The sequence below is a fragment of the Gastrolobium bilobum genome, unplaced genomic scaffold (assembly GCF_033153095.1).
Source record: "Gastrolobium bilobum isolate Gb01-03AN ecotype WA unplaced genomic scaffold, APGP_CSIRO_Gbil_v1 utg12132, whole genome shotgun sequence".
Classification (NCBI taxonomy): domain Eukaryota; kingdom Viridiplantae; phylum Streptophyta; class Magnoliopsida; order Fabales; family Fabaceae; genus Gastrolobium; species Gastrolobium bilobum.
Genome location: NW_026899550.1, coordinates 700,956 through 773,044, shown reverse-complemented (window position 1 = coordinate 773,044; position 72,089 = coordinate 700,956). Strand labels below are relative to the sequence as shown.

The following is a 72,089-nucleotide window of genomic DNA, read 5'->3' as shown; positions in this document are numbered from 1 at the left end:
AGGGTCAATATGAGCATGAAATTAATTTAAAATTAATTAAAAGTTATGAGAATTATAATTAAATTGTTATTTTATTCTCAATAATATTCTAATAAGATTTCTGATATTTTGCAGTAAATTTCAGCTCAATAAAGAGATAAATTAGAGAGATTAAGTAGATTGTTTTGGATTTCTGAATCATTCAAGATCTTATCAAATCTTCATTGAATATTTTTAAGGAAAGTTTTCCATTAAATAAAAAGGGGAAGATTTGAAGGATTGAATCAAAGATATGATTAGAGGTTCTAGTGAAGATTCCATTGAAGATATGATGGAAAATTAAAAGATATGGTTTCATCTCTATAAAAAGGCATCTCTTGGAAACACAAAGTCAGAATTCGACAGAGGCAACAATATTCAGAGGAGGAGACTCATGTTGGAGATCAGGATTCCGGAGAACTTGAAGATTGAAGACCATTGATCTTTCTTCTTCATCTTTTTCTTTTCTTTTCTTTTCTTTTCTTGTTATAAATTCTTTTTATTTTAATTTGTTAAAGTCTGATATGTCTGGCTAGTTTTCTTTTGTAGCTGGGATCACGAACCCAATGTGAATCCTTTATATTTTCTAAATTATTTTTATAATTTAATTAGTTAGTTAGTTTTATTCTGCCTGTGTTTATTTTTTCATATCCTTATTAGAACTAATCACTCTAATTATAGGGTTTTGAGGGTTAGGATTCACAATAGACATATTGGGATTTTAATCTGGACAAGGGTAGAATAATAATTTGTGCATGACCTAGACATAGGCTTACATAGATTGCAGACTTTTAATTCATTCGCTTAATGCTTAATTCAAGAGGGATTACTAGGACACTAGGATTCTAATTGGGTTAAAGGGTTGAAATTACTAAGACATTAGGGTTCAACTAATTTATAGGAAAATAATGAATTGTCTGAGCTAATAACCTAGTTAGTTATAAAATACAATTTAGGAATATAAGAGAGAATCGGAGGTGAAGTGCATCCTGGCTACAGTCATTTTACAATTTTTAATAAATCTCATAACTTCTTGACGTTTTTGATATTCTTGCATGCGTTTGAATTTAATTGCTTTTAAATTTCTGTTTTTAAATCACAATCTCAACTATTTCACAATCAACCTGAATTCTTTTCTTCCAATCAAAAAGGGAATAGTTAAAATTAATCATTGGTGCATTAATCCTCGAGGGAACGATGTCAGTATCAAGCTATACCTGGACATGATTCAGCAACAAATGCAGCAGCAAAACTCAACTACACACATGAGTAATATGGTCAAAACTAAGGCCTTCAATGTGAGCAATGAGGCATCCGAATCTCCAGGTAATTTTTCAATCCCATGGATTTTAGGCACTGGAGCAACTGATCACATCACTTGTTGTTATACAAGCTTATGTCATATCAAGAAAATTGTTCCAATTCCAATTTCTTTTCCCAATGGAAGCATTGTGTATTCTCATTACTCTGGTATAGCCACACTCACATATTCTTTGAGCTTGAAAAATGTCATGTATGTAGAAGGATTTACAGTCAATCTTCTATCAGTTAACAAACTTATCCATGATGTTAACTGTCATATTGTTTCAGCATCAAACTTGTATCATTCAGCAGACACCATCAATGAAGATGATTGGTTCTGCTGAGTTGGAGAGAGGACTATATGTTTTTAAACAAAATTACAACCGTGAAGATAATTCAATCAATAATAAAGAAGAAAATGTGAAGACAGAGACATTAGCTGATTTTTCTAAAAATAGTTATGTTGTTAAAAATTGTATATATGATATGTGGCATTTACGTTTAGGCCATTGCTCAAGGGCTGTAATAAGAGCTATGATGCTCCAACATCCTTTCATTAAATGTAAAAACATTGATGGCCCTTGTGACATTTGTCATTTGGCAAAGCAAAATAAATTTGCTTTTCCTCTTAGCTATACCATATCAGACTCACCATTTGATCTTGTGCATGTTGATATATGGGGGGCCATGCTCAGTTCCTTCAATACATGGTTATAGATATCTCTTAACAATAGTTGATGACAATACACTCTTTACTTGGGGAATTCTCATGAAAGCTAAATCTGAGGTAAGAAACCACATCCAATCATTTGTCTCCCTCATTGAAAATTAGTTTAACATAACAATCAAAGCATTCTATAGTGACAATGGACCAGAATTCTTGATGACTGAATATTTTAATAGAAAGGGAATTCTGCATCAAACTTCTTATGTTGAAACTCTGAACAAAATGGAGTGGTGGAAAGGAAACATCAGCATATATTGAATATAGCAAGAGCACTTTTTTTCTAAGTAAAATTCCTTCAGGTTTGTGGTCCCATTGCATTATGCATGTCATTCACCTGATTAATCTATTGAACACTCATGTATTGAACAATAAGTCACAATTTGAACTGTTGTATAATGAGCCTCCTGTGATCATCCATCTCAAAGCTTTTGGGTGTCTAGCCTATGCCTCTACAATTGTGGCTAGCCGTTCAAATTTTGATCCTCGAGCAAGAAAATGTGCCTATATTGGTCATAAAGAAGGAGTGAAAGGCTTTGTGCTTTTTTATCTAACTTCCAGACAGATAATCATCTCAAGGAATGTTGTCTTTTACGAACAACACTTTCCTTTCACTGATAAACAGACATTACCTCATGCCCCTTGGCCACTTGGTGCTGATCTTAATAATATGTGTGATATTCCTTCTCAAAAGGAAGATGATGTTGCATTACTCAATCCAGGTTCTCAATCAGAAGTGATCACTGCACAACCAAATGAACAATTAGATACCAACATTGAAGTGCCTACTCCTCCCATACCTGTAGATGCTCCACTTACAGAATACATTCCTAGACGTTCAACTAGAGCAAGGATGCCTCCAAAACACCTGCAAGACTTCCATTGCAATCTGTCTTCCATTGCAAAACAGATATCTAACACCACATCAACATGTTTGTATCCTCTCTCTTCTGTAATTTCATATGAGAAATGTTCAAGTAAGTACTCATCTTTTTCTTTTTTTTGATAACAAGTACTCATCTTTCTGTCATAACATTAGTGATTTTATTGAACCAACCACTTATAAGCAAGCTTCTCAATCCAATGAGTGGATAAAAGCTATGAATGAAGAAATTGAGGCACTCAACTGAAACTAAACATGGACCTTTGTTGATCTACCTACAGGGAAACGACCAATTGGATCGAAATGGGTACTATAGCTCGTTACAAAGCTCGTTTAGTAGTGAAAGGGTATAATCAAATGGAAGGTGTTGACTATTTTAAGACCTTCTCACCTGTTGCTAAGCCCACAACTATCAAACTTCTCCTAGCAGTGGCCATCTCTCGCAACTGGTGTCTAGAGCAACTGGATATTAACAATGCTTTCCTCCATGGTGACCTTTCTGAGGAGGTATACATGTCAGTTCCTAATGGAGTGCATGCCCCTGATCCACACAAGGTTTGCAAGCTTCAAAAATCAACAAATTCCAATATTTAGATTATAACAAATTCAAACATCATGCACCATAATTGAACACCACACAGATGCAACATAACATCACACAAATTAAAAATATTCAAGAACAGCTTCAGCGATTAATTTCTAAATATAGTTCAACAACAACAAAAAATAATAATCCCAAATCGTCATCACAGACATTCTTAAATTATCAAGCACGAAGAAAATATATCTACAACTCGCAGAATACAAAAAAATATCCCCAGGAAGCCTTACAAAATCCTTGCAACTTTTGCAGCAAAGATCGACAAACCCTTTCTTCCATCTTGACACGTTTGTAGAAGAAGGACCATCGATGCAGATAAATTTTAAACTCTTCATCCGTTGACATTTTATTCCATTGATTACCATTTTATTTTTGTATCGGGTAGCAAAAAAACGTAGGAAAATACTACGCAACATTGAGAGCGTTTACTGCGTAAATAACTAATCACAGTAGTATGAAACCTTTAGCCCTGGAAAACGAAAAAAAAAAGAATTAGTATACAAAAAATGAAAACTAATTCAGAGCAACTTCCTTGTAAAGTAAACAAAAATAATAATAATATAACATTAGCTACACATATGAACGAAGAAAAAAATGTAGGCAAGAACCATAAAACATGTAATACAACGAAACCTTCTGCCCTACAAAACGAAAAAAAAGAATTAGTATGCAAAAAATGAAAACTAATTCATAGCAACTTGTTTATAAAATAAACAAAAATAATAATAATATAACATTAGCTACACATATGAACGAAGAAAAAAAAATGTAGGCAAGAACCACTCAACATGAAATACGACGAAACCTTTCGCCCTACAGAACGAAAAAAAGAGAATTAGTATACAAAAAACAGAACACGAATTCATAGCAACTTGTTTGTAAGGTAAACAAAAATAATAATCATACAACATCCGCTACACATACGAACGAAGGAAAAAAAACGTAGGCAAGAACACAGAATGAAATACGATTAAAACTTCTGCCCTACAAAATGAAAAAAAAGATAATTAGTATAAAAAAAAAGAAAACGAATCGTAAAGATTATATACGTCTTGTTTATAAGAAGATAGCATTGCAAAGATCAACAAACACTTTCCTCAATCCTGACACGTTTGCAGAAGAAGGACCTTCCATTAAAATATGAAACGAATCGGAGAAAGCCAAAGAAAACAAAAAATAATACCAACACAACAACCCCTACAAACAGAAATGAAGAAAGAAATCGTAGGCAAGCTAAAAAAGAAAAAAAGAAACACAACTTCTCTATTTATACAAAATGAATGCCACCCAAAACTCTCCAAATCTTTTCCCACCATCCATATTTTAAATTCAAAATTTGAAACCATTTCAAAATTCGAATTTTAGATCAGATGAGCAATTCCAATGTAAAAATCAATTAAAACAGATGAGTCATTCCATTTCAAAATTTGAAATTTTTAGATCATATGAGTAATTAAAACAGCTGAGTCATTCCATTTCAAAATTCGAATTTTAGATCAGATGAGTCATTCTAATTAAATGAGCAATCAAAATTAGAATTTTAAAATTCTAATGTAAAAAGCAATTAATCAGTTGACCAATTCCAATGTGATGGGCAGTGGGACATTCAATGCCTTGTCTGCCACCACAAATGGTCATTTATTTCTTGATTTAAAAAAGAAATTCTTTTTCTAATTTACCAAAGAAGGAAAGTTTTTGTATGCCATGTAGTGTGAACACAATTTTCAGAATTAAGCAGGGAGTGACACATCAGCGAAGTTTCCAACATTGAACTCTCCTTGATATATATATATATATGAGGTAGGATCCTTTGACACCGGTGTCAAATTTGAAATTTGACACCTCATCTGATAGCCCTTAGATCAAAAAAGATTAATGGTGTCACATGCTTACAAATCAGAGTCGTTGATCTTTTTTTATCTAACGACTATCAAATGAGGTGTCAAATTTCAAATTTGACACTGGTGTCAAAGGATCCTACCCCTATATATATATATATATATATATATATATATATATATATATATATATATATATTTTACACTTTTTACCTCAAAAGTGACCCCAATTCACTTAATTAGGCCCTATACTTAATTTTACTCACTAATACATGCTTAATTACTTAATTTAAAGTAATTAATTAAATTATTTAAGTTAGGGGTATTAAAATAGGAATAAGTCATTTACTGTGTAATTGCTTATGTTAATAATGAGTTGCCAATTCGATGAATAAAAATTGAAAATCGTTAATCCTAAGATGAATGAAATATGAATGGAATAATTAATTATTGTGAATTAACGGTTAATTAATGAGTTTATTGTGAATTAATAATTTATCATTTATTGTGAATTAATAATTAATTAATGAGTTTAATGTACGAAAATAATAACCGTTGTAAGAGATTGTAAAAAAAAAGTTGTAAGTATAACCTCCCTCTAATTTAATATATAAAAACAAAGTAGTTAAAATTTGAAGAAGAATTTGAAAAAAAACTTTGTTAAAAAAAAGATATGTGGCACTTGGTGCGCTATGTCGCATAATCTCATTACCTGATCAGAATTAATGTACCACTCACAGTCAAAAAATTAAAATAAAAAAAGGAAAAAAGGGTTATTTAATTAATGTACCGATCACAATTGACATATCAATCATCAATCACGATTAATGTATCAATCACGAATCACAATTAATGTACCAATCATAATTAATTTTGATTGTACAATAATTTTGATTGATGATGAGTACATTAATTGTGATTTGTACATTAATATATTAATTATTTTTTATACCATTGTTATAAATTTGAACAAAATTTGTGAGAAATGCCAAATAAGGTTTCATTATGTAGATCTCAAAAAGTCATATGATTTGGTATACAATGTGCGTTAAATTGAGTTATTATTATCAAATATCTTGCTAATATTCATTATGAAATTAATTATAAATTTAACTATCAATTTAAAAAGAAATAGTCGTAACGAATTAAGTAAATTGATAATTAAGTATATTTAATTTTTTTATTAAATACACTTGATAATTAGCTAATTAGGGTGTTGTGAGGTGATGTACGTGCAAATATACATGAATAACATTAGGGGGTGTTTGGTAGGATGGAAAAAAATATTTAGCCAGGAGAGTGGGGTGGGGAAAAAAGTTGGCTGTGTTTGGTACGTGGAAAAGTTAAAAATTGATTTGGAAACATTTTTAGCTGTCAAACACATTTGCACTTGTTTTCTTTATTAAAGTTTCCGTCCAAAGGTATGGTAAGTATTCTTTCCCATGCGGTGGGAACAAAAACTGAAATTTACAAGACAAAAATACCCCATGCTTTATTCTTCCATTTTGTGTGCTCTCTGGTGTGGCTACGACTGAGTACTGCATGTTGTATCCGTTCCCAACTCCTATCCTTTTTTTGTGTATGACTTGCGGCTTTGGCAAAGGAGATAGTTGTCAATAGTTGAATTTAATCAGAAAAGAACAGCTGAGACATCTTTTGTTACGGTTCTATACCAACCTGGTGAAATTGAAATAATGTATCTAGCAGATGCTTTTGTTTTATGCTTTACATTATATGAAGGATATGTAACCATGACTTACAAGTCCATTGGCTTTTGTAATTATGGTTTATTTGTATACTTCAATTATGCAGAATATGCAAGTTTCAACCAGTTTTAGTTTCAGTTTCTGAGATCAACGTTTTTCATACGGGTAGTGCCATATAATGACCTTTTTCATACTGTTAATTAGTAAAGGGGTTATGTAATATAAGACTGCACATTTATTTATTCAACATTTGTTATGTCTTATTGGGCAAAAATGTATACAAAGAAAGATACGTGTAAAAGAGAGACACACAACCCAGTTGTCAAATAATAACGTTTTTATGACAAACACATTCAATTTTCAAATTGGGGGTTATTAGGTAATTTTGGTACTTTTTCCCATCAATATTTTACCATCATCCAAACATAATATCTGTAAAATTCATCTAACTTTCCCGGTGAAATTTTGGCCTACCAAACACTTTTTTTAACTTACCCGGTAAAAAAAACTTTCCACTTTTTTTCCAACAAATATTTGTTCCCAGCAAAAAAAAATTTCTCCTGTACCAAACGCTCCCTTACATTATAAAAATTTAGCCATTTACTTTTTTCTTTCTTTCTTTTCGTGCATAAGACGTGCATTTCCAAAACCAAACCTCTATCCCCTGATTTTATCTCTGTTATATTTTATCGTATATGCTAATCCTGAATTGCAGAGAGATTCGCGGTCTTGCTGAGACTTGGTCAGCGTTGTCAACGGCGCATCACTGCTGTCTCTTACCCATTTTCTAGAACTACCTATTTTCAGATCACCGATTTACATTAACCCCCTCTTCTGTAACCACTCTCTCTTTCCTTCTCCCTGCTTCCCTTCGCATTCAAGAGGTAAATATTCACCTTCATGCCTTTCTTTCTTTCCCTTCCCTTCCGTTTGTTTTGGCAATAACCATTTTTGTTCCTTTCATTACTAATGCATATCTCCTTGGATACATCTCTTTCATTTCCTATATTTTGTTTTTCCTTTTTTTGTTTTCTTTTTTGGTTGATATAATATAATGTAGGAAAAGGAATGCAATGGTAAATATATAAATATGTTGTGGATGTTGTTGTGTGTCTAATGAATTATTTGGTTGGCGGGGTTGCAGGCAGGGAATTTGGGAGTGCTTTTTTTGTTTTGTGCCCTGTATGATATGAGTGCTTGATTCTTCTAATCCTTTGCTTCAACTCCTGAAAAGCCAGCATAAGCAATCAACCCAAGCGACGCCATGTCTGAAGGTAAACTTGTTATTTATTGTAAGGCTGGGCGTTTTCATTTTCACGTCGATTCCTTAACCTTTTTTTCTTCAATATTGTTAATTAATTGTATGCATGTAGATCTTGAAAAGTCTGATGTTGTAGGTTCTTTCAAGAAGAAAGCAATCAATGCCTCAAACATGTTTAGGAATTCTTTGACGAAAAAAGGTAGGCGAAGTAGCAAGGTCATGTCAGTTGAAATTGAGGATGTTCACGATGCTGAGGAGTTGAAAGCAGTTGATGAATTCCGTCAAGCTCTTATATCCGACGACCTACTCCCTGCAAATCATGATGATTATCACATGATGCTAAGGTCAATTTTCTTGCTATGCCTTTTAGTCTATCACACGACTTGCATGTTTGATTAATCTGTATTCTTAAATATCATGTCACTGATTAAATTAAGTAAGACCCTGATATTTTCTTACGTTATTATTCTTGTATTTTGCTGTATAGATTCCTGAAGGCCAGGAAATTTGATCTTGAGAAAACAAAGCAAATGTGGTCTGACATGATCAAATGGAGAAAGGAATTTGGTGCTGATTCTATTACGGAGGTAATTGTAACGACAATGTTTTGTGAGATTTGAGGGGATTTATCTCATTATAGTTAAAATCTCAATTTATCATTACGATTTTATGTTTTTATAATTTTTTTATCATTTTTTCGATTTTACCTAAAATCTGAATTTTGACTATGCTATTATTAATTTCTATCTTTTACTCTCTCTTTTTTGTGCCTTTTATTTATAGGACTTTGAATTCAAGGAAATTGACGAAGTCTTAAAATATTATCCCCAAGGACATCATGGAGTAGACAAAGAAGGACGACCTGTATACATAGAGAGATTGGGACAAGTAGATGCCACCAAGCTAATGCAAGTCACAACCATGGACCGCTATATCAAATACCATGTAAAGGAATTTGAGAGGACATTTGATATAAAGTTTGCAGCTTGTTCGATTGCTGCTAAGAAGCACATCGATCAAAGCACAACTATCCTGGATGTGCAGGGAGTGGTACGCATGATAAATAGTTTAATTATGTATTTATATATGTCAAGATTAAAGTCATAATTTAAAAAAAAATAAATAAATAAAAAATTAGGCAATTGAACATGGCTCAGCAGATAAGTACAAAATGTACAATCTTTATTGGTTTCACACGTCACAGCCTTTAAAATAGCATACGAGAGTCTAGAATAGTATCTTAGTGACACAAAATGAACCTTGATATCTATAATAAGGGGAAAATTATCAAAAGCTGCTGAAACTTCAATATTTATCAATGCTACAGGGGCTTAAAAGCTTCACCAAAAATGCTAGGGAACTCGTTACTAACCTTCAGAAGATTGACGGTGACAACTATCCAGAGGTATTTATTTTTATTTTATTTTATTTTTTTCTATTTTGGTTAGAATTATGGGGAAAATGTTTTTTATTGTGAATAAATATCATGGAGTACTAAGTAATATCATGAAATTGGTTGGTTCACTGCAGACCTTGAATCGCATGTTCATCATCAATGCAGGTTCTGGATTTAGAATACTGTGGAACACCGTAAAATCCTTCCTTGATCCTAAGACCACAGCAAAAATCCATGTGAGCATATAGACCTTACCCTAAATCTGTTTGTTTTCTCAGGAAAACAGAATTGTCACTGAAATTTATAATTCATCAGGTTCTTGGCAACAAGTATGACACTAAATTGCTTGAGATAATTGATGCAAGGTGAGTTCCTGACTAGATTGAATATATAGCAGCATCTGATCCTTTTCTTATTTCATGAGTAGTTTCGATCCAATTTTTTTTTCACTCCTCATTTTCTTTCTTCTCCATCTAAAGTCTTCCTATTACATTGACTAAATTAAGGATATTGAGAAGCTTCACACATTCATTGGTAATTTTGCTTTGTCAGTGAGTTGCCTGAGTTTTTAGGAGGTACTTGTACATGTGCTGATCAAGGAGGATGTATGCGCTCTGATAAGGGCCCATGGAATGATATTGAAATAATGAAGGTGGGCCTGCAATCCTTTTTTCTTTTTTCACTTGCTTTTCTATTTATGATTTAGCTGATAATTTATGTCCCTTGTATGGATTCCTAAACATACGTATTATGGAATTGCAGATGGTTCAGAATGGTGATCACAAATGTTCAAGAAAAAGTGAGTCTCGTGTTGAGGAAGAGAAAGTAGTTTCAGAGGTGAGATAGCTCATTCTAAGCTCTTTGTTAATCTTTGATAATACATAGGGCTTCCATTTAATTGTGCCTCTGCAAATGCTATAGTTGTTCAAAATAATTTTGATTTTATAGCAACTCTTAGTGCTTTCTGTCATTTATGGACATTTGAACTAATTAATGAGCATGTTTAGGAACACGAGACTTCCAAGGTGGAGGAAAATCTCACCTCACAGGTTTCTCCAGTTTGTGAAGAGGTATGTTAATATCCATTCTTAACCTTGTTAAGAATAGGAAGCTTTCAGGACATAATGAAGGATGTAAAAAAATCTTAGTAGTTCTAATGTAAACAAAAATTAAATAAAGAGAATTTTTTTGAATTTTCAGTTTAATTATCTATGAAGTATTTGTTTATGCTAACGCTCATTGTATCCCTCATTTCTAACTTTATGAAAAACATAAGCTTCGCAGGTCCCTGCTATTAAAGCTTCCAAGCAAGAGGACTCAATCCCGGTGGCCGATAAAACTGCTTTGAAAAAAGTCGACCAGATTGACACAGCTGCAGCATCAGAAGGTATGTGGTGGATAAAATTTTATTTATTTTAAGATTTGACTCTATTCTCTGCCAAATGTATTTCATTTTAGCAGTAAGTATGCTTCTTAATAAGAATTCACGACATGGATTCATTAGTTAAATCATCCTACATGCTTCTTTTCTTTTTTCTTTTTCTTTTTTAAATTCGTGAATTGAATGGAATGATGGCCTTTATAATGGGTATTGTCACCATGGTCAGTGGGACACGAAACATGCCCAAAAACCTCATTGGTGCCAATTGTTGTAAATGATGAGGTGTTCGTTTTGTGATTAATTCTGATTTGATTTGATTCTCTTTCATTAGATAGATTAGTTTCCCTCATCATAAGAGACTGTTAAGATTTATTTTCATTCATTTTATATATCGTAATCCTTTGTACATTGTAAAATAATAAGAGAGGAGAGAAATATTGAAGTAAATCTGTATATTTGAATTAATTCAGGAGAGTACAATATATAAAGAAACACTAATGAGCTTAACCCAGACCTAACCTAAATCTTAATGAAATAAGAAAATAGATCTTTACAAATAATAAAGATATCATAAAGATATTCTTTCCCACACTCCCCCTCAAGCTGGAGGGTATAGATCATAAGCAACAATAGTGGCGGACCCAGAAATTTTTATAGAGGGGGGCGAATTTTTTTTTATATTATTAAGAAAAGTAGATACACTCATATATGAACCTAATATAAAAAGTTTTAAAGAGTTTTATTATAAAATTTAAGGTCAATTCACTTAACTCTTGCTCTATGTTTTTTCATATTATTAAACTCTTCTATAATAGAATCTGTGCTAAAATTCAAAATAATTTCTTTTTCAACATATGTAATCAAAGAATCATCAAGAAATTAGTTTTTCATTCAATTTTGGAGTCTGGTCTTATTATCTTCCATTCGACAATCTCTTTTCCTTCCCCAATATTTAGCTCAAAAAATTGGAACCCTTGTTTGTGTGTTTTGCTGCTGTCTTCCTTGACAATGATTTTTGCCACCCTCTTGATAATCAAGTGTGCCTGATTTTGAAATTTTTTCTTGATCCCTAAAAGTTTGCTCTTTCCTTTGGAAAAAACTACAATTTCAATTTCTAAAGTTGTGTTTGTTTAAGTTTTTTTGAAATTTTCAGCCCAATCACTTAATTTTTTTAATCCAAAATTAATTTTATTTCAGCCCAAAATTATAATATATAGTACAACAAATATTCTAAAAATTAGGGAAGGGAAGTGGCCAACCCTAGCCCCTCTCCTGGGTCCGCCTCTGAGCAACAAGCTTGAACAATAAAAACTAAGAAACATAACATCAAAATAAACGAGTAGGGGTTGTAACAACTCTACAACTCACCCTAAAGAAAAATAATAAAAATAATAAACTATAATAAAGATATTATCTATATCTCGAATACTCCCCCTCAAGATAGAGGGACACTTCATCTTGGAAAGAAAGAAAACTAAAATGAAGCTTCACGGAATATAAGTCGAAGAAATTGACAGCAAATTAACTAGAATGACCGTCAGTTTGAAGAGCTGGTAAAGAGACGATGCTGGAATGACATCAGCAAAGGAAGAAAAAGACATCAGCCAAGGAAAGGCTGGGATAGACATCAGCCAAGGAAGGGCTGAAAAAAAGATAATGTTACAACTAGAATACAAATCGACGGAGCTAGTGTAACTGGAATAATCTGTGGACCAATTCAACCCAAAAGCTTAAACTGTTGGGTGAGGGCCTTTTAATGATTTATATTATTCTCTAACACGCCCTCTCACAAGAGAGCTCATTGGGCTTAAAAGGTAAATGATGCATCAGGTCCAGCCTACCTGTGCTAAGAAATTTCACAAGAGAAAGTGGGGGCAATAAGGATTGAACCCGTGACATTGAAACTCTGATACTATGTAAAATAACAAGAGACAAGAGGAACAATGAAATAAATCTGTATATTTGAATTGATTCAGGAGAGCACAATATATAAAGAAACACTAATAGGCTTAGCCCAGACCAAAACTAAATCCTAATGAAATAAGGAAATAGATCTTTACAAATAATAAAGATATCCTAAATATATTCTTTCCAACACTCCCCCTCAAATCATAAGCAACAAACTTGAACAAGAAAGACTAAGAAACATAACATCAAAATAAACGAATGGGGGTTGTAACAACTCTACAACTCACCCTAAAAAAAATAACAAACATAATAAACTAAAATGAAGATATTATCTATATCTCGAATATATATATATATATATATATATATATATATACAGGGGCAGGATATTCTTACGCTCGTGTAAGAGTTAGAAGTCTTACGCTCAATCTTGACCATTGATCCACTTGTATCCAATTGCTCACATTACTAAAAAATTTGAGCCCTTAGATATAAGTGGGATCAGCGGACAAGATTGAGAGTGTAACTTATACTAGTGTAAAATGATCATAACCCATATATATATATGTGTGTGTGTGTGTGTGTGTGTGTGTTTTTATTCTCAACGTCTCTGATCTATTAATTATAAATAATTAAATTGTAAAATAACAAGAGACGAGAAGAACATTAAAATAAATCTGTATATTTAAATTGATTTAGGAGAGTACAATATATAAAGAAACACTAATGAGCTTAACCCAGACCTAAACCAAATCCTATTGAAAGAAGGAAATAGATATTTACAAATAATAAAAATATCTTAAAGATATTCTTTCCAACAATCACCGAAAATAATTTTAGTATTTCTCACATCTCAACTCCAACTTGTCCGTTTTTCTGTGATGAGAACAGAGTTTATGACTGTGATGAAACGCATGAAAGATTTGGAAGAGAAAATGAAAATCATGAATCATCAGTCTCCTACCATGCCACCTGAGAAGGAGGAAATGCTGTATGCTACTATAAGTCGTGCCGATGACTTGGAGAAACAACTTATGGCCACCAAGAAGGTAAATATACACATTTATTCATGTAACTTTTTCCATTAAATTATAAGCAGAACCGAACCAGTTATAACAAAAAGCCAAAATGCTTATTTCTGATCGTTATTGTTTTTGAAAAAGCCGAGGCTCTCTCTCATTTTCCTTTTGACGAATGGTTCTTCTTTGTCAGGCTTTAGAGAATTCACTTGCTCAGCAAGAGGAGCTTTCGGCTTATATTGAGGAAAAGAAGCAGAAAAAGAAGAGATCGTGGCTGGTATATATACACTACCAATAGAATATGTACCTTAACTTTTATACTTTGTATACATTTATTTGGTTTTTGGAGGTTTTTTACATAACACTTGCTTTTGTATTGTAGTTCTGCTGGTGAGTTCGATATTATGGATGCCCAAACAAGAGGTCATGTAGTTCTGCTGTTACTTTCTGCCTTTCAGGAGACTTCCCAAGTGCCCTCTTACATAAATGTTCAACATAAGAACTAGTAATTTTTTTACAAAAAACACGAGAAGAAAAGGATATGCTCAATATATGCATTATGCTACTCAGGAATTTTGGTCTCTATTAGGATAGGACTTGCTCTGTATGTATATAGGGGAGGCTATGCACAATATGCAAAGGCAGTCCTATTACTTCCGTACAGGAATCAATATCTAGTACAAAATTAGAGAGTTTGTTTGATATATATATATATATATATATATATGAGAATCTAACTCAAGAGATCTCTATTTTTTATTTACTTATTTATTTATTGGCTAAAGTAACAAAAAAACATAGTCACGAGGAGAAGTCAAGTTGGCCAAATGTGTGCATTCGCACTAGCTGCTGCATGATGGTGAAAATGAAGTACAGGCTTTTTCTCCTTGCAACATCACTTATGAATGATGATATCTATAATTTACTTGACAATATTAATTCGTTCAATGATTACACAAGTTGAAAGTACAGACGGGACGAATAACATCAGATTGAGGCAAAATTTATAGACATTTTTTATAAAAAATTAATGAGTGTATATATAGACTAGAAGTAATATCATTGGTGATGAATATAACACTGCACAATAATTTTTCTCATAGAACATATATCTATTATTAATGAAAGGATCAAGGAGATAAGCATTCTGGGCAAGAAGCCAAGAATCCCAGAGGCCAAAGACCACGGTTCTGGCTTTTATTATTCTACTGTCTCCCTCATAACTCATGGACCAATTTTGTTTGTTTTATATATGGGTCATGCATGGGAGAACTTGTACTTTTTGCAAATCAAAGGCCAAACAACAATGAAATGGAGCCTGATCCGTTTCACACACACTCACACTTTATATACACTAAGGACATAACGTATATATGGACAACATCTTTAGCTTTCCAAGTGCGTCTGTCCCCAAGCTTCAATTCAGTTTCTCCCTTAGGGAGACGATGGTCAATATTGAAGAACAAGATCTGCAGTCAACTGCTGTGAATTTGGAGCTTGGTCTGAATCCCGCAAGGGTCGATGTATATCTCTTAGGTGCTCGCAGCAGCATTATGGATCAAAGCTCCATGAGACTGAGAGACAACATAGGTGTAATCCTAGGCAAGGCTGAGAAAAGGGGGATGTAGGTATATCTCTTAGGTGCTCGCAGCAGCATTATGTGTGGTAACAATATTCGCTAATACTATGAGAGAGAAAAGAAGTCTAAATGCTTTCGCCCACTCCTCACTGTTGTGTGTGAGGAATTGCTCCTATGACATGTAGGACAAGTGAGTTATGCAGGACAACGAGAGGTCTTTTAATAGGAGGTCTATGTGCTCGTAGGACAAGTGAGTTATGCAGATTGCAGGACAACGAGAGGTCTTTTAACAGGAGGTCTATGTGCTCCTTACGGGGAGATAAGAGTGTGACCCTTTATAACATCTCTCACCATAATATTTAATTAATTGTATGTAATTAAGCAATTAATCTTGTGTTAGTGGGTTGAATTAGGTCAAATATCTAATTAAATAAATTAGAGTCACTTTTGAGATAAAAAGTGCAGTCAATGAATATTATGCGGTAAAAATGTGCATAGGAAAAAATTCTTAAAATATAAAAGTAAAATTAGAAATGTTCTCAAAAAAATATTTCAGACCACAAGGTAAAGTTTGGAAGTGAATAAAGGTGAATAGATAGATAAGTTTTTCTCCAGTTGAGTGAACCACCCTAAGTTAAGTGACAAAAACTCAACTCACTCGCATTTTTCCTTCTTCTTCGACGCAGCAAGGAAGAGCAAGAGAGGAAGAGAGAAACCTTAACTTCTTTGATTCTCAACCAAATCTAATCATTCCAAAGCCAAAACCACTTAGAATCCTTCCCTCATTGTGAATCCAAGCTTGGTTTTGAGTGAGAAGCTTTGTGGAGAGAGATATCTCCTTCCAAATATTTTGAAAATCTGGGCCATTTGAGGAGTTTAAGGACGTTTTCATCCTTAGAAGCTTAGGAGACCACTATTCCTTGGTTGTGTAACCTATTGTGGTAAGTTTCCCTCCTTCAACCTTGTTTCCATGGAAATTGAATGTAGGTTGAAGATAATGAATAGTGATTTTGTGAGTTTTATGAGTTTGAGTTAGATTGAAGTTAAATCCCTTTGTAAATGTTGTTAAGAATGATGAATAATCGTAGAAATGAGTTAAGTTCATCATTTGGATAGGCTATAGCATTTTTGAAAAATGGGTACCTTTGTGTAGTGTATTCTTGCATTCCAAATGTTAGATATTGGAATGTTGAATGTTGATATTGATCGTGTCTATGTGATTGCTAGGATTGAGGCAAGTGGACCAACATTGAGTGACCAACCATTGGTGGAAGATATGGAGCTTGAGTAGCATACTTGAATAGGTAAGTTCATGCCAAGTTCTGGTGTGGAATTGTTGTATTATTGATGAACATGTTGATATTCATTAACTTATATTGATTGATTGTGTGACACCTTTGTGTATGTGTGTATTTGGTAAGATTATAGCTTGAATTCAAAGTTTGATTGGTTGCAAACTTATTGGTGAACAAATAATTGGAAGTATTGAGGTAAGCCTTCGGACCTTAGGAATTGATCTCTTTATTGTTCTATCAAGCCTGAAATAGGTAGTGGTTGTTGATAGTGTATGTAAATGTAATAAAGTAGTTTAATGCTTTGTTATACGTTCGTGTATGCACTGGGTGTGCCATATGATGGTGTTTTCCTATGTTTTGTATGTTGCATGACAATGCATAATTCATATTTGGTAGATTCTCTGGTCAGTAGAACTATTTACATCTGAGTATTCTTAAGATAACATGAGAGCTCGAGAGTTGTCTCCTGGAGATGTTTGACACACTGCATGGATATGTATTTACTGCATTATTTAATGTTATTGCTATTAGGGGTGTAAATGGGCCTGGCCTGGCCTACAGCCCGGCCTACGTTGCAAAGTATAATAGGCTTAGGCTTATAAGAAAGTCTTTTTAACAAGTAGGCCATAGGCCAATTTTGTCAAGGCTGGCCTAAAGCCTTGTAGGCTGGCTTATTTAATTTTTTAAATAAAATAATATATTTATTTTAGGGTATATGATATACATTATAGAGCTGGTGTATTATGTTGACTCTTTCTTGTTTGTCATTTTTTATGAATTATGAGAAGTACTAGTGCATGCATGAATGAAACTTTGCTCAGTATATTTTTATTGTTATTTGTTTTACTATTGTAAAAATTTTAATGCTCACTAGTGAAATTTCTATCTTATGTAAAAAAATGCAGCAATTTATGAACACGTTAATGACTTGTAATGTCAAGTGAATATTTTAAAAATTGTTAAGAATATTTTTTAAATTTTTTTAAAATATTTCACTAGGAAGGCCTACAAGGCCTGGAGGCCATATAAAGCTCTCTAATTTTAAAAAATAAGTCAGGCTTGGCCTATAAATAAAGCCTTTGGTAGGTTAGATAGGCTGAATATTTTTTTACGTAGGCTTAGGTCATAAAAGTCAAAGCCCAACCCAGCCTGGCCCATTTACACCCCTAATTGTTATTACACTGTGAGTGTAACACCCCATGTATACCCGGTTTGTTAACATATCATCGTATTAAACTGCGCTTAATTAAAAATGCGGAATAGCTTTTTCTTTTCAATTATGACGTCATTATACTTAGCCAAGTTGATTACTTAACCAATTTCTTAAAATACATCGCCTGTATGTAAATGCAAATAGACATCTAACTGAAATACCTCAAAATATATATAAAGTGAGTATTTAAGTCACGACATTTTAACACGTAATTCGGACAATATCCTGATACATTATTACAACTCCAAATAAAACAAGACATAAACAAGCCTAAGTGGCATGGACAATCCCCATACTCACCAAATCAACAGCATAACCAACAGAGTCTCAACAGAGAAATCCATAAACTGAATCTAAAAGCATAAGACAGTAAATAGGATCCAACATCCAATCATAACAGCATATCAGTATAAGCAGCATAAACATGCAACATCTACCAGCTAAGCTCTGGCCTCCTGCCACTAGAGGTCTCAACTCCCGCATTACCTGAACCTGAAATAAGCATTCCCCAAACGTGGGGTGAGATCTCTAAACCAGAAATCTCAGTAAGACAAGGAGTCCTCAAGGATCTTCCACCCCAAGCTCACTTACATGTGCAATATAAGTTCCAAAAGCAGTAATTCAACATAAGTTCCAAAACTCAATGCAGTGCAACAGATATTTATGCCATGTGTGTTTAAACTATTCTACTGGCCAGAAAAATGCAGGAATACATCTATTACTTACAGATAGTACAAGGAACACCGCTTGCACCTCACCCACAGCCTCACCATATCGTATGTACTACATACTCAGGCTTACCGTATAGGTGGAACACCATATGCATATCATAAAGGCACTAGCATATAACAGCTCAACAGCATTTCCAAAACATCAAAAGCATGTAACACAGCATGCATATAACCATACCCCCATGGGACATGGTGGAACCACAACATGGCTAAACCAAGGACACGAAAGTTTACCTTGCAAGCTCACTATCCAATGCCAAGAGTCCACACAGCTCAAGTCCAACACACAGAAGATCACAATCTGATTAGGACCAGCAAGCATATCAACACTCATAGCTCATAAGCATAAACATAAAGACTATGTTTTCCTCTTACGATTTATGTCTTAAGGCTTCACATAAAGTCATAAGCCCTTAACCACTTGATTCTGACTTAGTTCAGTTAAAACAGATGTCCAACTTCATCAATCTACAGTCCACAAACCCCCAATAGCCCACTGTATGAACAGTGCAGCTACTGTTCTTCGATATCCCAGAATATCCGGATATATGTGGGGGGCATATTCGGATATCAATATCCGGATATCCAGATCTCCATATCCGGATATCAATATCCGGATACCATATCCAAATATCCATATCCGGATACCATATCCAGATATTTCGTGACAGAATGTAGTTTCTGTATTTCGCGAAGATATCCTTCCAAGGTACCATTTTTAACACTTTAAAACGTCAAAGCATGCATTTTTAGGCACATTAAGGTTCATACAACTGTTGGTTACATGTTTAGCTCATTAAACATACCAAGACATCTCTTTTAAGCATAAAAACTCAAGAACAAAGGTGGTACAACTTACCCAAAGCTTCAAACTCAGAATGGAAGACTCTTGGAGCTCACCAACAACTCCTCAAACTCAGACCAAGAAGGAGTACGAAAATGGACCAACAAAGTTTGGTTCTTGGCACCAAAGGTCACTCCTTGGAGCTTCCACACTCAAGGAAATGGTGCTCACCACAAGGTTCACCAAACTCAGCCTCTCAACCCCTCACAAACAGCCTCTACACTCAGAAACACAAGGCTTTCCTCTCACACAATGTAACACCCCGTTCTAGAACCGGTTTGTTAACATCGCATTATGATATTAAGCGCAGTTACACTCACATGGGTTCAATTAAAATCCGGATAAATTTTTCATTTTAAAACGTACCGAACTTATAATACCCATTTTCGTGATCATAACCATATTACCTTGCGGAAATAGATAAATTAAGCTTAACATCATGTTCACAACTTCTACTATATTGTAGGTTTCTTCATTAGCTATGCGTGGCTTCAAACCGCGCTCAAATCGGAGCACTGTAGCCCAAGTTAGGACAAATTGAAGCAACACAATAGAGTGTTGGTCACAGGCCCCACGCGCTTCAGCGCGCTACCGGGCGCTCAAGCGCGCGCTATCGGGCGCTAAAGCCTCCATCTGGGCGCTTATGCGCACGGAGGCAGTAAGCATCAGGCATTCCAGTGTGGATGGGCGCCTAAGCGCGCATCAGGGCGCTCAGGCGCGCTATCCTGGGCGCTCAAGCTCCCACTGGGACGTTTTAGCGTGCAGAGACAGAAGCATCTCCTCCTTCAGTGGCGAAGGGCGCTTAAGCGCGGACCAGGGCGCTCAAGCGCGCCACCCTGGGCGCTTAAGCCCCACCCTGGGCGCTAAAACACGAGGGGGCAGTAAGCCACCCAACTTTCTGCAGCAAAGGGCGCTTAAGCGCACGCCAGGGCGCTCCAGCGCGCAATCCTGGGCACTTAAGCCCCCACTTGGGCGCTCCAGCGCGAGGAGGCAGAATGCATTGGCACTCGCAGGGGCAGCAGGGCGCTTGGGCGCACTCCTGGGCGCTTAAGCGCGCTACCAGGGAATTCCAATTCCCACATTTCTCAAGTCCAAGCCTAGGGGAAAATGCATCCCCATTACAAACCCCAATTGTCCATGCTCCAAAACTAAATCCTAGCACTCATCCAACCTCTCCTCATGAGATTTAGCTAGAATTTGGGCAGCATGACCTTTGTTTTCTCATCGTTTACCAGTTTAAACAAAAGGGTACCTAATTGATTTTCAGCCCAACCAATTCAACACCTCAATACATAACAAGCATGCATATATTGAATTTCAAGTAGGCATCATTTACATTACATATCCTTTACAAATCATAGAACTTAGCTTACAAAACACTATGATCATTCCCTTGGCTCCCATCAACAAAAGGTGTAACCAAAGGCATGAGCATAGGCTAAGTTCATCCAATGAATCAAGATATACAAATGACCATGGGCTTTCAAAATAAAATCCTATACATGTCAACTACAAAAGGCATGCATAAACTCAAAGAAATGCCATATTTCATGCATAATCCAGATATGGCCACTTGCCACCAGAGGCTCCTGCAGCATCCTTACCTGAAAGGGGGTCCCCACAACACGAGGTGAGATATACGAATATATCCAGTAAACCAGAGGTCCTTGGAGCATCTCTCCACCCCACAGTTCCATATCAGTGTAATAGCAATAACAATAATAATGCAGTAAATACATATCTATGCAAAGTGCAATACATCTCCAGGAGAAATCCCTCGAGCTCTCAAGCTGTCCTAAGGAAACTCAGATGCAAATAGTCCTACTGGCCAGCTAACTACCATGTATGATTTACGCATCGTCATGCAACATACCCACATAGGGAAACACCATCCTATGCCACACCAAATGCATACACATACGTATAACAAAGCATTACACTATTTATTGCATTTATATACACAATCACAACCTCCACCCTTTCAGGGCTTGGTAGAACAGTCAAGGGAATTACACCCAAGGTCCGAAGGCTTACCTCAATGCTTCAGTCGACCTTTGTTCTTCACCAATGTCAACAATACTCTACTCCAAAACCAACACCTACACATGGTGTAATGCAATCAACACATTGCATCCAAGAGTATTTCACAATCAACCATCAAATACTCAATTCAAAACACCACACAAGTGTGAGCTTACCAATTCCAATGAGCTACTCAAGCTCCATAGCTTGTTCAAGCAGTTGATCACTCACGGTCGGTCCAAATGTCTCAATCCTAGACATCATTAGGACACAATCATCAATCAACCAAGCCATACCATTTATCAACAATGCAAGAAATCCAATATCAAGAATCATATTCTTGCCATTTTACAAGTATACTCATTTAGCTATCTAAGCTCATTTTCACCGATTAAATGACATTCCTAGCATTTTCCATAACATGCTCTAAGCTCCATTCTTCCTAGAACATAGCTAATTCAACTACATTTCATCAAAATCCCAATTTACTATTCATAAACCCTAACTCATGCAAATTTCAAGGAATCATGAGGTTCAAGGGTTAGAATCTTACCACCAATGGTCACACAACCAAGCAAGGAGTGTTCCTCAAGCTCCCATGGAGGTTGAACTTCCCAAAACCCCAAAATCACTCAAATGGTCGAATTTTTGAGGGTCAAAATCTCTCTCCACAAAGCTCCCCACTAAGAACTAAGCAAGGATTATGAAAGAGGAGGAGATTCTAAGCGATTTAGGCTTTTGAATCACTCAAAATGGTTGAGATTTGCTCCCCCTAGGTTCTCTCTCCCTCTCCCTCTCTTTCTTCCTCTTCTTTCTCTCTTCTCTTCTGTTTCTGGCGTCGACGGGAATGGGAGGGTTTGGGGCTCTTTTGGTTACTTTATCACTTAACATAGGTTAAGTGGTAACATGTGGGTATTGGTTCGTCTATCTATTCAACTCCAATAATTACCAAACTTTACCCAAAAATCTGGAATATTATTCTAGGAATATTACTATTTTTATTTTTATATTTTGGGTACTTTTGCCAGTACCCATTTATACCCCTTAATTTTCACTAAGTACACTTTTTAACTCCAAAGTGACTCAGATTCATTTCATTAAGCCTTATACTTAACTTTACTCACTAAAACATGTTTAATTACTTAATTACACTTGATTTACTAATTAATTAAGATGAGCTATTATACACAAGTCTCAACCACACCCAACCATAGTGTTTAGATGAAGAGAAATGGAAGAAAAAGCTTCAAGCTCACCAAATGAAGCAAGTAGGAAATGGAACAGTAACAAGAAGCTGACCAGCCACCCAACTCACGTAGGAAAAGAGAGAGTCTAGGGTTTTGTGCCCAACATAAGTGTATATATAGCCACTTAACCATAAAACACATAGTATTAATTTTAATTGCTACACTTAGAATTTTAATCCCAAACTTTAGATTCTTAACCTACTCAATTTTACAAGAATTATCATATTTTTCTTATATTTTTCGGAGCACCTTTTCGGTACGCGCTTTTCATAGCCAGTATCATTTTCTGGCACCAGTTCTCATTATTTTAACTTGAAACTCGTTTTACAAGTCCTATATATTATTCTAAGAATTATCATACACTTATTATAATTTTCTAGGATACTTTTTAGGTACGCATTTATACCGACTAGCGGAAACGGTATCTGCACTTTTCTTCTGAAAAGCGACTTTCAGCATTCTTAATCACTTACTATAATTATTAGAGCCTCATAATAATTATTAGGGTCAATTATGGAATTATTTCCTAATTCTCATATATAATTAATTAATTTCCTTAATTAACGGTGCGGGTACTTACAGTAAGTGAACTATAGGGTGGAGAGATGCTCCAAGGACCCCTGGTTTACTAAGGTATATTCGTATATCTCATCCCGTGTTGTGGGGACCCCCTTTCAGGTACAGATGTTGCAAGAGCCTCTAGTGGCAAGTGGTCGTATTTGAGCTAAATATCATATGTTGATAGCCTATCATTTTGGATCGCATCTCTTCTAGGATTGTAGATGTATATATTGCCACATGTATATGATTATTTTGAGGTCACATGATGTATTTTGGAGAACTTAGTGCATGATCATTGTGGTGGTGAGTGCCTCGTTGTATATGGCTAATAGCTTTGATCATGTCCCTTTTGTATCTAAGTCCTTTGGCATGTAATTATCTTGAGGAATATTGTTGCAAATGATTTATTGTAACATTGATGGAATGTGAAGCATGTTTTTTCATTTTGAGTTGAATGATAAGTTGGTGAATTGCATGTGGGATGTAGAGTCATATGGTGTGTGGCCATAATTGGTTATCCCTTGTCAAATAGGTACCAAGAAGTCAGAGAATGAAGGGAGTTAATTCCCCAAGTGAAATAAAGGAAAACAGAGGAATTTGTGTTTTGCACAAGTGGAGGGGACTTAAGCGCCCGGAAATGGAGGCTTAAGCGTCCTGGAAGACCTGTGCATGGGGGAAAATTCTCCATCGCTAGAGGCTTAAGCGCCCAAAATGGAGGCTTAAGCGCGCACAGGGGGCTTAAGCCCTCTCTTTGAATAGATACTCAAAAATTCTCTGCCCGTGGGAGCTTAAGCGCCCAACCCCAGTTTTAAGAAAAAATAATTATCTCTTAAAATAAGTAATATGGACCATCTAATTAGATCTAATAAAGGAAGTTTATGATGTTGAGCGTAATCTTAGTTATTCCGCAACTTCACACGGTTATAATCACGTAATTGGTTATTTTAAATTCGGATTGTTTGTAAAGAAAATAAGCAAGGTTTTAAAAAGAAAAAAAAAGTATCCATGTTTGTAATTGAACCAATATAATTGTAAATGTGCTTAATATCATAGAACAATGTTAACAAATCGGTTCTAGAATGGGATGTTATATCCTTTAACGAGCATTTACAGGGTATATCATAAAAGTTTTGTTTCGGAATAAGATTTGATGTTTCTTATGTTGTAGGATATAAAATTATTTCCTACATATACATAAAAATTTATAAGACACATATGGAGTTATGTGAAAAAAAGAGAGAGAAAAAAATATAAATCTCACAAATTTTTATATACGTGCAAGAGATAAAATTATCTCCTATATAAGATACATTAAACCCTTCGCAAGACTTGTCGTGGTCTGTACTATAATAGTGCCTTTGCATGTGAAGCTTCTCGGGAAGATGCGGCAGAACACAGACTGCCGAAGAAATCGATGGTATAAATGGGAGTGCTTGTTTCTTTTATGTTTTCTTGGGCTTTTTGACCCTTATAACCCTTTATTATTAACTAATTACCGATTTGACCTTGATTATAAACTATTTCCAAAATTTAACCCCCTCAAAAAACATAACACCAATCTGCCCCTGTTTGACCGTTGACCACCAAGCCTACCCGGGTACACCCCTCTGTACCCGGGTATTTTTTGAAAATTTTTGTCTACCCGGGTAAGGAGGAGTGTACCCGGGTATTGTTCTTCGTACCTGAGAAATTGCTTGAATTATTTACCCGGGTAGGGAGGGGTGTACCCGGGTAAATCTTCGACCACCCATTTGGTACTTGCTATAACTGGGGCAACTTGTAGCTGATGGATATAAGAACAGATATGATTTATTTGATTTTACCACAAGTTAATTATATTTGCGGATGTGTAATTAATTGTTTCATGGTAATTTTTTTTTCTCTCTTTTTTACAGCTAATGAGATAGATCAGTATTATCAAGTTAAGCATGCCTAACCAATTTGAAGAGCTTTTAGCTTTGAGAATGGATTTGGAATTTCCATACATCAACACTTTACTGCTCATCAAAGCGGTCCCTGTTCGTATCGATTATGATGGGGTCTACTTTTATAGTGTTAACTGAGAATTCCCTTTCTAAAATAATCATTGAAAAATATTTGTGTGCTTTACAGACCCAAAAAAGTTGCAGAGGCGGAGCATGTGATAGTGGGTGCCTCCATATTCAAAGCTTGGAGAAGAAGAGTGCATGGGAGATCCAAAGAGTAATCATACCCGGGTGGTCGAAGATTTACCCGGGTACACCCCTCTCTACCCGGGTAAAGAATTCAAGCAATTTCTCATGTGCGAAGAACAATACCCGGGTACACTCCTCCCTATCCGGGTAGACAAAAATTTTCAAAAAATACCCGAGTACATAGGGGTGTACCCGGGTAGGCTTGGTGGTCAACGGTCAAACAGGGGCAGATTGGTGTTATGTTTTTTGAGAGGGTTAAATTTTTGAAATAGTTTATAATCAAGGTCAAATCGGTAATTAATTAATAATAAAGGGTTATAAGAGTAAAAAAGCCTATTTTCTTGGGTTAACGTAAATCAAAACACTTATTTTGGATGTAAAAAAGAAAAAGGTAAAAAATCTCTTCTAAACTTAATTTTAACTTCATAAGGGTGACATGTAAGCGTTAGGGGTTTTAGTTCATACACCAAGCATGCTCCCTTTCATTGATAGGCTAATTTTGGGCTTTTTTACCCTTATAACCCTTTATTATTAATTAATTACCGATTTGACCTTGATTATAAACTATTTCAAAAATTTAACCCCCTCAGAAAACATAACACCAATCTGCCCCTGTTTGACCGTTGACCACCAAGCCTACCCGGGTACACCCCTCTGTACCCGGGTATTTTTTGAAAATTTCTGTCTACCCGGGTAGGGAGGCGTGTACCCGGGTATTGTTCTTCGCACCTGAGAAATTGCTTGAATTATTTACCCGGGTAGAGAGGGGTGTACCCGGGTAAATCTTCAACCACCCGGTATGATTACTCTTTGGATCTCCCATGCACTCTTCTTCTCCAAGCTTTGAATACGGAGGCACCGACTATCACGTGCTCTGCCTCTGCAACTTTTTTGGGTCTGTAAAGCACACAAATATTTTTCAATGATTATTTCAGAAAGAGAATTCTTAGTTAACAGTATAAATCCACAACCACAAACCTTGTCCCATGCATGTCTTCCCTGAACGTGATAATTCGTCATTTACCAGTAAAATGAAAAGCTGCATGCTCACACTAAATTTCTGTACCATGAACCCTGTCTTTATTTTCTTTCCGTCTCACTCTCCCCAATAGACCCGGTACCACATTTATATATAGGAGCGCGATTTTGACGTACATAAAAGTAGACCCCATCATAATCGATACGAACAGGGACCGCTTTGATGAGCAGTAAAGTGTTGATGTATGGAAATTCCAAATCCATTCTCAAAGCTAAAAGCTCTTCAAATTGGTTAGGCATGCTTAACTTGATAATACTGATCTATCTCATTAGCTGTAAAAAAGAGAGAAAAAATACCAAATGGGTGGTCGAAGATTTACCCGGGTACACCCCTCTCTACCCGGGTAAATAATTCAAGCAATTTTTCAGGTACGAAGAACAATACCCGGGTACACGCCTCCCTACCCGGGTAGACAAAAATTTTCAAAAAATACCCGGGTACAGAGGGGTGTACCCGGGTAGGCTTGGTGGTCAACGGTCAAACAGGGGCAGATTGGTGTTATGTTTTCTGAGGGGGTTAAATTTTTGAAATAGTTTATAATCAAGGTCAAATCGGTAATTAATTAATAATAAAGGGTTATAAGGGTCAAAAAGCCGCTAATTTTGTGATGAAGTTGTGGTCTTCCGAAAGCTATTGCTATTTCAGTTTTTCGCATGTAATGATTTTATTTGCTGTAGTACTGGATATACTCTACTGTGTATATTAAAAAGATAGAAAACTCACAAGCTTAAATGCCATGGTAAACAGGTTACAAATAGCATGTGATAGTGTGATCTTGTCCTCGTGAGGTGGGGTACACCGAACCTAGAAGGCTAGAAAAAGGAAGACTTGAAAGTAAAGCAAACGCACCTTGGGAGCTTTATTTAAGAGAGAAGGGACTGAGCGTGCTACTTAACTTTATCGATTCTAGTTTGAATAATGTTGCATGGAATTTATATGTAAAATACTCATTAGTGTTCTTTTTTAGCTTTAACGCTCATTGCCATTCGTCTCAAACTTTATTGTCATCTTCTCTTACAAGATAAAAAATTGCTAAAAAAAAGAAAAGAATAGAAGTAAAGGGGTTCTATTCTACTCCGCCACTTAAAGCAATACCAGCCCCATTTTTTAGTAGACCAATTTACTATATAATTCGTGGCTGTCATCTTCCCCGCAATCAAAGCTAAGCATATCCTATACACCCAAAAATTAAAGAAAAGAAGTAAAGCTAAGAAAATAATGCTAAATCAAGAGAAGACAACTTTAGTTTAAAATTTAGACACTGGATAGGAGTAGGTATCCAACCATACCTGTTCCTGCATCATATTGCATCACAAAATTATGTGGCATTTACTTCATTTTTTTTTTTTTTTGACAGCCCTTATTAACACTATTGTATAACCTTACACAAATAAACTGTTACACAAATTTAAATTAAGGTTGGTACGGCCTTACAGGTTTTGAAGTGAAAAAGTCATTCCCATTTAACTCACGAGAGGTCGAGTACAGCAGACAGCAGCTTCTTTATAATGATCTAGAAAAGTAGAACTAAGAATACAAGAAGGGCTACAATTATTATAATCTAAGCACCCTGTAAAAGTTATTCTGTCCTTTTTTTATATAGCCGAGTAAACCTTTGTCCAATAAAAAAAATTGTGGAAAATAAAGTATCAATCAAAGGAAAGATATGCTAGAACTGCTTTGGAAAGACTCAATATCGATCTAATGCAATGGACAATGGTTATAGCTGGCTTGTATCCTTCAGATATTGCTGACACCATTTTTTATAGGAAACTCAACAAATTTTAGAGCTACCATAAAGTCAACTGAGCAGGTGAGGCTCTCTTATAAGACAGAGAACAAAAACTGCAGATTAACCACCCCGTTATTTGATGTTGTCATAGTTGACTGGAAGCCCTCTAAACTCAGGACTCAGCTATAGAGCAAGTGAAGGATCAAAACTGTTATTGGGTTGGCTTGGCTGATTAAAAAACAGGTTGTCTTGGACTTATGGTTGTACCTAACGAAAATGTACTAGTGAAGTATATGTCTTTGAACAGAAAAAGCACATGTCGATAGTGTAATTGATTAGACTTGATCATTGTTTTTTCTAATGAAAAGCAAAACTAGTGTTTAAGAAATAACACAAGAAAGGAATTGATGCGGATCTTAAAATAACAGACCAATGGTAATATATAACTTTCAATGCAAGAATACAATTACAAATGCTGGAGGAATCAGGAACGATAGGTAAGGCCTCTTCTATTTAAAGTATTTTTGCATTATACGAAACTAAAAACATGCTGCTCTGCATTTAGATAAGACTCAGACCTTCAAACTATTTTTGTACAACTATAGCTTTGAGTGATTTAGCATAACAAGTATTAAAAGCTAACAACTCTTATCTTCATCGTTTGTATGGATTTGAATACTATTTAGCTACCGACTCCAACTTTTTCTTTCCTCCCATCGTGCACTTTTCCTAGTAGTTACCTGTCATGCAATGTTCTGCCAAGTTCTTTCCTATAAATACCATTCCCCTTCACTGTGCTCATCCAATTGAGTTTGCAAACGCCTCTTCAACTACTCTTCTATAATATTTGTTCTGTGAAGTGATCTTGAAAGGAACAACAATGGCCAATTCTATAAACTTTCTCCTGCTTCTTTCGCTACTAGCCTTTGCTCCCTTCTGTTACTGTAGAAAGAAAGCAGTGGGTTACCTCTACCCACAATTTTACGATGAATCATGCCCCAGAGCTCAAGAGATTGTCAAGTCCATCGTTGCCAAGGCTGTTGCAAAAGATCCCCGCATGGCTGCTTCGCTGCTGAGACTACATTTCCATGATTGTTTTGTCAAGGTATCTGCATATGAAAGGCCAACATTAAACAAGCCAACAACTAAGTTATCTAGTGAATAAAAATGGAAAACTTATAGTAGTGTCATAACTATCTGATCTATGAGTTTTACTAATGTTCATAGTTATATTTATACTTAAGAGAGTTCATATTCTTCAAATGCATGATTCAGAGTTTATGTTGCAGGGCTGTGATGCATCCGTGTTGCTAGATAGCAGTGGAACCATTATCAGTGAGAAGAGGTCAAATCCCAACCGTAATTCTGCTAGAGGATTTGAAGTCATTGATGAAATAAAATCGGCATTAGAGAAAGAATGCCCTCGTAAAGTGTCTTGTGCAGACATTTTAGCTATAACTGCGAGAGATTCAACTGTTCTTGTAAATATTTCCTTTTGTTTTGCAATCCTTAATCTTTGATTATCAAAAACATACTTATCAAGCCTGATTTACTATCCCTACAGACCGGTGGACCAAGCTGGGAAGTACCTTTGGGCAGAAGGGACTCTCTAGGTGCAAGCATTAGTGGCTCAAATTACAACATTCCTGCCCCGAACAACACATTCCAGACCATCCTAACTAAGTTCAAGCTTAAGGGGCTTGACATTGTTGATCTAGTTGCTTTATCTGGTAGAATCTTAATACTTATCTGTTTATGTTCTTTTGCTTGCACCATAGTTTTTGGATGAGATGGTTCTTTATTATGATCATCATCGCCTCATTTTTTAATGCAATTAAGTAAACACAAGGTGGAAAAAAAAAATGAGCTTGTGCAATATTACGCTTTAAACCTTGCTTGAAATAACGTGTTAGAAAGATATAATATAAAACTATTGAAAGTTCACCAGTTACAAACTTAAACTTTTGGGTTGAAATGTTTCTTTACACTTTCAGAACTTCACTAACTATTGTCTCCCTCAAGGCCAAGAGTTGTCAACCACCATTATTTTTCTCAATTTTATTTTACTCATTTGGTGGTATTCCATAGCTGCACCTACGGCATGAACATTGTTTGTGTAATTGTTATAGGAAGCCACACAATAGGAGATTCCCGGTGCACAAGTTTCAGGCAAAGACTCTACAACCAAACTGGGAATGGCCAGGCAGATTTCACTCTTGACCAAAACTATGCTGCTCAATTGCGAACTCGGTGCCCAAGATCTGGTGGGGACCAGAATCTCTTCGTCCTGGACTTTATCACCCCAATAAAATTTGACAACAACTACTTCAAGAACTTGTTGGCTAACAAGGGTCTGCTAAGTTCTGACGAAGTTCTCTTGACAAAGAATCAAATGTCTGCAGATTTAGTGAAGAAGTATGCTGAAAGCAACGATCTTTTCTTTGAACAATTTGCCAAGTCCATGGTTAAGATGGGAAACATTACTCCTTTAACAGGCTCAAGGGGAGAGATCAGAAAGAACTGCAGAAGGATTAACACCTGATGATGAAGTAATATAATTGCCATGCCGCACGTGTGAAACTTTCAGCCACATTTTCCTTCATTTATCCACAATAAGAAACAGGAGAGTCAACTGATCCATCCATGATGAGTTGATGAGTCCTGAGTATATACACTTGGGCGTTTTGATAGCATTGTTGTGTGTTTAAATGAAATTTATGCAATTAGATGTTTCCATGAGTTCTTGAAGTTTGAAGAAGTTGAAATTTATGCTGGTCTTGAAGTTTAAATAAAATTTATGTATTTAGATAAATGAACTTGAGGAAAGGTGATTTTTGTTGTTGAAATATGGGAATTGGGAAGCATAAATAGTGATAAGGAAAGGCCTCAAGTTGAATTACCCGGTTCAGCAATGAAAGGAGGGGCACAATCGTAAAATGCATTAATGTTGCATTACCTGAAATTTTATTTTTCCAAATGGATGATCAATTCAATTACTCAACTAATTTCATTCGAGCTTTTTTATCTAGGACTTAAAAATTATGTCATTTTATTATGAATACAATTGTGGAAAAAAAAATTGAGAACCGTTTATTTTAATCTGCCGGCGATCTTATTCCTAGGGATTATGCCCAATTACTGCAACAATCGTTACTGTTACCACATTTCTGCTAAACCCTAGCTGCACTTTTCTAATCCATTGTAAGCTCCTATGCTATGTCTTTAATTATGAATCCAAAATCAAATCTTTTTATACTTTCGAGCGCAACAAGGCCAATCATTCAGGAGCGAGAAAAGGGTCAGCTTCCAATTATTGCCAAAACGAAGAAGGTTGGTGCAAAAGTTACAACTGAGTAAGGTATTGATTACTGAGATTAGCATGTTACTAATGGAATTTATTTATTTTTTTAGTTGCTGCGATAGTGTTTGCTATACCGCACTGTGTTGCATGACATAGAGTGGAATTCTTTCTACCGTGCATTTCTTGTAAATGAAAATGGATTGCGAGATGCAATAATAAATAAGATAGTCTTTTAGTACGCTTGTGTTCTCGAGTTTACTGTAGCAAAATCTAAGAGGTTAATAATGCAAAACTTAGCATGTGGATAGTGGTGGTATGTTAAGTATGAATCAAATTGATTAGGTGTGGATTCTTTGCAATTGCAACTTTGTAGGATTGGCAAGGGGTTAGAAAGGTTCCGAGGAGCATGAAGTTACTCTATCTCAAAGGCATAGTCTTCATGGCTGACGTTCAAAATTTCGTAGAAATATGCAAAAAGAAACTTACACGTGTTAATGAAAGCATTAGTAAAGGTAAAATGCCACGGCAGGTGTAGTCGCCGAGATTACCACTGTCACTGTTATGCTTCTCTTTTCTGAACCCTTTTCTGGAGATATTAAAATTTTAAATTATAAGTAAAAATTTGAAATAAATCTTGGCCATTTACATGCAACTGAGATATCTGTTTGTGAGCAAAAATGCCTCATTGAATTCGTAGTATCTGTTCAACCTCAGAAAAAAATGTACCTGGTGTCGCTCTAGTTATTGGAAGTCATTCCCAATGGATGAAAAAGACCCTTTGTGCATAGCAGTATGCACAAAATAGTGGAAAGACTCATCAGTGCTTGACACACTTCATCAGAGCAGTATGAACATTGTCAACAATAAACAGAAGAGCGCTAGCTGAACAATGGAGTGCCATAACTTGAAAATACTTCCATTCCTTCGATGAAAGTTCACGTCATCCACCAACATTGAGCCTGCAGTTAATCTGCAGTACCATATGCAATAATGAATGTAAGCTTTCTAATTTCTTGCTTCCACAAACAATGTATTTTACATACTATTCTTTTATATCAAATATCGTATTAAATTGGTGAATCAGTTAGCTTACCAATTGCCAAAATGTCCGTAGTCGATTCAATTGCTGGAGCATTTGTGAACTCGAGCAAATCTTTAGTTCGAAGTCGATGTTCAAATTCTACTGGCATGCCTATAATTTTTAATTTCTTCAGGGAAGTGACAGCTTTGAGTCCTTCTGGAATCCTTTTCAGCTTCTCACAGCGATCAATAACCATGTGTTCAATCCTTGGCATTGCCCTTTCCTCAACTGTCCACTCTTCCAATTCTTTCAAAAGAATAAGTCGCAAAATATGCAACTGTGAAAACCCTCCAGCAGTGAAGGTCAATTCTGGCCAATTGTAGGCCCCTTTACCCAAAATGAGCATTTTAAGGTTTGGCAACCTCTCCAGTTTGGCAATGGACTCCTTCTGTAGGTGGGAATTATGTAGAGTTAGTTTTAAAAGGTTCGGTGGGAACTCATGAGGATCAGGTAGCTTCTTGATCTTCCCATTTAAATAGAGCTTCTGAAGATGAGTGCACTGGGACAGCTGCATAAAGATTGGAAACTCATCCTCCTCAGATTGAAGCGATAGTGACAGTGAATGAAGGTTGCGTAATCCTTGTACAGTAGAAAGTACAGAATTCACCATTTGTCCTGATAATTCATATATCCCCAGTTGCCTAAGATTGCTCATATTTGCTAAACCACCATCCACTATCCAGTTTCCAGCCTCAATGTATGGTAGGCTTTGTAGATTGGTTAATGTATCCAATCGTAGATGTCCAATATCTGGAGAATCAAATGGAGTATACAAGAGTAGGTGTCTCAAATTCACCAACTTCCAAATCACATTTGGTATTTTCTTAAGAAAACAACAATACCTTAAATCAAGTGTCTGTAGGTTTTGCAAGTTTCCAATGGAAGGTGGAAGTTCTTCTTCTAGATTAGTTTTCCTCAATCCCAGATACCTTAATTGAATCAGGTCCCCTATGGTGCTTGGCAGGCTAACCATCCGAACACCATCTAATTCTAATACCCTGAGTAGCTTAAATTTCGTATAGATGAAATTCAATTTCTTTTCTTGCAGAAAATTCATATGAAGCCAGATTTTCCTCACTATATCTGCATTATATTCTCTATTAAAAAACAGCAGGGAACGTGAATGATCGGCATTGTGTTTTAAGAAGTCATACCGGTCATAACAAGAATGAATGGAGTGCCGCCGGGATTTAGTTAGCTGGGATGCTGATGAGCCTGCCAAGTCTCCGAGAAATACTTTCAGAAAATATTCCTCTTTTCCTTTAGATACTGAAAGATCTCTAAGAAGATCGTGGATGCGAATTGTTTTTACCCTGCCTAATGAGCTTACCGTTCCCACTTGAATCATGCACCTACCAATCAACTCATTTAAGTATTTCTGAGCAACACCTTCTGCAGTTTCTTCACCTTCTTGTGGTAAAAAACCTTCCGCAACCCATAGTCTGATCAATTTTTTTGTCTGAATGTTCACACCCTCTGGGAAAAGACCCAAATAGAGAAAGCATGATTTCAAGGGAGGAGACAAATCATTGTAGCTTAGGGCCAAAATTCTTGCTATCTTATCTTGCTCTTGCAAGTGCCAGCTGATATTTTGTAGCACCCGTGCCCATTCCCCGCTTGACTTAAGTTTCCTGGACAATAAACCACCAACCACTACCACAGCCAAAGGCAGACCTCCACATTTTACCACAATTTCCTTCGCAAGATTCTCCAATTCAGGGGGGATGTCATTTGCTCCGGGGAATGCTTTGTAACATAGCAATTTGAAACTCTCATCTTCTGTCAATGGCCGTAACTGATGAGGATTGCTACCAGCATCAGCATGTAAAGCAACTTCCCAAATCCTGGTTGTGAGCATTATTTTACTTCCCATCTTCTTCCTTCTGGGAAAAGCCAACTTTAAACCATCCCAAACCTCCATCCCCCAAATGTCATCAAGCACCACTAAATACCTTTTCTCATCCAACACATTGTACAGCTTGTTGGTCAACTCTTCCTCCGGCCATTTCTCCAATCTATCCATTTCATCTCTGGCAAAAGCATCCACATCTCTGAGAATCCCTAGCAGAACGTCCCTCCTTGTAGACTCTTTAGAGACATAAACCCACGCTTTGCACTCAAAATGGTTGGTGATCTTGCTGTGATTGTAAAGCTTCTTGGCCAAAGTAGTTTTCCCCAAACCACCCATGCCAACAATGGAAACCACATGATGCCTTGGCTCCATGGCAATAAGCTGGGTAAGGAGTAACCCGATGTCATCTTCAAGCTCAATAACATACTCTTCTTCAGAATAAGGCGATAGCTGTCTCCATTGCCTCAACCTTTCACTGCTACTGCTGCCTTCTCGATCGCCACTCATGACAACACCGTAGGTTTCGCGCCTGTCGGATATATCCCTGATTTTAGACCGGATCTTGTCGATTCTTCTTCCCACCTTGTACATATGTACTGGTCTGAAAACCTTGTCCAACCTGTTTGCCATTGTTGCCCTGTACACATAGGTTTCTATGAGCTCCTCTGCTTCGAAAGCCACGTCTCTGATTTCGGATACCCACATGCGAACACGTTCGTTCTCTTCTTGTTTTGCATCTGCGTCCCTCAGAAAGCTCTGCATCCATCCCAATTCATTCTTCAAACGCTCTACTTGGCCTCTTACCCCGGACAGTTGGTCTCTTACCCCGGACAGTTGTGAAACTGCCGCCCCAACAGCATGTTCGAGTAGCAGCTCTGTCAATTTCGTAACAACCGTTGACACGGCAACCTCAGCCATCTTTATCTTCTTGTTTGCTATTCTCTACTCTCTACTCTCTGTCTCTCAGCTTCTCCCAACAACAGGAGGAGATTTTATCTCGTGTCGGTGCCAATAGGGGGGTTTCGGTTCCACCACCTCCGTGTGTGGTTGGAAGCTTCCTTCCAAGTTCTGATCAACTACTCTTCCTTTTTCTTGGCAATTTGACCAACAAAGCACAATACAATTTTGAGCATTCAACTTGATAGTTGTTTCAATCTGGAATATCCATTTGCAAAACTTTTCATTTTTCACATTTTTTCTTTTTTTTCTTTTGTATAAAGCACATTAGATTTAGATCTACACATACCAATGAAAGCACTGCATTCAACTTGATGGCTGAATTCGTGATTGTAAAGATAGCTTGGATGTAAAATTGAAGCCTTTATTTCACTTAACTTTTTTAGAAATATAGTCTTCTATCCTTTGATGTTTTAATATTTCACAAATTGCTTTGATTTCATCATGTTGTTGTGATTCAATTAGTGGTAGATTATAACATTTATTAAAAAAAGAAGTCATAAAATTTATACACAAATCAAAAGATCACAACATGAAAAAAAAAAATATATATCTCATGAGAAGTGTGTTTTTCTCTTTACAAATATCATATAAAAGTGGAATAAGTTAGGTAATTTTTTAATCAGACCTGAAATTTTGAATTCAATAAAATAATTCTTAATAATTTGAACGCGTTAAGTTAGTGTAATTTTTTAAGGATTATGTTTAACAGGTATGAAAATTCGTTCACATTTAAAGTTTTTAAAGTTCATGTAGATAATTTTAGTGTTCATTTTTCTCTAAAGTTACTTTAGATAACTTTATCAAATGTTCGTCGAAACGACGTCGTTTTGAGGCGAAAATCATAGTGTATTTGTAATTTTAATTTATTTCAGGGTTATAATATAATTTATTAATTTTTCAACATCAAAACGACGTCGTTTCGGTGAACATTAGACAAAATTGTCTAAAGTAACATTAGATACTTTTTTCCCATAATTTTATCTAATATTTTGTCTACCCCTTTTTAAAGTTAGATAATTTTATCATGTGAAATCATGTAAAAATAAGAGAGAGAAAAAGAAAACATGGTTCCACATATTTTTGTGTGTGTATTTTGGTAAACATTAAATAAAGTTATCTAAAGTAACTTTAAAAATTTTAAACTTATATATATATATAGGGGCAGGATATTTTTACACCGGTGTAAGAGTTAGAAGTCTTACACTCAATCTTGACCATTGATCCACTTGTATCCAATGGCTCACGTTACTAAAAAATTAGAGCCCTTAGATATAAGTGAGATTAACAGACAAGATTGAGAGTGTAACTTACACTGGTGTAAAATGATCATGACTCATATATATATATATATATATATATATATTTGCCTATCCTTATTTTGTCTACCCTTTTAATAATGTTAGATTACAATCCCATCATATGATGGAGATTTACTATATAAAATAAATTATTTTAATCATTTCTCTCTTCCATTGCCTCTCATTCTTTCTCTTACCTCCCCTTTCTCTCTCTAATTAAAAAAAAAGTAACAAGTTTTTTTTCTCAATTCTCAATTCATCCAACTCAGTCATTGTTATAAGCATTTAATAAAAAATTTATCTTTCTCTCTCTTCAATGGGGCTTCAGTATTAAAAAAAGGTGCAAGCTTTTTTCTCAATTTTACCTAAAAAATTGAAAAGGGTGTCAAGAAGAAACTAACTCGGATGCCCTATGTTATGGAATCAGATAGACCTGTTGTTGGGCGTAACTTATAGAGAACGTAGATTCTTTCCCCACTTTAAGGTGAAAAACAAGATAAGAATAAGGAGATAAGTTGATTTGATTTCAAATTTCAACAGCAAAGTATAAACTTTAATGTAATCGTGGATTAATTCAAAGGAAGGGATTATTCGTGGTTTTCGTATTTTTTGTATTTTTGTGGTTTCTGCCGTGTTCAATTATATCAGATTCAAGAAATTTTGAAAATTATACTCATCCAGCAAAACTATCATGCCATTAATCATTGCATAGATTTAGATTCGAATATAAATTCATGTTGTAAATTATACAAATCGGTAGAGAGAAAGGGGAGGAGAAAGAAAAAGTGTGGAAGACATTGAGTAGAAAGAAAGGAGAAAAGGGTTTATTTTATTCCGTAAATCTCCACTGTTGCATGTTAGATGAGATTATAATCTAATAGTATTAAGAGAGGTAGGCAAATTAAAAGTAGTCAGAATAACTTATTCCTATATATATTATGGGTTTCATTTTTCTCATATAACATGAGAAAATTTTCTCATATTATTGAAACATCTTGTGTGGGGTCTATATCTATTAAAAAATAAAAAAATATTGCACAAAAATCAAAAAAAATATTAGTAGAAAAAAAAAATTCTCCTACAACAGAACAAATATTTTCCCCAGTATTATTATGTGTAAAAATATATTTATCTTTGAAAAGTATCCTTACATATGTTAACAATTATTTCAGTAACTATCCAAAAAATTTCTTATTTCTTAGTTGTTTAATGTGCGACATCCATTTCCAAACTCGAAGAACGAAGATTCCTTTTATCTCATTTAATCAGTTCTCGATCGTTTTCCAGCACTGCCCTACTTCACAATGAACATTTTTCCACTTCATAAATTTGGCCGGCATAAATAAACCAAGCCGTTACTAATTATTTATTTTCTTGTGGGGCCTTTGACTGACTTTGGGACCTAAATGCGTGAAAATAACCTCCAGTAGCCTCTTTCGCGGACTTTTCTCTCATGTAATGGAAACGCTCTGAACGCACAATAATAGATTTAGATTCTTTAATTTGAGAGTCTTGAATTTAATATAATTTGTCATATAAAAAGAGAAATATAGAGTAGTATACTCATGCCCCAACTGGTGCAGCTCAGTTGGTAACTTGGCGCTGAGTTAATGGGGTTGGATATGTATTCGATTCCTGCTGAATGCATTCTTGGGGAGGGGGCTGAACTTTTAGCCATCACTGTTCTCCCGCACTCCGGATTAGTCCCATAGCCGGCTCAAAGAGTCGAAGCTCGTGGGGATACCGGAGGGAGCCAACTCGTCTCAAAGAGATGATTAGGGTTGGGTAACTCCAAAAAAAAAAGAATTTTTTTGTAATCTCTCTTTAACTAGTAAGATTCCAAATATTTAAGCCTAGCAAATGGCAACACCTTAATTTAGTTTTAATATTTAAAGTAGCATAATAATTAAAGTAAAAAGAGAATTACTCCACAAAAATACGTCACGCAATCGGTCATTGACTTACGGCTTAACTTAGTTTTTTTTTTTTTTTAACTCTAGGGGAATTACTCCACAAAGATTAACTCAAAATAACCTTGCGAAAAGTCAACTAAATACAAAACCCAAATATCAGGGGGAGGGATGGGGAAATACACAAGTTATTCTCCACTAGGTGATACAGTGGGTATTTTCAAAATAACTTTTTAATGTTTAACATGATTTAGCCTATTTACTGAATGAGATAGATTAAGATTCTTTGAAAAGCTTATTTAGCTAAAAATTCTGGATTTAGGTTATAAAAAAGTCTTTTAAACCTGACAGGTCAACTTATTTAAGTAAATGTAAATAATATATTATTTTATTATTGTTATTAATTATTATTGTTATATTAAATGTTTTATTATAATATTTTAAAATTGTATACTTGTTTATCTGGGGCAGGATATTCTTACACCAGTGTAAGAGTTATAAGTCTTACCCTTAATCTTGACCATTGATCCACTTGTATCCAATGACTCACATTATTAAAAAATTTGAACCCTTAGATATAAGTGGGATCAGTGGACAAGATTGAGAGTATAACTTACACTGATGTAAAATGATCTTGACCCTGCTTATCTATGTAAAAAACTTAAACTCATTGACTTACATAAATACATAAATGTGTAGATATGTTAACATATTTAGATGTAGGTGTGTGACTCTTTTATAGGCCTTATCATAAATTAGGCCTTTATATAAGTTTTCAGGTCAGATTTGACTTTTTAAAAGGCTTAACCACCAGATTGGATAGGACTAGATCTTAAAAACAAGGTATATGTCAAGCCTATACTTTATGCTCAGAAAATAGATCAAAGCATTTAGGATAAGTTCATGCCTAACCTAACCAATTTCCACTCCTAATTCGACGTTGGATAGTGTCAAAGGTAGGTTTGAAAACACAAATTGTAAGTATGTGAATTTTGTTTTATGTTTAATTATTTTATGGGAAAAGCATTTGTCATTTTAAATGACGAAAAGTTATGTCATTTTAAGAAAAATACAGACACAAAAAATTTGAATTTTAAATTAAAAAAATCACTTATTTTCTCTCTCCCATGATTTCCGTTTTTCTGTGTCTATCTCTCTCCTAAAAAACCACTCACTTTCTTATGTCATTTAAAATGACAAACACCAAACTCTTATTTTATATTAGAGAGATATAAAATAAAATTATTAAAACATCAACTTAAGTTAGTAAGGGCCTCTTTGGTGTGCCGTATAAGGCATGATAATATAAGCTTATACTATACGTTATGACATTTTCAGTTGTTTAGTGTGAACATCATATAGTATAAGTTTATACAACATAATCCCTTAATACATCAAAACGATGTATAACTTAATCCGGCCTAAGGGTGAGGGATAAAGCCTGATAAGAGATTGATGTATTAACATCGTTGACCAATGTAATTCTCAAAAATTAATATATTATTTTAATATTAATCTATTAAAATAAAAATTAATTTTTCAATATACTAATTTTTAAAATATTGCATATTTTTAATTTTATAAAAATTAATTTATATTTGGGTTCGTTTTTTCTGCAGATAACTTATCTGCAGTGAGCCAATACGACGTCGTTTTGGGGCGGAAATCATGGTGTTTTTGTAATTTTAATTTATTTCAGGGTTATAATAGTCTTTATATTTATAATTTTTTAAGATTTCAATACCAAAACGACGTCGTTTTGAGAATAAATGCAGATAACTTATCTGCATTAACTGCAGAAATATTTTTCCCTTTATATTTTGGACACATTGATCAATAAATTTTTATAAAAGTTAATATCATATGACATTTTTTGAAGAATTATATAAATTCTTTATTAGAGGATATTTTTATTAAAAATATTTATTTTTATCATATATAGTATTATACAGTGCATTACCAAATACTAGATGATATTAACTTATATAATATATTATTTTATACAATACCGTGCCAAACGCTGGATAGTATTAAAATTCAATCAGGTCTTATACAATCAGGCCTTATTCTATACTATGTACCAAACATGCCCTTAGTAAGATGGTTATTTTATCATTTTTAAATAAAATTGTTTTTACTACTAAAATTATGTTAGACTAAGGAGGTATTTGATAAGGAGAAATTTTTATGGCAGAGAATCATGATTTTCAAGAATATGTTGGGAAAATAATTTTTTCAAAAATATTACCAAAAAACTATGTGAAATTTTTTCAAGTCATAGAAAATTAGGAATCCAAAAATACCACCATCCTTCAAAAAATTTTATCGAGAATCTGATTTTTTTCTGGAAAATATTAACAATTATTATACCAAATATGGATAAATAAGATTACTCATATCAATTTCTCGGGAATCCAAAAATTTTCTCGTACCAAATGCCCCTCTTAAAATCAAACAAAAATAACTTTTGCGTTAAGTTAAGAATTCGATACTAAATCTTATTACAAAATTATTTTTGAAATAAACGTTTTTAAACATAAATTACTTCATTTCATGTTAATATTTAATTAAAATCGTCTAAAAGTGTGTTTTCAAACATTCACTTAAACATAAAGACTAGAGAGTAATTGAGAGTAACCCAATGGGTGCAGTGCAGCTCAGTTGGTAACTTGGCGCTGAGTTAGTGGGGTTGGATATGTATTCGATTCCCGCTGAATGCATTCTTGGGGAGTGGGCTGAACCTTTAGTCATCAATGTTCCCCCGCACTCCGGCTTAGTCCCATAGCCGGCTCAAAGAGTCGAAGCTCGTGGGGATACCGGAGGGAGCCAACTCGTCTCAAAGAGATAATTAGGGTTGGGTAACTCCAAAAAAAAAAGAGTAATTGAGAGCAGTGAAGAGGGAAAAAATATCTTAAGCCTTTTAATTATTGTACAATTTAATTGACAAATAAATAAATTAAAAAATAAATGGAGGGAGTACTTGACAACATTATGTTATCTAAATATGGTTTCAAAAAAATTGTGAATAGAGAGGGATAGATATTGTTACTATCAGTTTATTTCACTGTTAGATCGATTATGTTGATTGAACGGTTATATTTATTTCTACCTTTGCATGGTTATGAGTCCCCATAATTAATGTGAAAACATTAAATATGGAAAATCATAATCATACAAAAGTAAAAATAAATATAAAGTATTAAATATACGGAGAAGAAAAAATATTTTTAGAAAGTTAAATCAGAACCGTTATATCCATATAATCGATCTAACGGTGAAACAAACTGGTAGTGACATTGATAGTAACACTAGTTGGTAGTAACAATATCCTATCTTTTATGGCTTTAATATTTCTACAGTGAATGTAGATAAGTTATATACATTCACTCCCAAAATGACGTCCTTTTGAGTTGAAAAATAAATTATGATGAAAAAGACTATTATAACCTTGAACTAAATTACAATTACAAAAATAGCTTGATTTCCGTTTCAAAACAACATCGTTTTAGGCTCAATGTAGATAACTTATCTACATTGACGGTAGAAAAAACGAACTCATCTTTTATCTATCGGAAAAGTGGTTGTCATCTTAAATGACACAAAGTTATGTCATTTTAAGATAAAGATAAACACAAAGTAATATTTTTTATTTAAAATTTAAATTAAAAAAAAACCACTCACTTTCTCCTCTATGATTTTCATTCGTTGTGTCTATCTCTCTCCTGAATGACATAATTTATGTCATTTAAAATTACAAACATGAAACCCTTTATATATGTGTGTGTGGATAAAGCATTTTTTCAGTCACCAGATATAAGTTATCTGCAGTGACCACCAAAATTATGTCATTTTGAATTAATGAAGGGTGTTTTTGTAATTTTAGAAAAATTAATGAAGGGTATTTCGGTAAAATTCATATGACAAAAAAAATTACATAAACACCCTTCATTAATTCAAAACGATGTAGTTTTGTTGGGGGTCATTGGAGATAACTTATCTCCAGTGACGGGAAAAATACTTTACCCATATATATGGGTTCGCTTTTTCTATAGTCAATGTAGATAACTTATCTACATTGAGCACAAAACGACGTCATTTTGAGGCGGAAATAAAGGTATTTTTGTAATTTTTCAACCCAAAACGACGTCATTTTGGAAGCGAATGTAGATAACTTATCTACATTAACTTTAGAAATATTAAAGCCTATATATATAGGGTTTAGCGGATGTACAGCTATGTCGTTTTATAGTGTGAAAGCATTAAATATGGAAAATCGTAACCATACAAAAATGAAAATAAATATAAAACATTAAATATGAGAAATCATAATCATACAAAGGTGAAAATAAATATAATATTTCCATTTTCTACAATTAATTTTGAACGCGAACTTCCTTTATCCCACCCAAAACGATGTAGTTTCTAGGTGACTACGCCAATGCTTATATGCAGTCACATTACAAATCATTTTGCCCCCCCCCCCCCCACACACACATATATATATATGGAAAAAAATATTTTTACAGTTAATGCAGATAAATTATTTGCATTTATTTCCAAAACATCGTCGTTTTGGTATTGAAATCTTAAAAAATTATAAAATAAGGACTATTATAACCCTAAAATAAATTAAAATTACAAAAACACCATGATTTTCGTCCCAAAATGACGTCGTATTGGGCTTACTGCAGATAACTTATCTACAGTAACTATAAAAAAAGTGAACCCTATATATATATATAGGGTTTGGTGTTTGTCATTTTAAATGACATAAGTTATGTCATTTTAGGAGATATAGACACAGAAAATGGAAATCATGAGAGAGAGAAAATGGGTAGTTTTTTTTAATTTAAGATTTAAATAAAATTTGTTTTTCTGTGTCTATCTCTCTTTTAAAAGGACAGAGTGTTATATCATTTAAAATGACAAACATTTTTTCCATATATATATACTTTAATGTCTTTATAGTGAATGTAAATAAGTTATATACATTAACTCTCAAAACGACATCATTTTGGGTTAAAAAGTTATCATAAGAAAGAATATTATAATCCTAAAGTAAATTATAATTATAAAAATACTTTGACTTTTGTTCTAAAATAACGTCATTTTTAGTTGAATGTAGATAACTTATTTATATTTTATCTACATTGACCGCAGAAAAAAAAAATAAAAAAAAAATATATATATATATATATATACACACACATATATATATAGGGTTCGCTTTTTCAATGTAGATAAGTTATCTACATTAAACCTAAAACGACGTCATTTTGAGACGAAAATCAAGGTATTTTTGTTATTATAATTTATTTCAGAGGTATAATAGTCTATTTCATTATAATTTTTTAATTTTTCAACCCAAAACGACGTTGTTTTGAGAGCGAATATAGATAATTTATTTACATTCACAGTTGAAATATTAAAGTCATATATATATATATATATATATATATATATATATATTAATTAAAGTCATATATAGAGGTAGGATCCTTTGACACCAATATTAAGTTTAAAATTTGACACTTCGTCTAAGAGTCATTAAATAAAAAAAGATCAACGACTCTGATACGTAAGTAAATGACACCATTGATCTTTTTTGATCTAATGACTCTCAGATGATGTGTCAAACTTTAATTGTGACACTAGTGTTAAAGTATCCTACCTTATATATATATATATATATATATATATATATATATATATATATATATATTTCAAAATTATTTATAATTGGAAATTTAATAAATTATCTTTCGAGATTTACTGTTTATTTAGTTAAAAGACGATGCAGTTGCGTTGCATTTTACGTAATCCGTTGTCGTGTGGTGATTGTGAATTGGTGTGGCATGTTTGTTGCGGTCTTCATATTATATTTACAGGGGAAACCCAGACATTTGTAGGTTGAGGAATAACACAGATCACGAAACAGAGAAAGATGATAAGGTTAGTGTCGAGTGTGGTTGTGACGGTTACGTTGGTTGTTTTGCTGATTTTGGTTGGGAATTCGAAGGAACTGGTTCAAGTCGAAGCCTCTAATTCAGTTTCTGCCTTCGTTCAAAATGTCATCTACTCCAACAGAATCGCCATGTTCTCCAAATCCTATTGCCCGTGCGTCCCTTTTTTAATTTCCCCTTTTATGAAATTGTGAAATTATGGATTTATGTTATTACGCACCAACAATTAGGGTTTTGCTTATATTATGTCTTTTGACTCTGCCTGGTGTTTACATGCCACAAAGAATTAATACTGTTTCTGTCAATGTTTTAATCATTATGTTCCTCAATTTTGTTTTATGTTTATGATTTATTATTAATTGATTAATAATATGTGATAGGTATTGTTTGCGCGCTAAACGCATGTTTGGGGAACTAAATGAGCAACCTTTTGTGGTGGAGTTGGATCTGCGAGGTAATCTATTCATAACTGCCCAATGTCTCTCCCTGTTTATATGTTATCATCATGTTCAAACTTATCATGTGGGTCACAATTTTTGTTTTCTCTATAGATGATGGGTATGAAATTCGTAGTGTTCTTCTGGATTTGACTGGTAGAAGCACAGTCCCACAAGTATATGTGAATGGCAAGCATATTGGTGGATCAGATGGTTAGTTCTTACTTCTTAGCTTTGTGATTTTATGAGTTATTATCTATCTGTTGTTACCTAAGCTATGCCATTAACCCTCTTTCTGTTTCTCATTCCCTCTGTTCTACTCACATGGTATTGCTGTGTTTGCAATTCAGATCTCAGAGCTGCAATCCAGAGTGGTGAATTGCAGAAACTTCTCAGTGCAAGTTGATGGTATTCTAGAGACTGAGGTCCAATGGCATCAGCCATACGTCAGTATGTGGAGGAACTGACATTTTTTAATGGAATAATGAAGCTTCTAGCAGGGAAAAGTGTTTTGATGCATTTTAAGTTTTCTGGGTATTTATTAGGCGACAACATGTATTCACTGGAGGAATTGCATAATGTCATTCTGCTTAGAATCCGCTGGAGTTCTTCATATTTCCATTTAAGGCTTTATGGAAAAGTAGAATTCTTTGAGAGGTTGAACTCCAATTGGTCAAATTGATTTAGTTGGTTTAATTGTTAATTAAAAAATCAAGTGTGAATTTCAATATGCTTGCTGGTTGTCTTGTAATTTTTATAAACAAAAATATAAAGAATGCCAATTTCTAATATGAAGACCTGACGACCACAACCTATGAGTTGAGGAGTATTTCTCTCCGATTGTTGTTTTGTTTAATCGATCTCAAATCATGACATGATGACATAAAAAAAAGTCATATATTGTTACCAAGAGGAAAACTACGGGCATATGTAGGAACCAAGTGCATACTGCCTTGGCTTATGAATTACTTGTATTCAACCGAATTGTTTTGTTTTGAGTAACTAATGAAGTAGGAATTTACTAGTGCTGAATGTATGCATAGAACAGAATAACAAGAAAGGTTATATTGACAACTACAAATCTAAATCTGCGGTTAGGTGTATCATATATGACAGCATCTCTGTCGTATGTGATATGTATCTCGGGCCTATTGAACTAAAATCTCAGTTCCACATGCCATGAAAATCAACAAAATAATAGTGTGACGTTTTCCACGTCACTGCCACTGCACAGCATTGTCTTGAAAACAATCCTTAAACCTCTAGTGTTGTGTCCATTATCAGGACGAAGCTACAGAATCAGGCCTCCAATTGCCTTTCTTTGCACAGAGCACACCCTCTTGCTTTTGGGAGGAGGTTATTTCCCAATGCAGAGATTTTAACAAAGTTTCCACTTCGCCGATGGTGCTGGATTCATCACGGACAATCAATTTACCTCCCGGTCTGACTATTCTATCCACTTCTGCCAAAACAGGAGCAAGCTTGCACCTGAAAAGTCAAAACAGCAGAACCGGATTAATCGTGGTGCAGTTTTTCTAGTATGGGTTGAAAAGGTCGAAGGATAACTACTTCCATTCATACCTCTCTTTAAGCTTCGAGAAAAGATTATCTGCATGCAGTAGATCATAAGTTCGTGGATACGTGCTGAAGGATTCACACCAGTCATGGTATATCCCAAAAAGACCCCTCTCATAGATGATGGGAAGTGTGTCCGGAGAATCTGTGTTTACCACATTGAATACCCAAACTGGAAGATCCCTCAGGGCTGCTGCAAATCTGCAAGCACGTGACTAAGTATTAGAGTAAGCATCGCATATCAAATAAAAATGTATAGTAGTTATACTCCAAGTTGAATCAATACCCCCCATAGACAGCTCGCATGTCCATGACATTTCTCACGTTAGACCAAGTTATACCAAAGTTGCTCAGCTCGTCCACAACGTTTTTCCAACGTTCACTGTCTGCTGCAAAATCTTGAGAAGCTGGTTTTCCATAAATCCCCACCTGCGAGTTGTTTAACCAATATGGGGCTTTCTGTAGTCTACGAGGCCAAGGTTCAGGCCATCTGGCTCCTCTCTCAGCCTTGTTAACCGGCACCTTGTGCATGCATGCCTGCAGAGGTACATACCTGTAGTATAATACATTTGGCCAATCAAGATTAGAAGTACTGTTATGATGTATTCTACAGCTCAAATCAACTGTATATAACATGTAAAACCACCACTTTTGTCGATGTGCCAGTGGTAAAAGATTTACCAGGCTGCATTTGGATCATCATCGTCCTTGCACATTGGAGGTTGGTTTTTCTCCCTTTGCTCATAGCATTCGTTGGTAGTGGGTTTGCGGTAAATGGCGGCACCAACATGATTCAGTGCATCCTTGTTGATAGTCACAAGCTCCCAACACATGGCTTTCGTCAGTGTGGACATTTCTACAAGAAAATTACAAGATGTCAGTGACTGTAAAATTGCTGAGTTATTATCTTCTCAACAACAAAGATATGATATGCAATATCCCTACGGTTCCATATCTCGACATCTTCTTCAAGCTTCTGGTACACGGGAGTAGCAGACCAGACAAAATAACCACCCGGTCGCAACACCCGATTCAATTCCAAGAGTAACATGCCACCTACAACAGAGTTTCGCATTTCTTAGCAAACATGTTCAACGCAAAACTGTGGCATTTTTATTAACAAACAACATGAAATGGAAAATCTAAGCTCGAGAAAAGTGTTAGTGATACCAACCCTCTATATGCCAAGGTACTCGACAACGTGCACAATGTAAGAGATCAAAGACACGGCTGGGGAATGGTAGCCTTTGAGAACCCATGACAGCAGATATGGCAGGAATCCCTCTCTCAAGGGCAAATTGGACTTGTGCTTCGTGTTCATCTTTGGGTGCAAAAGACATTGCAATAACATCTCTATCGAATAGGTAACCTCCAAAACTTCCAACCCCACACCCAACATCCAAGATCACCCGGGTGTGCTTTCCCCATGCAATGCCAGCTTCAGCCTGCATGAGTGAAATTATAAAACTGTCGCGTAGAAATTATGATTAGCAGTATAAAATTCAAATTCTGAGCTATATATATATATATGAATCCCAATTATTAAATAAAGGTTGCCTGCTTGATCTAACAAATGGCTTAGTTAAGAAATTAGAGTTGTGATTACCTGTTGAAGAAAATCAATGTAGTGGAGAGCTCCATGAATGAATTGGGTGCCACCTCCAGGGAATGTCAAGAACTCACCCGTTAACTTCACCCAGTTCTGGTGTCCCTTTACCTGTGCCAGCTTCGTGTGTGGGACGTTGTGGTACCATATCTGTTTTGAAAGACAATAATAAAAAAAAGTTTTTAATTTTGAAGATATCAAAGGCACAAATAAATGTGTGAGATGTTCCTTTGAACCAAAATCACCTTATCTCTGCTCTTAGGCCATTCGATGGGTATTTTGTAACCTTTTGGAAGTGGCACCAGGCAAGTAGGTGCCTCCTCAGGACAATGTCTTTCCCTGTGTTCAAAGTGTTTTGTGCTTCGTAACTGTTTCAAAGCCTTTTCGTTGTCCAAACATGGTATATAATCAGCACCTGCGGTGACTTTGCAGAGATACCACGTTTGATCTTGCTGTTTCTCCCCATCGCCCGATTCATCGTTCTGTCTATTGTTTTCGCTCCGTGACTCATCTGCTTGTGTTGACCACGACTTCTTTGACTTTCGGCCCTTCTTCTCTGCTTTTGGCTTCTTGGTTTCTTCACTTTCATCTTGCACTTTCTTCTTCTCGGTTTTCTCAGGCTCTTCCTGAGAGACTTGAGAGCTTTCACCTTTTACGGCTGCGTTTGAAACAAGATTTTCATCTTGTTTCTCTGGCAGGTCTTGCTGCTTTTCATTTGATCTTACCTTTTCATCTTTCTTTGTGATCTCACCTTTGTCATCTCTTAACTGTTCTTTATTTGCTTCTTCATCATTGTTTTTAGACCCAAAACTCTGAACATCTTGTTGCTGTGCCGTGCTTTGTTCTTGATTTTCAGCCGTATTTACATCCTGAGATTCTGTTGCATCATGAGTCTTGGCACTCTCTTCTTCATCCTTTTTGTTTCCTTCAGACGCTTCAATACTACCTTGCTGAATTTTCTCAGACTCTAAATTTTTCTGATCATTATCTGAAGCTGCTTCGGAGGCTTGTTCTTTTTGAGTTAACGAACTTGCCTCTGATATCTGAGAGTCAACACTTGCACTCTGTTGTTTGTTAGGATTTTTGTCGTCAGACTTGATGGCATCATCGGGGAGATGACCAGGATTGTCTCCAAAGACAGTAGTACGAGTATCCTTGGCGGTGTCCTCGGCGCTTTTGACGGTGGTTTCAACTGATTCTTCGGTGGTTTTGGTGGTGGTTTCGTGGGACTCTTCGGAGGAAGATGAATCGTTATTGGTGGTGTCAGAGGTATCAATGGCTGTACGAGTAGACGTGCCTTCAACGGTGTCTGTTTGAGGCGACACTACGGAGGAGTTGTTGCTTAGCATCCATACACCAAAAACACATAGTCCGATGAATGCTAATATTGTTAAGGTTGAAACGTAAGACGGCGATGACGACCTCCTATTGTTTCGTGCCTTGAACAGTGCCATAAGAGTGGTGTGCGTCTATATGTTCAGAGGGGAATTAAAATGGATCCAGTTTTGTTGAAGAAGATTATGAAAGTGAGACTGCAGAGAGAGAGAGAGAGAGAGAAGATTGTGGAAAGAAATGGGTAATAAGTTAAGATGGTAAGAAAGTGTGGGAAATATTCTAAGGTGGAAGTTGGAATGTATCGATGATCCAAAAGAGTAGGAGTAGGGAATTCGTTAAGACAGTTTGGTTGCTATGTTAGGGATTTCACAACACTAAGAAATGACGTCAGGCTTTGGTCTCGCCTTTGTTTCAGGAGTTTTTCTTTTTTAAAGGGCGAACTAAATAAACTGGGAGTGAATCCTATGGCGTGTCTTATTTAACATGATATGATCATTGGAAAAATCATAATAAAGAATATAACTTTATATTTTTTAATTTTAACTTTGTAATTGTTGATTTCGGTCAATCAAAGATTATAATTTACAAATCTAATTATATAATAAATTAGTAGTTTAAAATAAATTATAATTATTGATTGACGAAAATTAACAATTAAAATCTAAAATGATACAAAATTATATCATTTTTTTTTTTTGGAAATAAATTATATCATTTTAAAAGACAAATATTTTTCCCCATAATTATATAGAAGTGAATCAATACTGATAAGAGAAGAGTGAGAAAAAATATTAAAATAAGTAGTTATAAATTTAGGATAAAGGATTTCTCCAGTAAATGGAGATAAGTTATCTACGGTGAGTTCAAAACGACGTCGTTTTGGGACGGAAATCAAGGTATTTTTGTAATTTTAATATATTGTAAGATTATATTAGCCTTTATCTTTATAATTTTTTAATCTTATAACTTAAAACTACTTCGTTTTGAGCTAACCAGAGAAATATTTTTCTCATAAATATTGAAGGTTTAAAAAAATGTGCATTCTTCTATATGGACATTTCAATTTGTTTGAGCCCAAGACTCGTCATGGACGGAAGCCGGCCCATCATTGCAGATCAATCTGAGAGCAAAAGTTTGCGAATCGTATTTGGTGTAACATTGTAACATGGGTTTTATTAGTGTCATGTAACATGATGTAAGTATTGTTTCCAACTTTCACATCAAAAGAGAGAGAGAAAGTGGAATGATGAAAGAGAAAGAAAAACATGTGGACCCCACCTCTTTAATGTGTGTGTAGGAAAGTGAAGTTATATTATGTTAAATGATAAACATAAAACCCTTGTAACATATACATAAAAATGAAGTGAAATGGCGCCCCTTTTCTTATGTTGTAAGAAAAAAATTATTTTACGTTGAAGAAATAAAATTATAAGTGGGACCCACAGACAAGAGAAGAGAGAAAAAAGAGTGATGGGACCCAACCTCTTTTTATATGTGTAGAAAAATTGATTATCTCATGTAAAATGAGTAACCATTACCCTTCATATATATATATATATATATATATATATATATATATATATATATATATGAGGTAGGATCCTTTGACACCGGTGTCAAATTTGAAGTTTGACACCTCATCTGAAAGCCGTTAGATTAGAAAAGATCAATGATATCACATGCCTACAAATCAGAGTCGTTGATATTTTTTTATCTAACGGCTCTCAGATGAGGTGTCAAACTTCAAATTTGACACTGGTGTCAAAGGATCCTACCACTATATATATATATATATATATATATATATATATATATATATATATATGACTTTATATTTCTGCAGCAGTCAAAAACTTATCATATATATATGTGAAAGCATTAAATATGAGGAATCATAATAATATAAAAGATAAAATTATTAAATGTGAGGAATCATAATCCTCTATGAAGCACCGACACTTCAAAAATCTTAACGTGTCGTGTCCGACACTCTCCGACACTTCAACACGCATTATAAAAATTCAAAAAAAGTTCAAAGGTTGCGTTGCGTTGAGTTTTTAGTTCCAACTATTATATTCGTTGAATTACGATTACCATTTAATATAAATATTTGGGATATCTTATGTTTCTTTGCGAAATTGATGAATATTTTAAGTTTAGTTTCATTTTTTGTTAAATTATTATTATTTTTTTGTAAATATATTTTGTTAAATTATTGAATATTAAATATTATATACACTACATAAATTAAAAATATTATTTAATATCAAAACGTGCCCTAACGTGTCGAAATCTATTATTTTTTAGAATTAACGTGTCGGAGTGTCGTGTCGTATCGTGTCACGTGTCTCGTGTCGGTATCGGTGCTACATAGATAATCATATGTCTGTTAATGTTATACATAAAACGACTGTAGAAATAATTTTTCGAGATATATATATATATATATGGGATTTATATTTCTGCAGCTGCTGTACGTGCAACAATTAAATACTTGCCATATATATATATTCGAAAGCATTAAATGCGAGGAATTATAACCATACAAAGGATGAAAGCATTAAATGTATGGAATCATAATCATACATCTGTCATTGTTGTACGTAAAACGGCTGCAGAAATGATTTTACCTATATATATATATATATATATATATATATATTATTCAATTCGGGTATAATTATATATTCGATCAAGCATTTCATATCAAATTTTTACATTAATATATGGGTTCGCTTTTTCTACAGTTACTGCAGATAAGTTATCTGCAGTAAGCTCAATACAACATTATTTTGGGACGAAAATTATGGTGTTTTTGTAATTTTAATTTATTTCAGAATTATTATAGTGTTTATAATTATAATTTTCTACTATGTCAATCTCAATTATCTGCATTAATTGCAAAAATATTTTTTCTCTTAATATATTCTCATGAACTCAAATTCAAAATGATTGGTTATGTAGAATAATCTGTTACCAGATGATATATTTTTTATTTTCTTTTTAATAGAAGATGGTTACGCCAAATTATGCCACTAGAATAATCTGGGCCACCTATTCCTCGCTCTTCTTCTAAAAATATACTCTCGTAGTCTCATTCTTATTTATTCAATTACTTTAAATATTAAATAATTAAAATAATTAATTACTACGCTAATAACTATCAATCAATAAAAATGGTTATTTAATAAATAATTAAAAATAATAAGTATTAAAATTAATATTTAATAACTAAATTCTAAAACTAAAATTACTAATTAAGAATTATTAAAATCAATAATCAATGATTAAATCAAAGATAAATATTTACTAGAAATATTAATTAATTATATAATTATTTGCTACATAAATTAATGGATATATAAGGTAAGTTTATAATTAATGGATGAAATTTTCTGTAAATTAATTACTAATTTAGTCATTCTTATAATTAAATCACATAAAAAATTTCATCCATTAATTGATCATATGAATAAACAAATTTTATATATAATATACTTAACTTATATATCATTAATGTAGCGAATAATTATTATGATTAATTAGTAATTTTAGTAATTGGTAATTATTTGATTTAATATTCATTTTAAATTATTAATTTTAGTAAATGACAAGATATTGTGCCTATTTTTTATGCCTAGTTTTAGTAAGTGGTTATTAATTATTGGTAAATATGTTCCACCAAATACTGAATTGGAAATTTTTGAGAAAAGAAACCCAAATTGGTAAATAAACCTGATTATGACTGATCCTGAAGTGACTTGGGCCCAAATATAAATATTGGGGAATGGTTATAGACGATATAGAATAATACCTGCATAGACAAGGTTTTAAAGGGAAACACCCTAGTTCGATGACTTTTAAAATAAAATAGTCTCTACAATGAATAAATAAGAATATGTTACTTGCAAATTTGATTAAAAATATTTAATAATTCAAATTTATTAAATTTAAAGTAAACGTGTCTTAATTTAAAAAGCAAAATTACTTTGAAAATGCTTTTTTTTTTTCTTTGTACTCATAGAAATGAGAAGAAAAACACAACACTAATCTTTTATATTAATGCGAGCGACGGTGATGATTAATTACTTTGGTTCAGAAGATGGGTTCCAACATACAGGGACACTTACTATTATTATTCAATAATAACTAAGAATAGATGCATGTGAGAAAATTCCAAATTGAAAGAGTGGTTACTTTTTTCTCTAAAGCAATTCTACGCTCGCGATAAGCAAGGTCCTGAATTTGGTACCAAATAATGTTTTTAAACGAAGGACAAACTGAATCTTTCAATATGAAGGTCAGGAAACAAGGATATGCATAAAAGGGACAAAAAGAGTGCTTTTGTCCCAGACATGAAGATGACGGGCTAAGCAACTGTATATTAACCAAATTTTGGACAGTGGATACAATTTTCGTTCAAAAAAAAATTAGAAATTATGTATTCTCTAAAATATACAGATATAATTTTAAAATTATTTTTTCTTTTTCTTTCATTAGAAAACATATCAGCTGATTTGTTATACTCTTATTAGTGGGATGTAAATACTACTATAGTATATTAGATTTTTTTTCGTCAAGCTGCTATAGCCACGTATGAAATGTTCATTTTGATTTTTTGCGTTGATTATATATAAATCTTATTAATACGTCACCAAAAGGATATTTAGTACACTCGCACATTCAACTATTACAATTTCAATTAATTTGCCAAGAAAAAATAATAATTCTAATTGCAGAAATAATCAAAGAATCTATTAAATGATTATGCACCTATCAATTAGATCTTGGAGTGCCCTATTCATAGTCTTCCTTTTTTTGCTTTTATTTTTAGTATAGAATGTCTAGCAATATATATACAAGTATTTAGCTTGTCATCATAACACTTTTACCATCTATTAGTGGATCCCAGGCCTGAAACTATGATGCAACAGAGCCGACACATATAGTTATTATTGGATGACATTCTAATTCGCTCATTTTTATTTTTTTAAATGGTGCTTCCTAAGTACACAAAAACAAAATTAGGAATGAAAGATGTAAGACCAAAGTGAATGAAGTTTTAAGAGTAATGCTAGTTACACAGTTACCTCTGTATAAACTATATACAAAGGATTTGGCTGCATGGCTACATGAAGTAGTACTACTACCCCCGATCTTAACATTCTAATTAAATATATCTATTCATTGTGCTGAAACTTGTAGTTTGTGTCAAGACAAATTGTATAATCTCACATATGTTACTTAACTTTTCTTTTTCTAAATTGTATAATCTCACATATGTTACTTAACTTTTCTTTTTTTAAAAAAAAAAAATTGAAGTGTTAAAACTTTCCCAGAATTCTGAGAGTAGCAGAGTGGGCATATAAAGGCCTAGTGAGGTGATATGATTAATGAAAAGAAAGGCCACTAACTTATGGCGCACGTTCAATGGGAGAGCTTTTCCGGTATTTTACGATCATTTTAAAAAGAATTAAAAATTAGGACTTAAAGAAAAATATAGATAAAAATGTGGATTTAAATGAAATGAAAATTTTCTTATTTAGAGAAAAAGAATACGAGTTATTACTCCTGTTGTACCTAAAAAAAATCCGCTTGAACTTAAGCCCTATTTCAATATTGTTTTAAAAACAGTTTTTTGATTTTCGGATCAAAATAAATAAATTATTTTGTAAAGAAAAAATAAAAAAATTATAATTATTTTTTTATTTTTAGAATCAAGAATATATATGAGTTGTTTTTGCTTTGTATTTTAATTTTTAACATTTAAAACAAAAAAACACATATTTTTATAATATTCTACCAAAAAGGAAAGGAAAAAAAAAGCAAAACACAATTCAACGTAACCTTAATTTACTGTGCTATTTTGAGTTGTGAACGGTCTTGCTGAACTGGTTTCCAACTTGATCCAATGTAAAGGTATCGGAGATTCTTCCCTCTTTAATTCCCTTCCTTTTTTTTTTCATAAAGACCAAATAATAATAAGCCCTAGTGACCTAACTAATGGTAATCAACGAGACCTATATACCACTTCACTCATTACTGAAACCGAAAGGCTACTGTGAATAATGTATTTACTTAGTGCAAAGCAGCTACAATTTGCCAAAATTGCTTGCCGGACTATAGGTGGAAATTTCAAAGGACACAGGAGGAAGTTCATGGAAAATTGGAAAGCTGGCAACACCAAAATTGTTCAGTGTAATGAAAGATCGTGTATATATACGGTTTTATAAGAGTTATGTTGTAGGAAAGTTGATTGAGTAATGTTATAGAGATTCGTTTTGCGTGCCGTAATTTTCTTTTTCTTTTTTCTTCAAAAAGTGTGGGCCCCACAAAATATTGTGTATGTAAGAGAGTTTATTGTGTCATGTTAAATGACAAATGCAAATCCCATATATATATATATATGGGAAAAATATTTCTCAAGCTGCTTGAGATGATTTTATCTCCGGCCACTTCAAAATTACGTCGTTTTGTTTATTTATTTCTTTATATATATTGATTCACTTTTGAATGGTTATGATTCCTTTTTTTTCTCTCTTCCTTTATCACCATTGATCCATCTTTGTACGGTTATGATTTAGTAGCCGGAGATAAAATTATCTCAAGCAGCTTGAGAAATTATAAGCCTTATATATATGGGATTTACATTTCTGCAGCTGTTGTACGTGCAGCAATCAAATACTTGTCATATATATCTGAAAGCATTAAATGCAGAGAATCATAACCATACAAAGAATGAAAGTATAAAATGTGAAAAATCATAACCATACACCTGTCATTGTACGTAAAGCGGCTGCATAAATGATTTTACCTATATATATGTATATATATATTGATATCGGTGTAAGGAAAAAAAATTATTCTTCATATATTTATTAATAATTATAATTTATTGAATTAATGCATATAGATTAATGAATGAGATAAAAAGTAAAAAAATTTATTTTTATATTGGAGTCAAAGGATCTTTCAAATATGTATATATATAACATAAGGATTATTTCTCTCATGTAGTATGAGAAAAGTTCTCTCATGTTAAGAGACAATTAAAGTAAGTCTCGCCAATTTTCAGAAAAAAAGAAAAAAGTGAGGCACATTTTTTGAAGTGTGTAAAGAACCTTGAGATACACCGCCTCAAAAGTTAGCTCTAAAAGTGGGAGTGCCCACAGTGGCGGAGCCACGTTGAAGCCAGCATTGCCTTGGCACTGGCTTATTTAGCCACGTTCGTTTAGCTACACTTGAAACATAGCAAATTATGTTTCAATTTTTTTGAAAATTAGTCACGTTTTGGTCGTAGCCATAAAACCGTGGCTATTTGGGCACTAGCTGAAATTTTTTGGCATTAGCTAACATGTCATGCTGGCTCCGCCACTGAGTGTCTAAGGCCTTATAAACTCCACGTTAGTTGCACATACAACCAATGTGGGACTATATATCTCAACGTGCCCCCTCACACAAGAGCCATTTGGGCTAGAAGCGTGGAATTGCACAGGCGCAATTTTTTGTTTACCTTTTTTTGTGCTTTTTTTATTTTAATTCCACTTTAAAGTGGGGGACAGTGAGGATCGAACTTGTGACCTTGTAGTCACTCAAGCTCTGATACCATGTAAAGAACCTTGGGATACAATGTTTAGATATATAGTCACACATTGGTTGTATGTGCAACTAATGTAGAGTTTATAAGGCCTTGGGCACTCCCACCCTTAAAACTAGCTTTTGGAGTGGTGTATCCATAGGCGAAACTAGAGGGGGGCTAGGGTGGGCCCCGCCCCCTTAAATATGATGGAATTTTTTTTTGGGGTAAGTTACTAAAAGGCGTTTGGTAGGTCAAATTTTTTTCGAAAATGTTAAGTTAATTTTAATGATGTTGTGTGTTAATTTTCTCACCGCATGGAAAAAAACAATTTCACCCTTTAATAGTAATCTTCCCCATCTATTTTACATAAAAAGTAAATGATGGGGAAAAAAATTCCTAGCCATATTTTTACTTCAACTCCTATCAAATATAGGCAAATAATTTTCCAACCCTATTTTCTTAGGGAAATTTTTTTCATCTCCTACCAAACACGTGTTTGTTAGATTAAAATATTGTAGTGTGTTATTCTAAATTATTCTTAATCTCTTTAAATTTTCAACAATTTTAGCTATAAAATGAATGAAAGGACATATATAACTTTGTGGGTATCTAATTTATTGATAATAGATAACATGATTTATTTATGGGTTCGTCTCTTCTGCAGCAATAGCATATGGAATTTTTTGTAGCAAACATATTTACACATGTGGATTCTGGCATTTAAAAAGAAAGAAAAAAGTTAGGATCCACATGCGTAAAATAAAATTAAGAACAATTTTTTAAATAAAATAGAAGATCAATTTCTTGATGATTCTTTGATTACATACATTAAAAAGAAATTGTTTTGAGTTTTAACACAGATTCAATTATATATTAGTTTAACAATAAGAAAATACCTAAAATAAGAGTCAAATAAAGTGATCTTAATCTTTGTAATAAATTTCTTTTAATTTTTTTTACATTAGATCTGTATTATATTTAAAATATTTTTGTTTATGATATAATATTTTTTATTTTCGCCCCTTGTCGTTAAAATTCCTGCGTCCGCCACTGGGTGTATCCCAAAAAAATTTACATGATCAGAGCTTGAGTGACTAGAAGGTCACAAGCTCGATTGTCACGGCCCCCCACTTTCAAGTGCAATTAAAATAAAAAAGCACAACAAGGTAAACTAAAAATTGGGCCTGTGCATAATCCGCGCTTCAAGTCCAATGGGCTCTCGAGTGAGGGGGCGTGTTGAAATGTATAGTCCCACATTGGTTGTATGAACAACCAATGTGAAGTTTATAAGACCTTGGGCACTCCCACCCTTTGAGCTAGCTTTTGGGATGGTGTATCCTAAAATTCTTTACAAAGTAAAAATAACATGAGAGATCAGGTATTATTTTTCATATAACATTTATTTGTCGTTAAAGCCAACCACATAATTTGATTTGTACTACTGCGTACTCCTCAAGGGAGCAGGGTTAGGGAAAAGTTTGGAACACAAACTGTAAAATTGAGGAATATAATTATTAAAAAGTGAAAGCAAAAGAGATAAAGAACTTTCATATTGGCATTATGACGAGTGAGCACGTCTCATAAAATAATCAAGAGGAGAAGGTGCATGCAAAAGATTGATGTTGCCATATTACTATTTTGGGCGGTGCATCACTTTCACCGCATACTAGACCGGAGTATACATGGATGGTACTAATAAGCTGCTTGTCCAATCGAGGCAACTTCAAAGTGATGGAAATTCCAAAGGCATACATGAAATAACACACATCAACCACGTCTCCAACAGACAATATTAATTTCTTCCTTTATATTTTCGGAATATAATTTCTGCTTTTAAAGCAAATAAATTTATTTGCCATAGAGATATAAAAAGAATGCCCCTATCATTTTTTTCTCTCTAATTTTTCTATACTTTATTTTTCTATCCTTTTGTCTCTGTGGTAGAGACAAATTTATCTGTTTTAAAAATATAAATCATATTCCCTTACATTTTTTATTTGTTAATTAAATCATTTTTGCTGATGCAAGGTACATCACCACACTTTATCATTGAGTGCTTTTTTGGTACTGGAGGAGTATTAACATTTTTTTTTAGATGGGGATAAAAATTATGATTTAAAAGAAAATAAAAAAAAATCAAATGAGATAAAACTTTCCTTATATAAAAAAAATGCTTCGAGTTGGATATTACGGAGTATCCAAAGAAAATCCTTATTGGAGGGATCTGAAAAAAAAAAAAAAACCTGGGACAAGCTCAAGTGTCGACACGTTGCTGACTCTAGATAAGAGAGACCGTACACAAAGTTGAAGATAATCATTAAGACATTTGATAACGAAAATGATGCTATAGATTTTTTTTTTTTTTTTTTTTTAATATTTCAATCAATTCATTACTTTACAAATAATCTGATTCAGGACGAATTTAAGATTATGGTATTAAACTCCTTCCAAAAGTGGTACTGAAAAGATTCAAACACATGCTCTCACCCCTATCTATTTAGTTCTTATAAGTCAACTAAACTACTACCATTTGGTAATGCTATAAACTTTTGGAACCGTAACAATCATTTTGATGATCTAAAAAGATTCTCTTCCTTTCGTGCATAGGTCTAATGGCTAAGATAAAATTAAAAAATATTTTTTAGTTATATTAATTTTATTAAGGCAGTAATAAATTAATAATTAGATTCGTAATATTTGTTGAGATATATAGTCCCACATTAATTGTGTGGGCAACTAATGTGGTCTTTATAAGGCCTTGGCCACTTTCACCATTTGAGCTAGCTTTTGAGGTGGTGTACCCCAAATTTTTTTACAATATTCGTAAAAGGTTCAAAAATTCACTCGTATTAAATAATTTATCTATAAATAAGGGATAAGCCAATAAGATATATACGTTTAAGATTCTATTTCTCTCAGTTGTTATTGTGCATGTATTTCATTTTTTGGTTATACCGTTATTATTATGGTATATAGTGATTTGCCTATTTTTAAAAATATTTTCTTTATAGATATTTGAGAGAAAACGTACAAATCCAATATTAATATACTAGTCCGTATGTATCCTTTGCACAGAACAGGATGGATGTTTTAGTTAGATGTATTCTTCTTCTTGAAATATATAAACAATATAAATATACTAACCTGACCATAAGTGTTCTTTTTGGAAACTACTTCATATGGGTTTGGTCTGAATGTACCTCTAATCTACATTTTAATTCCAATTTTTGATTAATGGCCAAGCAAAAAAAAATCTTAATTATTCATTTGGCTCATTAAAAATTCAATGGCCTTTAGTAAACTACACGGGGAATTAACTCATGACAATACCAAAAAAGGGAAGGATTTATTTATACTTTTTTTTATAAATTATATTAAATATGACTTATCATATTTAATATAATTTGTAAAAAATTATAAATATAAATTTCGCCTACCAAAAATATTAGGTAACTCCATCTTGTCTATTCAACCCCAAAATGAAAGGGCAACTCATTATTTTCCTACAATATATTTCATTTGTGTGCTATGTAATATGTCATCCCTGGCAGCTCTCTGCAAAACTGCTCCAAAGTAAGAAGAATCATGGAAATTAAAGGGTAAGTTCCAACAAATAATGAGAATTTAATTCATGTATAAGAGTTGAGCAGGTAAAAGTGAAAATATATGTTTAATTTTTATTATCTTTAAAAAAATTAAAATTTTAATCATGGATCTGCCTGAATAAAATTACTTCCTATAAAAAAATATATGTATTTTTTTTAAAAAAAAGGATGAGTTTTCTTTTTGTTCTTTTGACCAGAGACGGGTTCTTGAAGTGAGTGGGCATCGACTTTCTTTGATCCCCACATGATGAGTCTAGTAATGAGCTGGTCTTGATAAAGTAGTCTACCAAAAGAAGAGCTAAAAGTTCAAATCTTCGTGTACACGCAAAAACCATAATTGGTCCAAAAACTAAGTTGCAGTTTGGTTAATTGGGCACAAACTTTTGGAAGAAATGATAACAAAGGCTTTTAAGCTTGATAACTAGCGTACGAAATTTTTTGTACATGATAATGTGTAATTTTTTTTCTATCTCTTTATTCATAGATATATATTTATAAATATTGATAAGGTCCACCTACTTAATGTTTAAAAAAAAGAGATAATCACAAAATTCACACATAAAAATTTAAATTTGAGAGCCTTCACACCCATTTACAGTAACTTAAAATATTAAGTTAAACCGATTCATTTAAGGATTTTATTGCTAGGTTATATATAATTTTTTCTCAAAATCTTTAAAGAAGTTGGAGGTCATTTCTGATTTTTATTTTATTTTTTATTTTTGAAAATATTCCAATTGTTTCATTGCTTCGCAACTAATCCGATTCGGGGTGAGTCTATGATTAAAACTTTAAATCTCTTCCAAAGATGATACTGAAAAGATTCTAACACATGCTCTCACTGATATTAGTAGAATATCAGTATTTAATTCCACTTAAACTTTTTAATATATATATATAAGTCCCCACACAAATAATCACGTCTTATGATCCAACAAGTCAAGCATATATCATTAATGTTTTCGTTGAATTTTCGGCAAGCTTTGCAAAGAAGGCACTAAATATTGAACGTTTATGAAATTTACAGCTACATGCGAAATTGTGAAGAGCATACGGATAAGGTTTTAGGAAATTTGTCTTTCTTAGTTTGAGTACGTAAAAAATTATTTTGATCCAAAATTTTATGGTATCGGGTGAGGGTTATTTTAATAATTTATATTATTCTCTAATGTATTTCCTTATGCAAGAACCTTTTGAATTTGAAGTGTGTATATTGTATAGGCCTATTTTTATTTTTATTTTACCTTATATTTATTTCATTTTACAAGTAGAATGCGGTGATGATTGAACTCGTAACTTTGTGATCACTGAAACTCTAATACCACATAAAGAATTACTTTAATCCAAAATCTTAATGTGTTGGGAATATTTTTTTAATAGTTTATATTATTCTATAAGAGAATAATTAACTACTTATTTGTGTTAATTATTTTCTTTGAATAAAGATGAATTTCTCCCTCTTTCCCATATACCTCCATTAATAAAAGTCACAAATGGCATCTGTTGATGGAAAGCCTTTATTCTGAGTTTTTACAAGAACGTTGTATTGGAACGGTGGATGAACCACTTAGAGTTATTTTAGCTTAATTAATAATCTTAAATTTGAGTCTCTGAAAATATAAATATGTTAAAATTTTGTAAATTTTTTTTATGATTTATGTAATCCTACTCGGTTTTAATCAAAATAGTCAAATAATCTATGAAATAATGATATTATAAAAAAAAATTACTGAGCACGATATATTATATACATATTTATGACAATTAGACATCCACCGGCAAGGTGCATTAGTAAGCTTATGCTTTCAGGGAGATTATCGAAATTTAAAACATTAAAAAATAAGTATTAAAATAGTTTTTTAATAAAGATAATATTCAAAGAATATATGCATCTAAACATCCAGTAACGAAAGAAAGAAAAAAGTCATGCACGGACATTCCACAGTTTAAAAAAATTTAGATCAATGTATATTCCTAAACACTTTTAACAAGAACACTGAAAATGCCGGCGATTGGTCATTAAACATTTTAATGTGTCAAAAGCTGTAATGCACAACACACAACTTCATGTTTGAGCAGCTTGAATTGGTAACTATAAATGAAATAGTAAACATAAAATCTTTTTAGATAAAATCAAAAGGGGATCAGTATATAAGGATATTAAGTTATTTATAAATTTATGTATAAAAGTTGTAATATAAAATTTTATAAACTCAATAATAAAGATAGACTTTTTATGCGTGAAATATCATTATGCATTAGGAAAACCAATCAAAAAATTAAATGTAACTAGAGCGTTATTTGTGTTCAAATATCATTTTGACCACCAAAAATATTTTTAGACGGCATAATTTAACTTGTGAATAGCTATTAGGAGATTTTGAGATCATTCATCATCTAATATTTTAAGATTTTAGGTTGAATTAATTTTTTATATGATATCAGAATTTCAGTGAGTACAAAGTTACGAATTCGATCATCACCATTTTCATTCACCGGCGGACCTACGTTGGTACAAATGACCACACTTGTAGTCATAAACTTTTGAGAAGAAAAAAAAAACTATTCAGGTGCAAGCACTGGCGGACCTATACCATAGGCTTACTCTGGAATGATAATCAAGTTGAAGTTCTAGATTCTATAATATACAAAACAAGTCAGTTGAAAAGGATATTTTTTTTTTTCACTTTTTTAGTTTTTCTTTCATTGACTAACGTGGAATATGATAACAAGAGAGAAGTTATTAAAGCATTTTATAATTAATTACAAAGAAGTACTTAAATGTTAACAACATTTGAATATAACAATAAACAAATAATATTTTTATAAAAAAAACGATAGCTTGCACTTTAAAGATATAATCATTAGAAAATTATATTAATCGCAAAATATTCAAATAATTAGTATATAAAAATATCTCATTAATAAATATATAGTTGCATGTCCTTGTATTACAATAGCTTAGTTGATTCTTGATTATTATTATTTTATATTAAGTTAAAGTTTTCTTTCTTATTTATATTCTTTTATTTTTTAATGTATTTAAAAATTTCGGAGGCGTTCCCCTGAATCCCTGTCATTAAACGACGTACTAACATAAATAAATTTTTTTGGATCTGTTACTATTCTCACTTATGAAATTAAATAAACATAAAATATAAAAATGAGGTATATGTAATATTCACACTTTAAATCTTATGGTTTTTTATATGAAGATATATGTTAAAGAATAATATAAATTATTAAAAAGACCATCTCACAAAATTTTAAAATTTTGAGTTAAAGTGATTATCTCGGGTATTAATAGACAACAAAAATTATCAGTTAGATCCCACGAGATCAATCACACACTGACACATGTGCAGTCATGATAACAACGAAAACAAGAAAGGGATTCCGGTAGACTGCACAAAACCTGAATATGTTTTGAATTATTTTTTGAGAAAAATATTTTTGCAGTTAATGCAGATAAGTTATCTGTATTTATTCTTAAAACTATATCATTTTGGTATTGAAATCTTAAAAAATTATAAATATAAAAACTATTATAATCTTGAAATAAATTAAAATTATAAAAACTCCATAATTTTTGCTCCAAAACGACGTTATATTAAACTTATTAAAAATAACTTATCTCCAGTAAGTATTCACATAAAAATCAAACCCTTATTTTTCTGCTAAAATATTGGATGCAATTCTCGAATCCATTTACTGAAAAGCTACGTACTTACTAAAAACACCCCCTAAATTTTGTAGTTGATGACTGATGTGCCTGGATTTCTCTTAATTACAAGAATATTATTTCCATATACAATCGAGATTTTACGTTTATTTTATAACCCATTTGTAATGTTCGGTCATTTGCAAGATCAATAACTATTCTCATAAATTAATATAAAATTTTTCAACATATTTTTTCTTCACTCGTATATCTTCAGAAAAAACTTTTTGTAGGTCACTCACACATTTTCAACGTATTTTCAAGTTAAACACGATAAACTATATAGTTCTTTTATTTTGGACTATCGAAAAGTATATGCATTTTGCTAATATAGATGATACCAATTAATTCTTATACAATATTCTCAACGGTATATTTGTACAGTCTCTGAAATTTCTTTCTTTTAGATGTTGATTTGATTCATCTATATATCTCCGCTGAAGGTCTGTCAGAAGTCATTTCTTACATGTGTCTTTTCACACCGACAATCTCTCCTGGCCACCATGAACACTCAGGATGTTACACCATCGATCTATTAATTTGGATAAATTAATGCACTCCATCTTCAAAATATCAATTTTAGTCTTCAAAAGATTAACCGGGGAATCAAAACCTTAAATAATTTATGGGTAATAGTTTTCTTATGTTGTAGAAGATATGTATTATCTTCTACACACTCATTGGTGCAGGTGGGGTCCATTTTTAGGGGAAGAGAGAGAAAAAGTAAAGTGGGACCTATTTTGAGTTTGTGTGTGTAGGAGATAGATTATATTTTATGCAACATAAGAATAATAAATCTCATAATTTATAGTCATCACAAAAACATGAATTTGGTTTTAGTAAGTAATAACTTTTACACTTTTGACATAAAATTTTATTTTAAAAATAAATTGATGTAATAAAATTTTAACGACCAAATATATATTAATGTTCTAGATATTAAGGATGAATATAAAAATTAACTTTTGGAAACTGAACCTGAATGGGGCTGAGTAATTTTTATTTATTTTTAAAACAAAAAATTATCACACATGAGCAATACTTGAACAGAAAATTATCACATCTTAAAAGCTAAACAAATGGTACATCGGCCCGTGTGATTCAAAATAAAGTAATTATATAGGAAAATCTTTGTCTCATGTATGTTATTGGAAATTAGCATCTAATATCATAGATACAAACCATGCGAGATCTATTTTTAAAAAAATATAATAAAATAAGTGGGTCCCACATGTATTCCCCAATTATATATATAGTAGTACACGATGAATAATAATTCAGTTGACATACCATTTATTAAAATCTCCCTCAACAACCACCCTAAAATGTAAAGATAGCGTTTCATCTCTGATTTTGTTAAAAAATATTTGTTTCTTTTGATAAAGGATTTAGCGTGTGTTCTTTTAAAAAATATAAATTTATGTCATTTTATCTTTAAGTACATACAGTCCATTTGAATGAACTTTTTCTCTCTCCAAAAGCTGTTTTTTTAAGCAAAAAAAAGCACTTCTAAAAAAAGAATTTTGGACGTCTGCTTTTAAAAAAAGCAGAAGTCATAAAAAAAAGTCAAAAATCTACTTTTTTTAGAAATTAAAAATTATAGCTTTTAAAAAAATCGAAGTCAAAAGCCCATATATATATAAGGGAGAAAATTTTTTTTATATCAAATCATAATCGTTGATTTCTGCCAATCAACAATAATAATCTTCGCGAACAAATCTTATTAATTAATTATTAATTTTTAATAAATGATAACTATTGATTAATAAATGATAACGATTAAGATTTGATATCAAATTTTAAAATTTAATATTGATATCAAAGTATAGTATCTTTTATATACATATAAAGAGAGAGAGAGAATTTTGTCAAAATGTAAATTTCTAACTAATAGTCATTTCTGTCAACAGCTGTAAACCTAATTTGTAAGCCTGCTTTATCATGAGACATTATATGGTCAAAGTGACGTGGTCGCTATAAAATGAATTACTCCAAACCATTTCCATGTATTTATTAAAGATAAATTAAACACAATAATATTTCTCCAGATATTGAAGAAAAATAATCTGCAATTATTTTTAAAAGAACGTCATTTTGTGATTTAAAAATTAAATAATTATAAATATAAAAATTATAATAACTTTAAAATAAATTAAAATTATAAAAATATCATGATTTCAATCTCAAAACAACGTCATATTAGATTTATTACAAATAATTTATGTGCAATAATTACATAAAAAATGAATCCTAAATTAAATTGCTTTTTTTTTTTTTTTTTATAACAAAATTGCTTATTTTAATAGAGATAGTACAGCGTTTTGCATTGTACAAGATAAGACGAGAATGGTGGGACCCAAAACCAGAGTGCATGTGATCTTGTTACTCTCCATCAATGCTTTGGATTACTTGTCCCACTTGGATTCACGATTTGCCAGATTTTCAGGCACTCAGAAACGGCCACTCTCATCCAAAACCGAATCGAATTAGAAGGAATGAATCAGATTTTCCTTCTGTTACCTTCTCTCTTGTTTATTTCAAGAGGTTTTTGGGGAATATTTGGTAAAAAATAAAAAATTATCTAGTAAGCAAAAATATTACCGAATTTTTTGTCAAAATTTTCACGCCTAATTTTTCATTTTCACAAGAAAGTGAAAATATCATGTTCTATGTGATATTTTGGTTTATATTTTATATATAAAATAAATTTCCAAAAAATTCATATTTCATGAAAAAATTTCAAAAAACTTTCACCAAACATAAATAAATTAAATTATCACCCTCACTTTCTCAAAAATATGAAAATAAATCCACCCCGAAATACCCCACACCCCAGCGTTTTGGGTAGAAACTGATGAGAATGTTTTAGAAAAACAAGTGAGGAAAGAAGCAACAAAATCTGTTGGGGATAGGATATTGTGACACACATACGACCACATCTTAACCGTTGATTTCCATCAATCAACGTGTTAAGATTTTTTATTTTATTATTTTATTATTTTCTGAATTGTTGGGTTATTTAAGTAGTGGATAACTAATTGAATTTTAACTTTCCTAAAGAATAGGTCATAGATATTAGTGGAACCTATCTACTGTTAGTGGGCAGTTATTTTTTAAGTTGTCTTGTATTATCTATTTAAACATTTAAGTATTTGAATAAAGGTATCAGATCAGATTAGAAAAGTATCCCAAAAGGCACTTGTGCAAGAGGTGAGGCTTCCTCATTAGTAAAGCCATTTGAGGTCAGGCTTCTTCAATAAAGCCAAATTCCCAATTTTATTTATTGTGTCCGTAACAATTGGTATAAGAGCAAGAGGTCAGGCTTGCTCAGTAAAGTCATTTGAGGTCAGACTTCCTCGATAAAGTCAAATTCTCAATTTTATTTATTGTGTCCGTAACACAACGGTTATCATTTTTCAAATCAAACTCATTAATTATTTATTAATTCGCAATAAATAATAACCGTTGATTGACAGAAATCTGTAATCGTAACATTGTGCGTAACATTATTTGTGTGTGACAATATCCTATACCATATTATTGACTTCTCCATACATCACATGCCTGTTCGGCTGTTCCCATCAAAAGCCTCCCTTCATTTATGGCTCTGATAGTGACACCTCTTTCGTCTCTTTGTCACAGTTGCGTTTGCGATTGTCATCTCTCTCTTTCTCTCTCATTGTTTGTAGAAAAATACGAGTTGGGGTGGGAAGGGAAGCAGAATCATTCACTTGATTACCCAAACAGTTCAGCAGCGAGTGAATAAGAAAATTACGGCACATAACATATACCCTGCTTTCTGTTTTGAAATGAAATGAGCATGCCAAAAATAGAATTTTTGGTAATACAAACAAGGCAAATGAATGACTGTACGGTAGTTTTTGGTAGAAGATTTATTTTGAGATTAATGAAAAAGTATAAGTGAATATTGAAAAATATCACGTTTGGTTTAGGTTTTTGAAAAAAAAAATACTAGTCAAATAGGATAGATGGGGAAATGACTTTTGTGTTGATTTTTGGATGAAATTCACTATTACAAAATATCAGTGATATTTTGAGATAACTGAGGAAGTGAAAAAATAGGTGCGAAGTTTCTTCTGAACATATTTTGTAAATTTAAATAAATTTCTCTGGTAATATCTCGGTCAACCAAACAACTTTTTTTACATTTTTTTTACCAAACTCATTTTCTAATTATTTTTCTAATATTCAAAAAATTTCTTCTCCAGAGAACGCGTGCTGCTAGTCTACTTCTTGTGTTATTTGCTTCAATTGGCTTGGTGACCCTAGAACTGAGTTAGGTAACTTTGGGAATTTGGTGGCATCTTTTGGGACCAAGAGAAAGTCTACGACTAATTATTCATTTAATTAAATTATAAATAACTAACCCTGGGGTGTAACTTAGTCCGTAGCGGAACGTGAGCTCCATAGTCGGGCTCGTGTGTCTAAAGTGTATAGAGTTTCATTTTCTTGGGGCAAAGTGAATAAATTTTTAGAAGACGGTTGGTAAAAGATAAATTTTTTTTATCCAAGAATTATAAATTTCAGAAATATAGTGAAAAATATATTTTTACTTAAATGTTAGTAAAAAGTTGTTTGGTAGATTCATATTTTTCTGAGAATATTTAGTTCATTTTATTAAATGTGTATTTGATTGAAAGTGAAATATTAGTAAGAATGTGAGGTTACTTTACAAATGTAACCTCACCTTTTACTTTTTCATTCAAAAATTATAACAATGTTACTTAGAGAGAGAAAACTGATATGGTACTTCACGGAAAGTACAAAAACAGGGTTAATTTGGTCTTCTTAATCGTTAATTTTTTTTAACTTCCCTGGGCTCGCAAAAATTCCAACTTATCTATGGTATTGTCAAGATGGTATCCGTACACAACTTTGCACACAATTGTAAAATTCGGGAAACAAAATTACCAGAGAAACTTTTAACTTCTTGGCAACTAAACATGGACTTTTGGCTTTCCTTAGCATGTTTTCCCGGAGTTGATAAAAAAAATCATGATAACAAACGGCCCCTTAACACTTCAATTTAGGAAAGGAATTAGTCTCATCCCCAAAGAAGGTGGAGATATCCTTCAATTTACTCAAATATATATATATATATATATATATATATATATATGAGAATTATTTCTCTTATGTAGTATGAGAGAAGTTCTCTCATGTTAAGAAATAAAAATAGTAGGTCCCATCAATCTTTAAAATAAAAAATAGAGGCACATTTTTCAAAGTGAGAGTAACATGAGAGATTAGTTTCATGCAACACAAGAGTCTGATTTTCCTATATATATATGGTACAATTATTTTTGCAGCCGCTTTACGTACAACAATGACAGGTGTATGGTTATGATTTCCTACATTTAATGCTTTCATCCTTTGTATGGTTATGATTCCTCACATTTAATGCTTTCAAGTATATATGTAACAAGTATTGGATTGCTGCACGTACAACTGCAGAAATGTAAACTCCTATATATATAGGTAAAAATATTTCTACAGCCACTTTAGATAAGGTTATCTACAACTACTCTAAAAACTTTGTCGTTTTGATTAATGAAGGGTGTTTCTTGTAATTTTAGGTGAATTAATGAAGGGTGTTTATGTAATTTTGTTTATTTTTGTATCATATGCATTTTACTGAAACATCATTCATTAATCAAAATGACGTGATTTTTTGGGTAGCTGTAGATAACTTTATCTAAAGTGGTTGTAGAAATATTTACTCCACACACACACATATATATATATATATGAGGTATGATCCTTTGACACCGGTGTAAAATTTGAAGTTTGACACCTCATCTGAGAGCCGTTAGATAAAAAAGATCAATGACTCTGATTTGTAAGCATGTGACACCGTTGATCTTTTTTGATCTAACGGCTCTCAGACGAGGTGTCAAACTTCGAATTTTACACCGTGTCAAAGGATTCTACTTCTCTCTATATATATATAGTAGTACTATGGTACTAGAGAAAATCATATATTGTGCAATCAATGCGTTAATTGTGTTTCCTGCCAATTACATTATGGACTTTATTAATCTCCATCAATAAGACAGAAAATATCTCCTACCACTCTCACAATCATGTGGTGAGATCCACGTAATTATAAAATAAAATAAATAAATAAATAAAGCTCAAGAATCATGTTTCTGCGGGAAAATAAACCCATCTAGTGAAGACTAGTTTTTCCCTTACATTATAGTTGCCACGCTATAAACTTCAGTTTCATATTTATCTTAGAGGGTGTAAATAAAGTCTACTTTATAAGTAATAATAATTTATAAATGTAAAAATGTTATTTTTTATTTGATTGAATCATGATTTGCAAAAATAATTGAAGCAAGCTACAAATTGAATGATTTGAACCCGAATCAACCTATTTACTAATTCTGCTGATCATTGATGGTAATTAAAAAAAAAAGACATATTACACATATAGGAAAGTTTACATGACTGACGAGGAAAATTAAGCACAATTGATATTAATGAGTAAAAGTGAGAGAAAGAGAAAAAAAAAAATAATGGCAGAACTTTGAGTTTAAATATGACGAATTATTATGACATTTTTTTAAATTAGATAAAAGTACTGAAAAATCACTAAAAAAATAGTTTTTCAGGTGATAATTGTGATAGCCAAATCTTTCAATGATTTGATGATATTTAATGACATAATATCAAAAAGTTGCACTTTCAAAATATCAAAATTAAATCCCAAAATATTTCAGAAAAGATAATTTAATTTTAATTATTTGTTGGTTTAAAAAAAATATGCTTAGATTTAATGATTTATTATTTTCAATAAGTGTAAAATCTTTTGTTATTATTAATGTAATTAAAATCATAAATAAAGTATTAATACAAGATTAAAAATAGATAAAATTACTATATATATTATACAGAAAATAGAATATTTTTAGACGAAATTCATATATTTTTCATGTAAATAAATTGTTGTCATGTGAGTTTAAAAATTGCTTTGACGAGAAACTTAAACTTTTTAATAATTTTTTTTTTTTGCAGAAAAACTATATAAAATTACTATAAATAATTATTATCTAATTAAATTAAAAAATGAACAATTAATTCATGACAAAGTATTTCAAAATATAAGTATAACCCGGGCTTGAAGCTGAATTACCGTGAAGGCATTTTGCGAATTATGACATTGAATTAGACCAGGAGATTATCCTAAAAAAAAATAGCTTGTTACATTGAAATTTATATAAGATAAATATATGCTTGAGTTAGCAGTAATTTTTTAAAAATAATTGATTGGATATAAGATTGTATATTTGTATATATAACTGTTGAAAAAAAATCAACCTTAGAATAGTTAATTCAATCACGCATTAAACTCTCCAACGAGACAGC

The 72,089-nt window shown here is 33.0% G+C and overlaps 5 protein-coding genes across 5 annotated transcripts; 3 read left to right on the top strand and 2 right to left on the bottom strand.

Moving 5' to 3' along the window:
- The first annotated feature begins 7,842 nt into the window (after nt 1-7,842).
- Nucleotides 7,843-14,725, top strand: LOC133291356 (phosphatidylinositol/phosphatidylcholine transfer protein SFH3-like). Its single transcript, XM_061489609.1, has 15 exons — nt 7,843-7,956; nt 8,217-8,346; nt 8,470-8,677; nt 8,821-8,920; nt 9,117-9,383; nt 9,661-9,738; nt 9,864-9,965; nt 10,045-10,094; nt 10,282-10,381; nt 10,492-10,566; nt 10,737-10,799; nt 11,014-11,116; nt 13,910-14,067; nt 14,231-14,314; nt 14,420-14,725. The coding sequence occupies exons 2-15, from the start codon at nt 8,337-8,339 to the stop codon at nt 14,429-14,431; spliced, it is 1,410 nt and encodes a 469-aa protein (XP_061345593.1). The 5' UTR covers nt 7,843-7,956; nt 8,217-8,336; the 3' UTR covers nt 14,432-14,725.
- Nucleotides 14,726-29,315: 14,590 nt separating this feature from the next.
- LOC133291401 (peroxidase 72) lies at nt 29,316-31,016 on the top strand. The gene is made up of 4 exons (XM_061489666.1): nt 29,316-29,579; nt 29,764-29,955; nt 30,039-30,204; nt 30,604-31,016. Exons 1-4 carry the CDS (start codon nt 29,355-29,357, stop codon nt 31,014-31,016), a joined length of 996 nt encoding a protein of 331 aa, XP_061345650.1. The 5' UTR covers nt 29,316-29,354.
- Nucleotides 31,017-32,506: 1,490 nt separating this feature from the next.
- Nucleotides 32,507-35,626, bottom strand: LOC133291418 (putative disease resistance protein At1g50180). Its single transcript, XM_061489681.1, has 2 exons — nt 32,869-35,626; nt 32,507-32,745 (listed from the first exon to the last, which is right to left on the bottom strand). The coding sequence occupies exons 1-2, from the start codon at nt 35,624-35,626 to the stop codon at nt 32,741-32,743; spliced, it is 2,763 nt and encodes a 920-aa protein (XP_061345665.1). The 3' UTR covers nt 32,507-32,740.
- A 9,086-nt stretch (nt 35,627-44,712) lies between these two features.
- Nucleotides 44,713-46,077, top strand: LOC133291403 (glutaredoxin-C3). Its single transcript, XM_061489668.1, has 4 exons — nt 44,713-44,993; nt 45,220-45,293; nt 45,391-45,489; nt 45,627-46,077. The coding sequence occupies exons 1-4, from the start codon at nt 44,821-44,823 to the stop codon at nt 45,680-45,682; spliced, it is 402 nt and encodes a 133-aa protein (XP_061345652.1). The 5' UTR covers nt 44,713-44,820; the 3' UTR covers nt 45,683-46,077.
- A 479-nt stretch (nt 46,078-46,556) lies between these two features.
- Nucleotides 46,557-49,911, bottom strand: LOC133291404 (probable methyltransferase PMT27). Its single transcript, XM_061489669.1, has 9 exons — nt 49,183-49,911; nt 48,703-49,071; nt 48,458-48,607; nt 48,026-48,296; nt 47,797-47,907; nt 47,533-47,707; nt 47,138-47,404; nt 46,846-47,052; nt 46,557-46,764 (listed from the first exon to the last, which is right to left on the bottom strand). Exons 1-9 carry the CDS (start codon nt 49,909-49,911, stop codon nt 46,557-46,559), a joined length of 2,487 nt encoding a protein of 828 aa, XP_061345653.1.
- Nucleotides 49,912-72,089: the final 22,178 nt, after the last annotated feature.

Excerpts from the sequence above, each read along its gene's own strand:
- LOC133291356 (XM_061489609.1), top strand. Across the intron at positions 10,095-10,281 it reads CTTGAGATAATTGATGCAAG|TGAGTTGCCTGAGTTTTTAG; the intron begins GTGAGTTCCTGA and ends TTGCTTTGTCAG. Across the intron at positions 14,068-14,230 it reads AACTTATGGCCACCAAGAAG|GCTTTAGAGAATTCACTTGC; the intron begins GTAAATATACAC and ends CTTCTTTGTCAG.
- LOC133291401 (XM_061489666.1), top strand. The coding sequence starts at position 29,355 with ATGGCCAATTCTATAAACTTTCTCCTGCTTCTTTCGCTACTAGCCTTT. Across the intron at positions 29,580-29,763 it reads TCCATGATTGTTTTGTCAAG|GGCTGTGATGCATCCGTGTT; the intron begins GTATCTGCATAT and ends TTTATGTTGCAG. Across the intron at positions 29,956-30,038 it reads CGAGAGATTCAACTGTTCTT|ACCGGTGGACCAAGCTGGGA; the intron begins GTAAATATTTCC and ends CTATCCCTACAG.
- LOC133291418 (XM_061489681.1), bottom strand. The coding sequence starts at position 35,626 with ATGGCTGAGGTTGCCGTGTCAACGGTTGTTACGAAATTGACAGAGCTG.
- LOC133291403 (XM_061489668.1), top strand. The coding sequence starts at position 44,821 with ATGATAAGGTTAGTGTCGAGTGTGGTTGTGACGGTTACGTTGGTTGTT. Across the intron at positions 44,994-45,219 it reads TTCTCCAAATCCTATTGCCC|GTATTGTTTGCGCGCTAAAC; the intron begins GTGCGTCCCTTT and ends AATATGTGATAG. Across the intron at positions 45,490-45,626 it reads GCATATTGGTGGATCAGATG|ATCTCAGAGCTGCAATCCAG; the intron begins GTTAGTTCTTAC and ends TTTGCAATTCAG.
- LOC133291404 (XM_061489669.1), bottom strand. The coding sequence starts at position 49,911 with ATGGCACTGTTCAAGGCACGAAACAATAGGAGGTCGTCATCGCCGTCT. Across the intron at positions 48,297-48,457 it reads ACATTGATTTTCTTCAACAG|GCTGAAGCTGGCATTGCATG; the intron begins GTAATCACAACT and ends TCACTCATGCAG. Across the intron at positions 46,765-46,845 it reads AAAGAGAGGTATGAATGGAA|GTGCAAGCTTGCTCCTGTTT; the intron begins GTAGTTATCCTT and ends TTGACTTTTCAG.